The sequence below is a fragment of the Erinaceus europaeus genome, chromosome 5, assembly GCF_950295315.1.
Source record: "Erinaceus europaeus chromosome 5, mEriEur2.1, whole genome shotgun sequence".
Classification (NCBI taxonomy): Eukaryota; Metazoa; Chordata; class Mammalia; order Eulipotyphla; family Erinaceidae; genus Erinaceus; species Erinaceus europaeus.
The window spans coordinates 120,354,397-120,424,821 of record NC_080166.1 but is presented as its reverse complement, the minus strand read 5'-3'; the positions used below and the strand labels follow the sequence as shown (position 1 = coordinate 120,424,821).

Genomic DNA, 70,425 nt, shown 5'->3' with positions numbered 1-70,425 from the left:
ATAGCCATTATGCTGTCTCCCCAGCCCTCTGATCCAGTCTCTCCCTCCCTGCCCTTCTTCTATGAGCTGGATGTCCTTTCCTGCCCTGTGACTGCTGGCTCCAAGCAGCATTGGGGGGGAGGGGGAGGCAGTGGCCTGGCCAAATTCAAGACCACTTGAACATCCAGCCCTGAGCCCTCCTCCCTGGGGTGACCCACCAGCCCAGACTTCCTAGAGAGTCAGTGGAGAAAGCTGACCCAGTGGAGCCCTCTCCCAGCCAAGAGGAGCAAACAGGCCAACGCAGAATAGAGAGTAGGAAAGCTGCATCTGCACAAGTGATGGTGCCCTGGTCTGGGCAGGGCTAGGTGCTCCCCACTCCTCGGATGGAGTCGGGCAGCTGGGAGAAGCATCTCTGATTTGAATTTGTTTTTAATCAAATCCAAATGTTTGAATGGCTCTCCCTTAGCTGCATCCCATGAAGAAGATGCAGAACAGGTCTGGGAAGAGGGGTCCTGGGGGTCCCCAGGACTTCAGCAGCCTACTTGTAACTGGGAACCTAGAGGTGGGGAGCAGCCCCTCCAAGGCCCTTCACCCACCAGTGTGGTACAGTGACCTGCCACAACCTGCAGTGCATATTGCTGGCTTTTCTCTTCCTTCCAACCAACAACCAGAAATGCAGTGAAGAGCCTCGAGCTGACTATGTTCTACCTCAGAAACTTCAAGACGCTCTGGTTGTGAGATCTGACCAGCACTGCCTGACACACATCTTGGCGCCATCAAGGGTGGGGGCATGCTGCCCCTGGGTCCCTGGTTTGAGATCCCCCTTGTTCCCTTCCTCCTGCAGGCTGAAAGGACCCCTTGGGTGCTAAGGCAAGGGGAGGAGTAAGTTTCACTACAGTCTCAGCCCCCAGGGGTGCGGGATGCGGGATGCTGGCTAGGCATCTCTGCCCTGGCCCCCTGCCCTTCAGGTGCAGAGATTTAGGAGGCCCAGTATGCAGGGAGCCTTGGGCCTAAGCGCTGCCTTTCCTGATAGATGCTGCCTTTCTTGGCTGCAGGAAAGTGCTTTTCTAGCTGTGCCTCTGCAACTTCGCAACTTCATAAGGAAGAAAGGGGAAGCAGGCCCAGAAAGGCTTTCTGAATTGGGGTGACTTCCATATGTGTTCTCCCCCCACACACACACACAGGGGTTTTCCCACGCTCTGGTGGAGCTTGAGCATGGTGACCCAAGGAGCCAGCAAGTTAAATCTGGATAAAAACATCCAGGCAGTGCTGCCCAGACTAGGTGTGTGTGTGTGTGTGTGTGTGTGTGTGTGTGTGTGTGTGTGTGTGTGTGTTAGGGTGGGGTGGAGGCTCCTCAGGCTCAGGGTTTAAGACCAAGAGGCTTTGACAGCTGCGTTGGGCTGGTGAGGCAGAGGGGGTTGCCCCCTCCAAAAAGAAAAGTTGACTACAGAGTATTGCTGAAAACCTTCGAAGGAGCCGAACTGAAGGGTTCAGCAGTAGGAATCTCCCCTGAGAAGAAGTCTGGAATAAATAACCTGGGGCTTTTTTTTTTTTTTTTTTTTTTGTAGTTCAGATGTGAATGTTTAAAACAATAGACTTCTAAAAACCTCCACCTAAAAAAAAAAATCTGTGTGAGTTTCATCTGGCCAGGTCACCCCTACACCACCTTGTCCAATGCCTTGAGAAAGGCACGGGACCTGTGCTCTTACATTTTCCCCAGATTGCCTTCAGTGGTCTCCACCAAGACACTAGGGTATTCCACCTTCACAGCCCTGAGGAGTGGGCTGAAGTGGATCAGAGTACTTTGTGGCTCCAAGCTGAATGTGAGAAACCTGGAGAGCTTCTCTAAATGTCAGCGAGCACTCCCTGTACTCCCACATCCGGGAAGATTTGAGAGAACCAGGTTCCAAGGCCACCCCAGGGAGTGGGACTCCCTGACTCACTCAGGTCTGAGCCTTGACTTCTGGGTGCTTCCTTTCAGCCTGGGGTGAAGGGGGTGGGTCCCATAAGGCAATTAACCCTGACCCCTAGACACTAGCTTTTCACTTCTTAAGCCATAACCATCATGGGCTATAGAAGAAAAGACCATAGCTCATACAGTTCACTAGAGGCCTCTCTCTGGCTGAAGTTCTGCTAGAACCTCACAGGCTATCTAACCAATTTTACCAGAAAACAAACATTGGGTGTGCAGCACGAATCTACCCAGCCATGCAGGGCTATGACTTTCTAGGTCCAGGGTTTGAAGCTGTGAATACAAAAGTCCAAGATCCCATCAACATTCCTTTCTGTGCCAAGCCAAGCTCCCTAGTAGGGCTCCAGGCTCTGCTTATCTGTCTTTCCATCTCTCCTGCGTGTCTTTCCTGCATTTGGGACCAGGGGGTTGCCCAGAATAGTTTTTCTTCTTAGGCAGAAGCCTGGCTGGCTAGCATTAAAATCATGATTATAGATTTATTGGATCTGAACAACACAGAGAGATAATAAATAGTTCAACGTAACAATAGATGTAATAACCTCATTTTTTTTTTTTTTGAGGAGAGGCCATAACACTGCTCAGCATAAGGTGGTGCTGGGCATTGAACTTGTGGCCTCTGGGGCTGCAATGCATGTAAGTTGGTTTCTACCAGGTTATACTATTTCCCTTGGCCCTTAGTTCAAAAATATTCAGATTAAATACTGCATCCACTAATCAGTTGTAGAAGCAATTTACTGAGCTGTGGCCATTATCTTTGGGGAAATTAAATAGCATCAAGCATGGTAATGGTTGGTTTCAGGTCCTGAAATGTATTATTTCAATCATACATCAATGTGTGTTTTGGATAGTGATTTCACATGTCTTTTTTACTATGAGTTGTCTTCAAAGTCTTGAATATTTCCAAGTCCTGTATTAAAGGCATTGTGTTATTTTAAAAATAATTTTATCATTAGAACTGGTTTAGAAAATTGTAGAATTTCAGAGGTATAGCTTCACCTCTGTGTGTGTGTGTGTGTGTGTGTGTTTGTACAACTCACTGAACCCACCACCAAAATTCCTGTGGCCCCTCCCTCTGGCACCACCATATATAGTTTTCAGAGCCATATATATATATGTATATATATACGTGTATATATATATGTGTATGTGTATATACACACACACATATATATTTCATACATGAGTGAAACAATTTGACGATTGCTTTTCCACCTCTTTACTTATTTCACCTAGCATAACAACCTTCACTTCCATCCTTTTTGTCCCTTTTAAAATTGCATCTTGTATTCCATAGAGTATATATCCTATAACTTCTTCATTCAGTCATCTGTCCATGGGCATTTAGGCTGCGTCCACCCCTTAGCTATTGTAAATAATGCATCTGTGAACAAAGGGATATATATGTTCTTTCCAATTAGTGTTTGCATGGCCTTTGGGTGTATGTAGTGGTATTTATTACGAGGTCGTTTAAAGGCATTTTTGCTTCCTTTTGTAGAACCAGTCGTTATAAATATTGACTCCGTGTATTTTAATCGGCATCAACCCAAACACCACTTTGGGGACCACCCTGACAACGGACCGCTTTGTTTTGACCTTCTAGAAAACTAGTCCTTTGCTAGGAAAGGGCTACGTGCGCTCAGGCTGGGTCCTTGGGCAGGGTGCTGGGGTTGGGAGGTGGGTGAGGCTGGGAGTGGCGGGGGCGGTCTGGCCTTGGACCCAAGGGTTGAGCTGCAGGGGTGGGGTCGCAGGCCCACACTCACGTTCTGTGTCGCCCGCAGGCGGTGCTTACACTGTGGAGCCGGAGGAGAACAAGCGGACCCGCACCGCCTACACCCGCGCGCAGCTGCTGGAACTGGAGAAGGAGTTCCTCTTCAACAAGTACATCTCTCGGCCGCGCCGGGTGGAGTTGGCCGTCATGCTAAACTTGACCGAGAGGCACATCAAGATCTGGTTTCAAAATCGCCGCATGAAGTGGAAAAAAGAGGAGGACAAGAAGCGCGGCTGCGGGCCGGCGGCCGCCGGCGGTGGGAGCGCAGAGCCAGAGCAGGACTGCGCGGTGACCTCGGGCGACGAGCTGCTGGCGCTGCCACCACCGCCTCCCCCAGGAGGCACGGTGCCCCCAGCCGTGCCCGCCCCGGTGCCGGCCCGAGAGGGCCGCCTGCCCCCCGGCCTCAGCGCGTCTCCGCAGCCCTCCAGCCTGGCGCCCCTGCGGCCGCAGGAACCCCGGTGAGAGACGGAGCTGCTCCCCGCGGACGGTCTCTGCCACTCGCAGGCTAGGGGGAAGCGGGACTGGGACCCCGAGTGCGGACTACCGGCCTTGGTGGTGCAGTGCAAGGTGACCGTAGCTTCCGGGCCCTCCCTAGACCGGGAGAACCCCGGCTCTCATGAGCGGTGCCTGTTGGGGTGCCGGGGGGAGTCACAGTTCGGCCCGCCGCGGTCGCACTCCAGAGCCCTGGACCTCCCTTTTTGAGACCAGAGTTGGCTGGAACCCTTTTTAGGGTAACACAGCAGTCAAGCAGCGTGGGTACCCTTAATCTGTCCCGATGCACAACCGTTTTTCATCCAGGCTGTTTAGAAAGGACTGGAAAGAAAGACATACAACTTTCGAAGGGTCCATAAAATCTATGCCTTTGGAGTGGAATGACTCCCTCCTTTTCGCCCACCTCTTCCCCTTACTATCATTATTATTACTATTATTTTTCTTACCAGTACACTGCACAGCTCTGGCTTATAGTGGTGCTGGGGATTGGACCTGAGACATTGGCATCTCAGGAACTAAAGTCTTTTTTTGCATAACCATTATACTGTCCCCCCAGACCTCCCCTAACACAGCCACATACTTCACTGAGTCAGTCTTCAACTTGTGCCTGTCTTCTGAAGAAGTGACAGGGTTGGGTGTAGGGACAGTTCAAGAGTCTTTATGTGCCTGCCTCCATGGAAGATAGTGGGGATAGCCTGCAGCAACAGATGGGGGAGGAAGGTGATGCCCTGGGCCCTCTCTAAACTGAAGATGGTTGGGGCATTGGACTTAGAGTGCAGACTTAGCACTTGGTCCCTGGACAAGGAAGGCTATGTAACTAGCAAGTAGGGACCCTGACTGGGCTTGAGCCAGCAAGGATTCCCACACCTTTAGAAATGATAGCTCTGTGTGTGCATATATGTGTGTAGATTGGGGTGCTCTGAAGGTTGGTTGTCTTTATTTAACTTTTCAGAATGACCTAGTGGTTCTTTCCAAACAGGTCTGTGTTTTCCAGGGTCTGGGCCTTGCGTTCAGGTAATGTTTGTGGAAAACAATAAATAACATGTAAAGAGATAAAAAAAAAATGGACTCCCCTTGCTTTGTATAAATTCTTTGTTTGCAGTATAATCATTTCTTTTTTAAAAAATTAAAGCAGTATTTTTTTCAGTCCAGCTTTTATCAGGGAGGGAGCCAGTCATTGAGAAACACAGTCCACGGAGTTGGAGTGGGGGCAGTGTATACGCAGCTAGCTTGGTGTGGGTTGTTTTATTTCATTTTTAACTTAAAGATCCACTTATTATTATTATTGTTATTATTAGGCAGTAGAGTCCACAGGCAGGGCAAGGAGAGGGGTTCTGGGTAACCCTGAGTAGCAATGAAAGGGTACAGAGCCCCCTCCCCCCAGTCCACCATCTTTTGCTGTAGCTGGCAGGGCTGCTCAGAGCTGGCAGGACTCTTGCAAGTATGTGTGATTTGCATAAGCAAGCCCCCACCTGAGGGCCACAAGGGTCCCCAGCTGCTGGCCCACCCTGCTCTCCCGGAGCTGTACTCTCTTTGGGCCACCTGGGTAACATGCTCCCTCCTGACCCCACCCAACCCGACCCAGCCTGCTGCCATTCTCTGTTTTCAGGACAAGATGCAGGATGTGCTCTGGATCCCTTGCTGGCTTTGGTTTTTGGTTTCTTTTTTCTTCCTTCCTTTCTTTCCTCTGTTTTTGTTTTTGTTTTTTATTGCTACCAGGGTTAACACTGGGGTGGGGCTCCGTGTGCCTGCTCTACTAATCCACTGTTCCTGGAGGGCATTTTTTCCAGGTTTTTTTTTTTTTGTTCTTATTTTTTTATTAGATAGAACAGAGAAATTAAGAGAGGACAGGGAGATAGAGAGAGAAAGGCATCTGCAGATCTGCTTTACCACTCATGAAGTGGACCCTCTGCAGGTGGGGAGTGGGGAGTTCAAACCCTGGTCTTTGCACCTGGTAAAATATGCATTTAGTCAGGTGCACCACCACCCCACCCCCAGTTCTTGGTTTCTTTAGAGCGGAATGTAGTTACATCAATTCTTGAGGGAGTTGGATTTGAATGGGGAGCTTTCTCCATGGGGAGGCTTCTCCCAGCCAGCACCTCAGCAGGCTAACCTGGGTGCTGGACTCCTCAAATCTGGGTTCCTCATCTTCTGTCCAAAGTCAGTTAAAATGGCCCAAATTTTCTGTGTTTCTTCACTTGTAAAGTAGAAAGGAACACTGACCCTAGAGTTGTGAAGCTTAAACTACACAGAAAGTGTTCAGTTGAGTACCTGGAAATGCCTCACTTTGGGGAATAATCAGAAAACTGCTTTGTCCCTTTAGGGGACAGAAGTCCCCTACAGTCACAGTTAATCTGACTGCCAGAACTGGGTGGGGTGTGGTGAAAGGGAGGTCGTAGTGCTCTGTGGCTGGGGGAGGATTGATTGCGGCATTGTCACCTAGCCCTCCAAGGAGGAGAGGTTTTCGGGATCCACATCTCTGAAGGTCACCATCTTCCTGCTGGTGACCTGGCCACCTCCTCTTAGTGTAAGTTCCAGAGTCAGGCCACCCAAACACAATTGACAAGGGCACTGGGTCAAGCCTAAGCGGGACAGTGTAGGTGCTCAAGTGTATTACTGTGCTACTGAGTGACTCTCAGGGACTCAAAAGACCCAGGAGCTTCCTGGCACATCCGACACAGCAGAGCTAGGCTTTTCCCTTGGGTTTGAGTTCTGCCCTCCTTCCCTCTACTCAGCCTTAGGCAAAAAACCTAATTCTCCAGTCCTTGTTCCTTTTCTTATATTTTATAGGTTTCTAAGGGTGAAATAAGATTGTCCCTTTTTGTTTGTTAGTTTTGTTTGGTTTGGTTTTTACTAGGACTTTATTGCTTTAGAGAGTGAGTGAGCCCACCCCCACCCCCCCTGGTGCACCAAGTTAAGGGCACATAGTACAAAGCATAACAATCCCAGTTCAAGCCCCCAGTTCCCTACCTGCAGGGGGTCACTTCCCAAGTGGTGAAGCAGATCTACAGATGTCTATCTTTCTCTCTCCCTCTCTATCTTCCCCTCCACTCTCAATTTCCCTCTGTCCTATCAAAAAAAGAGAGAAAGAAAGAAAGAAAAATGGAATGGCTGCCAGGAGTAGTGGATTCATAGTGCAGGCATGGAGCCCCAGCAATAACCCTGGAGAGAGAGAAAGAAAGAGAGAGAGAGAGAGAGAGAGAATGAGGATGAGAGAGAATATATCAGCACAGAAGCTTCCTCCAACACCATGTGACCCGATCGTATGGTCTGAAATAAGTTTATAATGTGTGGGACCCAGATACAAGCCTGACACCCCCACACACACACACACACACATACACACTACATTGAGAAGAAAGCATGACCTTCCCTCTGTCCCTTGGGAGGGAGGGAGGGAGGAAGAGAGGAAAGAATGATGGAGGGAAGGAGAAGGAAAGAGAAATAAGTAAGAAAGATGAAGGTCTTAAAGGGTTTATTACTGGTCAGGGCCAGGTAAGAGTGGAAAGGACAGCCATGGGGTAGCAGGGTAGGGTGTTGCCAGAGGAGGCTGGCCTTCTAGGGAGGCCACCCCAGGAAGGCGGCAGAGAGCTCTGCCCTGCTAGGCTCAAAGAGAGCAGGACTGAACAACGCGCTCCTGTCCTCCAGTCCCAGCTCTGTCCTAGAAGAGTCTAGGGACAGGTCCCTTAGGGGCGACCCGCGCAGGGCTTGACCCTCCAGCTCTCAGAGGCCATCTTTGGCCCAATGGCTAGTAGACTCAAGGGCCTCAGGGGATCAAATCTTGAGGCCAGGGGCCTAAAGATGAGAGCTCCCTGCATCCCCGGGAAAAGCAGAAGAGAAGAAAAAACCGAACTGGCGCTCCAGAGGCGCCTTTTCTCCCTGAGGGCTGTCAGTCTCTCTTGACCTTGGTCCTCCTAGAGCGGAGGGCTGCTGGCGGCCCTACTCAAGCAGTGCGCGCTTCTGCCCTGCAGGTGCGCCCCGCGACCCCAGGCAGCTGGGCTCTACGACCGTCCAGGAGCCTCCAGTCATCACTATGTATCCTCTTTCCCGCCCCGCCGGCCTCCCCGATCTTCTCCCCGAAGTGAGTGAGGCAGGTGGGCCGGACACGCTACCCGCGTGAAAGGTGCGGAGTCTCGGGGTTCATAGAGCCCCGCGCGGCTCTCCCGGTGCGGAAATGGCTTTGGGCAGATCATCTTTGCTTCGGCGACACAGCTCCTCCTGCGGGCTTGCAGACACCGCTACTCCGATGAGCCCCGCTGTTAAAAGCTAAACGCATCCGGTGCGCTGAGTGTCTGCGAACGAACCGGGGGATGAGCCCAAGGTCCGCCTGTTCATGTTTGGCAGGCAGACAGACCCCTTGCTCCCAGGACTGACCCCTGCACGGATTCAGCAGTGTTTAAAACTAGTTCTCCTGGTGGTCGTCACGATCCCGGATTTTGAATGGATCGCCAGAGTGTTGGAAATCACAGAGGGTCCTTGAATTTCCCCCTTCCGAACAACAAAGGCTGTTATACTTTCCCGAGTTGATCTGCCCTCTCTGTGTGGCACTGGCGTCTTCTCCATAGCCTCTCCTTCAGCTAACTCAGCGCAGTGCATGGAGGCTTGATGGAGTGCACGTTCCTTTCAAGTTAGTGAAATCAGCCAGCTCACATATTCCCATTCCCTCATATCCTCTCTCTTCCTTCCCTCTCTAGATCTGTGAATGTTGTAGGTGGGTGGGATAGGTGATGTCAGCTGACTCTCTGTGGGTGTCTGGATATGCCTGAGTGATCTCACTACCTTTGTGTCTTATGTCGGTTGCAGTGGTGACAATAATCAGTGTGGGACCTGGGGTACCCCTGTATACCTCCTCTTAGCTGCCTAGCACAATCATCTCCCAAGTGGCCCCACTCAGGTGACAGTTTTTAATTCTGTCTTGGACAGGGGAGATAGCATAATGATTATGCAAAAATACTTTCTTTTAAAATATATATTTTAAATATTTATTTATTTATTCCCTTTTGTTGCCCTTGTTGTTTTGTTGTTGTTGTTGTTGTGTTGATGTCATCATTGTTGGATAGGACAGAGAGAAATGGAGAGAGAAGGGGAAGACAAAGGGGGAGAGAAAGATAGACTCCTGCAGACCTACTTCACCGCCTGTGAAGCGACTTCCCTGCCGGTGGGGATCCTTATTCCGGTCCTTGCACTTGGTGCCACCCACTGCACTACTACCCAACTCCCACAAAAAGACTTTCATACCAGAGGCACCAAAGGTCCCAGGTTAAATCTCCACTACCATCATAAGCCAGACCAAAGTACTGCTCAGGTAAATAATAATTGTAATAATAATTAAAATGATAATAGTAACAATATCTTTTTGTGTTGACATGATATTTGAAGCAGAAAACCCTATCTCTAGAAAGATACAAGTTAGAACTCTGGGAGAGGCAGTTGGGGGGTAGCACAAGCAGGTTAAGTGCAAGGATCCCAGTTGGAGCCACCTTCACAGGCGGTGAAGCAGGTCTGCAGGTGTCTATCTCTCTGTCCCCTCTCTGTATTCCCCTCCTCTCTCCATTTCTCTCTGTCCTATCTAATAACAACGACATCAATACCAACAACAATAAAAAAGGGCAACAAAAGGGAAAATAAATATTTAAAAAATTTAAAAAGAGCTCTGGGAGAAGCTGACTGAAGTATTGAAGAAGTGCACAAAGCACTAAGGTCTTTGATGACCTCAACAGGATCCAAAGCCCTTCTGAAACTCAGGTGGACAAAAGAGCCAGAGGGAGAGGTGTTGGATTGATACCGAATAATATTTTCCTCAGACTCAATTCTTACAAGCTAGTTGTCTAATAAGCCTGATGGGAAATAAGGCAGGGCAGCAGCTTTTCTGCTGGGAGTGTTGCATTCTCTTAGCTGGTGCCAGTCTTCAGGAAGTGATCCCCTGTGGCCAGAATGAGCAGTGGGAAAAGATCTGAAGGTGTGGGCAGGAGGGGAGGTCAAGCTCTATAAGTGGTCACCATCAACAGCTGGCTTAAGAGTATGTGACTGTTGGATATGGGTGTTTTTCTCACTTATCAAGTTTCAGTATTAAAGTATGTTACATGTAAAAGTATTCTACATAACATAGAATGGACACCATAAGATTTTATTCTTGCTTTTTCCCTATTAAAATTGTTTTTCATCTACAGATTAGATGCCATAGTTTTTGAAAGAATAAATAGCTGTCAGAAGTGGTATTTCAAAATTCAACTACAAGTTGAACTGCCTGGTATTATTGTTGCTGTTATTTTTATTTTATTATTATTATTGTTGTTGTTGTTGTCACCAAGGTTATCACAGGGTCTCAGTGCCTGCAGAACAAATGCAGTGCTTTCAGTAGCCATTTCTTTTTTCTTTTTCCCCCTTAATTTGATAGGACAGATAGAAATTGAGAGGGATGGAAAAGATGGAGAAGGAGAGAGACACCTGTAGACCCACTTCATCTTTCATAAATCTTCCACCCTGCCGGTATGTGTGAGTGTTGGGAGGTGCTCAGACCTTGGTCCTTATGAATGGTAATTTGTATCCTTAATCAGGTGCACCACCACACAGCCCTCCTAGGGTCTTTTCCCAAACATAGACCAGAATATGTGAATCTATGCCATCTCAGCAGCATGAGTTTGAGTTCTTTTGGCATTAGTGATGATTACATTGTAAGATTATAAATGCAGTTGCTGTCATTCCTTGAATAAATTATATTGCTGTCATGAATCTCAATTAATACAAATTTCCCAAGGAATAAGAAGTGAAAAATTTTATTCCTTCTTACTTCTACAATCTTTCAAAAATTCAGAAGCACTGCATTTCTAGATATGTCTACAAATAGTGCCAACTTGAACTTGATGTATGACATAGAATTATCTCTTTAGGAGTTCTAGAGATATAAAACAATCTTCACAAATTTCTAAATGCTATACAATTTAATTATTTCATATATCATCTGTTTATTCTTTTACATTGTTGTAATTTTATAGCATGCATTGTGAAACATATTAAGTCCATTGTAATAGCTAAGTACATGGTTTATTTTTAGTTATTTTTACTTTTTGCCTCCAGGGTTATCACTGGGCCTCAGTGACTGCATTATGAATCCACTGCTCCTGGAAGCTATTTTTTCCATTTTGTTGTCCTTGTGGTTTATCATTGTTGTTATTGCTGTCATTGTTGGATAGGACAGAAAGAAATCACAAGAGGAGTGGAAGACAGAGGGGGGAGAGAAAGATAGACATCTGCAGACCTGCTTCACTGCTTGTGAAGCAACCCCCCTGCAGGTGGGGAGTCGGGGCTTGAACCAGGATCCTTAAGCAGGTTCTTACACTTTGCACCATCTGCACTTAGCCCAGTGCATTTCTGCCTGGCCCCCTGCATGGTTTATTTTTAATGTAATTTTTAACTAATTTTATAGACTAGAAGCACAAAAGTGGAATTATTTGCCTTCTAACAAAGTGGACCTTTCACAGAAGAAACTAAAACAGATAGACTTTGGTAACATAAAAGCCAAGTTTATGTACCTTTTGTCCTCAGACCCACTGGAAAAGGAAAGGAAGTATTTTCAATCAAATTTGAGAATTGAAAGTGCTGTTTCTTAGCAAGTGACTGAATCCCTTCGAATCTGCCTACTCATCTGTGAGTTAGGAACAATACCATCTCATTTGATTGCATCTGAAGAGCACATCTGAAGATTACTCTAGCAACTGAGATCTTCCTGATCTTCCTAGAGCAGGGACAACATATTACATATCGGGACTCAGAAGAGGCAACAGTGGTGACACAGACTGGGTGTGTGTCCTTTTCCAGGGGCCCTCAGATTCTCCCTCTGACAAGGGACGGGAGCTAGAATTGGGTCCTTTCCTGGGAGCTAGAATTGGGTCCTTTCCTGGTTCTTCGCAAAAGAGTATGTGGGCTATGAAACCACATTAGTGCAAACGCTAGAAGAAGAAGAAGTGCCGACCAAGTACAAACAGAAATAAACCACTAACACTAACTTGGAAAAGTTAGTCACGCCAAAGTTCAATTCACTCTGTTCACACTAACTGCCTTTTTGTGTAAAGCACTCATGTTTTAACTAGCTCAGTGATAATAGATAGTCTGGTGACCAAAGACAGAAGAAAGTCTCTTTACAAAGTGGAATTTATTTGAGGGCTCCTTTGTTCCCCAAGAATTGGGGACTTTTCCAGGACTACTATAAGAAATAATTTATTGGGAGTTGAGTGGTAGCGCAGCAGGTTATGCGCATGTGGCACAAAATGCAAGGACCGGTGTAAGGACCCCAGTTCGAGCTCCCCACCTGCAGGGGAGTCACTTCACAAGCAGTGAAGCAGGCCTGCAGGTGTCTATCTTTCTCTCCCCCTCTCTGTCTTCCCCTCCTCTCTCCATTTCTCTCTGTCCTATCCAACAACAATGACATCAATAACAACAATAATAGCTTCAACAATAAAACAAGGGCAACAAAAGGGAATAAATAAATAAAATTAAAATATTTTTTTAAAAAATAATTTCTTTAGTCATATAGGTGAAATTTGGCTGTGGCTAATGGGAAATCTAGAGAGTAGAGACCCAAAGAGTGAAGTTCATTACTCTCCCATGTGAACGTCTGGAGTCTGGTAATTCAGGACTGGAATGTTGTTTCCATGTTGTCTGGAACTCAGGCTGCTTTGACTTTCTCTTCCTTCTGCCCCTAAGTTGTAGACCACATTTCACAGTTCATGCTCCCAGCTATGGCACCCTCTTCCTAAGCAATAGGATGAAAAGAAACGAGAAAGGTTAGCCCCCTGTGATTGGTGGACTAATGGTCTCTCCACTCTACTAGGCTCTGAACCTGTGCATTTGTCCCTTACAGGACAAAAGGCACTTTATGGAATCATGTTAGGGGCCATAAAATAAGATTACCCTAGACATTCCAGTGTTCCTAATCTAATTGTGTGCGTCCTTAAAATCAGAGAATGTGGGGCCAGGTGGTGGTGCGTCTAGTTGAGTGCACATCTTACCATGCCCAAGGACCTGGGTTCAAACCTCTGCACCCCACCCACAGGGGGAAACCTTTGCAAGTAGTGAAGCAGTGTTGCAGATGGCTCTCTGTCTCTCTCCCTCTAACTTCCCCTTCCATCTTGATTTCTCTCTATCTCTAGCCAATAAACAAAAAAAGTAGCAGCCTCCATTGTAGTTTTCAATGGAGTTACATCTACTCATCACAATAAATAATGACATCTAAAATAAATAAGTAAAATATATTTTTTCTAAAATCAGAGAATATTCCTAACACAACTCCAAGGGATGCAGCAGAAGGAACTGTCAGAGAGAGACTCCAGATGTGAGAGGATTTGCTGTGTCATTGTTGACCCCAGGATGGAGGAAGCCACTTGCAAGAACCAGAGAGACATGAAGCAACGAAGTGGACATTAGCAGGGGAACTGGGACCTCAGTCCTCCAACTACAGAACTGGGATTCTACAAACAACTGCAATTCTCCCCCCAGTTTCCCTAAAACAATTCAATTGGATAGTAACTTGTGAAACTTGAAGGCCAGAAACCTGCTGAGCTGAAGGGACTTTTGACCTTCAGAAACTGAAAGATAACAGATGTGTGTTGTCTTAAGCCATTAAATGTGTGTTAAGTGTGTTATTGTAGCCATAGAAAACAAACAGGACACCCCCCCCCCCCGACTCCAGTGACACTTCCAGAAGTTCCACTATTGCTCAGCTTTCATCCACAGAACTTAGCCACATGAGAGCACCTAGCCTCACAGCAGGCTGGAAAGGAAAGTCCGAATGGAAATGGAAAGGTGTGGCCCTGAAAGTGGCATAGTGTTAGGGCTTTGGGTTTGCAAACCTCCCATGAGTTCAGGATGGATTTTAAAAACATTCTCTCTCTCTCTCTCATATATATATGTATATGTATATGTATATGATATATATGTATATGTATATGTATATGTATATGTATATGTATATGTATATGTATATGTATATGTATATATATATAAAATACAGAAAGATGAGCGTCAAAGGAGGTAGGAGGGAGTCAGGTGGTATCACAGCAGGTTAAGTGCACGTGGCACAAAGCACAAGGACTGGCTTAAGGATCCCAGTTCAAGCTTCCCGCTCCCCACCTGCAGGGGTCGCTTCACAGGCAGTGAAATAGGTCTGCAGGTGTCCATCTGTCTCTCCCCCTCTCTGTCTTCCCTCCTCTCTCCATTTCTCTCTATCCTATCCAACAATGATGACACCAGTAACAACAACAATAATAACCACAACATTAAAAAACAACAAGGGCAACAAAAGGAAAAATAAATATTAAAAATATACATAAAATAAAAGGAGATAAGAAAGGGAGAATGGATACTGGAAGAGCTAGCAGTCTGTTACCAAGATTCTCTATTAAAAGTTATCACCATAACTTGAGAGTTTCTGTAAAAAATTATGTATGAAAATGATGTTCCAGGGTAGGTGGTAGTTCAACAGGTAAAGTGCACAAGTTACCATGCTGGAGGACCTGGGTTCAAACTCCAGATCTCCACTGGTGGGAGTGGGAAATGGGGAAGTGAGGAACGGGAAGCTTCATGAACAGTGGAGTAGGTTGTAGGAGTTTCTCTTTTTCTCTCCCTCTCTACCCCCACAGTTCTCTCTGTATAATAATAATAATAATAATAATAAAAATAAATCTTAAAAGGGAAAATGGCTTCCAGAAGCAGTGAAACCATTCTCCAGGCACCTTCCCCCAGCAATAATCCCGGCAGCAAAAAAATTAAAAAGAAAGGGGCCGAGTGGTGGCACATCTGGTTGAGCGCATGCTACAGTGCACAAGGACCCAGGTTCGAGCCCCCAGTCCCCACCTGCAGGGGGAAAGCTTGGCGAGTGGTGAAGCAGGTTTGCAGGTTTCTCTCTGTCTCTCTCCCTCTCTCCCCTCCTCTCAATCTGGCTGTCTCTATCCAATAAATAAATAAATAAAGACAATAAAAAAATTAAAAGGAAAAAGGAAAGAATGTTCTTTCTTATACACAGCTCATATATGCAGTCCATGTCCTGAGATTTAATCCTGGAAGAAAGCTTATTCCGACAAGCATGCTTGCTTTCAACAGACAATGCACTCAGTGCAGCCCAGTGTTTGCCTTGTCTGGCAGCAGCTCCAAACTAACATTAGAATTCAATTAGAGTTCATGTTGCCCATTCTGGTGAAGCATATTGGGGAAGACTGTGCTTTTCAGAAATTTTAGACTTTAGTTCTGTGTCCATCACTTGTCACCCTTCTGAACAGCAAGGCAAATGGCTGGGCATCTCTGTTTCCATTTCCTAAATTGGGGGCATGCCCACCCACCTCACAGCATTGTTTCTATTCATGTAGAAAAAAAAAACTGATACAATAAAAGACCAAAATTTTTAAATATTTATTTTGTATGAGACACAGAACAAGAAGAGGGAGAGGGAGAGGGGGAAGGTAAGGGAGACAGAGAGAAACCAAAGTCCTGATCCAATATACAATGCACGGGGGATCAGACTAGAAGCCTCAGTCATGCAAGTCCTGTGCACTAGAGCTGAAGCTATCATCCCAGATGCCAGCCCCTATATGTTAGATTATACAACTATAAAACATTGACTCCATCCTTCCTCTAAATCAGTGTTCCTCAAATTTGTCATCTATGAGTAATCAATAAAGTTGCTTTATTGACTATCTGTTAGATTTAAAAAAAAAAGTCCAGATGTAATTGAAATTATCCCAGTGCATAAAGCATAGTGAGAAATTTACTTCATGAAATTTTCAGTGCTATAGATTTGTGTCTATTAAGTAATCATAATATAAAGCAGATCTCTGCTTTGGTTGCCATATGCTGCTTTGGAAGCATTGCTCTGAATGGTGTTTGATCTTTACTTAGTTGTTTTTTGTTTGTTTGGGGGTTTTTTTTGCTTTTTTAAAAGCTTTTATGTATTAACCATTCTATTGGATATGTGCCTTTGCTGAGAATCATACTCAAATCCTCTTTTTTATTTATTTATTTTTTATTTAAGAAAGGATAAATTAACAAAACCATAAGGTAGGAGGGGTACAACTCCACACAATTCCCACCACCCAATCTCCATATCCCACCCCCTCCCCTGATAGCTTTCCCATTCTCTATCACTCTGGGAGCATGGACCCAGGGTCGCTGTGGGTTGCAGAAGGTCTGGCTTCTGTAATTGCTTCCCCGCTAAACATGGACATTGACTGGTCGGTCCATACTCCCAGTCTGCCTCTCTCTTTCCCTAGTAGGGTGTGTCTCTGGGGAAGCTGAGCTCCAGGACACATTGGTGGGGTCTTCAGTCCAGGGAAGCCTGGCCAGCATCCTGATGGCATCTGGAACCTGGTGGCTGAAAAGAGAGTTAACATACAAAGCCAAACAAATTGTTGAACATCAAATCAAATCCTCTTTTAAAAAATATTTATTTATTCCCTTTTGTTGCCCTTGTTTTATTGTTGTAGTTATTATTGTTGTCGTCGTTGTTGGATAGGACAGAGAGAAATGGAGAGAGGAGGGGAAGACAGAGAGGCAGAGAGAAAGACAGACACCTGCAGACCTGCTTCACTGCTTGTGAAGCGACTCCCCTGGAGGTGGGGAGCCAGAGGCTCAAACTGATATCCTTATGCCGGTCCTTGCACTTTGCACCACGTGCGCTTAACCTGCTGTGCTACCGCCCGATTCCTGCTCAAATCCTCTTTAGAGGATGAATATTAGGCAGGAAATGAAAGAGTAAGAGACACAGGAATGAGGGAAATTCATTTCAAATACTTCCATGGTTTAGAGATGATGTTGAAGTTCTTATTTCTCAGCCTCAAACCCACCCTTCTACACCCTCATGCTAGAACCGAAGAAAACAATGAATTCAACCATTGTTCTGCCACAACCAACTATTGGTCCAACCTACCCACCAGTAGGGGGCACTAGCTGGAGGCTTGGAGTCTGAGAGCAGAGTAAAGGACTTGTTTCTTCCTTTCTACCTAGGGAGAGCCAGTCACAGCTGCTTCTAGCTTCTAGCCGCAGCACCTGTCCCATTGCAGCAGCTCTGTTTTGTTTTCCCCCAGCTCACTGTTTTTCCAGAGTCAGCACCTTCTTAAAACATCACAATCTCAGACAACAACACTTGTAGGCTGGTAACCCCTCCTCAGAGATCTGCATCTCAGCTCCAGGAGCACCTTCTTCAAATTTCCAAGTGTTCACCGTAGAGCCTTTTTATTTCATTGCCCCAGCCCCAGAGGTGTGAGCTGTTTTTTGCAGTAAATACCCCCGTAATATTCGAGTGCACCCTTTTTGCTTTCCATAGTTTTCCAGAACTGCTTCTTCTCCTTGTTGATGTGTTCTGACTTGTTCCTGTCTCCTAGCCAGATCTCAGGCCAGGGAAAATAATAATGTGCTTTGAGGCTACAGATAGACCATTCATTGAAAATCTATAGGAGTCGTGTTTTTCTTTCGTTTACCAAAACTTCGCTGAGCCTCCCCTTATGCTTACTTGGAGACCCCACACCTCACCTAGGGACTGACCAAAAGAAAGTACTCAGTTATCTGAGTAAAATTTTCTAATCACTTAGCTTATCCACATATGGACTGGACTTAAAAACTAAGTTGTTATAAAGGTGTATTATTCTATTACTTTGATGAGGTGGGTTGCCTACAATAAAAAAAAAAAAACAGGGTGTCTTTTGTCTCCACAAAGACTCCACAAGACCATATTATTAAATATGTGAGGGAGCTGTCTGGTAGGTGGTGGAGTGAGCAGAACAAAGATGGTCCCTAAGTATATTGTCAGTGCTGAATGAATGGAGTGATGCTTTGGTTCTTTCTCTCTTGTCTTAATAGAAAATATTGTTTTTTTTTTTAAATAAGGGTTTATTTATAAGACAGAGGAGGAAATAGAGAGCATCATTCTGGAATATGCAATGCTGTAGATCAAATTCAGGACCTTAGTTTGAGACTCCAAAAATTATCCACTGTACCACTTCTGTGGCCACAATAGATCTGTATTTAAAAGAACAATAAGGTGTGTGTGTAGGGAGGAGGCTGTGTCATTAATTTAAAATGTTTCATGAAGTTCCCTTTTGCTTCACATCAGAAACATTGAGAATGAACTTGTATTGTGTTTAAAATGTGTATATAGTCTGTACACACAGTACAGATACACAGATGTGTGCCTTGCTGTCATAAAAGTATACTTATATAGAAGCAAATGCAATGTGTTTGGGTTTTTTTTGTTATTTTTTTTTACTAGAGCACTGCTCAGCTCTAACTTATGTCGGTGTGGGGGATTGAACCTGGAACTTGAGAGCCTCAGGCATGAAAGTCTCTTTGCATAACCATTGTGCTATACCCCCACCCATGCAAATGCAATGTTTTAATACAAGTGTCTGCATGTGTACTCAAATTCCACAAATCATGGACTCTGCCAAAAATCTCATAAACCTGCCTCCTCTTCTCTTTCCTCACTGCCAAATATACAAACTTCATAAATCAGTCAGTGGGCCTATTATAAACACTTTCCTGTGCTAGATGTTGGGAAGGTACAACTTGGTAAATATCTCCACATATCCAAGAGTAGAGCTGATTGCAGCAAATGTAGCAGCGCAAACTTTGTAAGGTTCTCATTACTGTGTGTATAAGGCCATATCAGCTGAACTCTCATGAAAGTAAATAGGCAAATAAAGAATCTATCCCAGATGTTAACATTTTCAACCTGCTTTGCAAGTATGACCAATTTTTGTAGAAGCAAAGAGATCGCTCTTCTAAAGTATGCTGAAGTCTCAAGCATATACATACATAAAGCAAGTTGAAAATCATCCACAAAGTCTCTAGTTTTTTAAATAGTCATGACCAGGTTCATATCAATAGGTAACCTCTGTAGCTTCACCTTGGACTCTATTTAATCTTGAAAGTTCACTTCACACATACTATTTATTTATCCAAGCTTTCACCCACAGAACTACATAGCTGTTAATTCCTCATTGATGAGGAAAAGTAGAACAGGGACTAGTAAAAGAAACTCCTAGTCTCTTTACTTTATCGAGCCATAAGCTTGTAAGGGAGGTTCAGGTCTCAGTTTTGCCTGTGTTATTTTCACTATTTGTAAAACAGAAGTCTTGTATAAGCAGTGCTGATAAAATATTGAAAGAGTTTTCATCAATTCCATGTTTTTGTCTACTATCTACTGAATATTGGAGAGGGTTTTTGTCTATTATCTACTGAATATTGGAGAGGGTTCATGTGGCCACAGGGCTCACGTAATTAATCAAGCCAGTCATAAAAACAAGAATATATATTTTTTAAGAAAGGAGACATTAACAAAACCACAGGATAGGAGGGGTATAACTCCACACAATTCCCACCACCCAATCTCCATATCCCATCCCCTCCCCAATAGCTTTTCTATTCTCTATCCCTCTGGGAGTATGGACCCAGGGTCCTTGTGGGTTGCAGAAAGAATATAATTTTTGTAACCAGAGCACTGCTCAGCTCTATTTATGGTGGTGCTAGGAAATGAACCTGAACATCTGAAGTCTCAAGCATGAAAGGTTTTTTGCATAACCATTATGCTATTTTCCTAGTACAGAATGTTATTTATTCACTCATTCACTTATTTACTTTGTAAACCAGGGTTACTGCTGGAGTTTAGTGCTTGAACTACAAATCCAACACTCGTGGTGGCCACTTTTTTTTTTTCCTTTGAAAAAGGAGAAAGAGACACCTGCAGCTCCGCACCACTATTCAAAGAAGCTGCCCTTCAACTCCACAGGTGGGAACCTGGAGCTTGAACCCAAGTCCTTGCACGCTGGGCAAACCAGGTGCGCCGTTTCCTGGCCCCTTAAAATAAATAAATTTATTAGGCATGTTGGAATTTTGTTATTCCCAATGTTTTTGTTGATATCTTATAATCATTTTTTTTAACAAGTTGCCTTATTGGATTTTTTTTTTAAGACCAAGCAAAACATGGCCAAACAATAATAGATAACTCCAGGGAGTAAGACTATATATTCCTTTACATTTTACTTTATTTTTCTTTATTGTTTATATTTTTGAAAATGGGAATGTTCTACTTTAAAATTAGCACACTTTAAAAGTATTATCAACAAGAGGTTACAGGTTCTTAAAATATTTTTATTATTTGAACCTTACTTTATTTTGAGACAAAATAGGCATGATTTAAAAGAACATGGACCGGAAGTCGGGCTGTAGCACAGCGGGTTAAGCGCAGGTGGCGCAAAGCATAAGGATCCCGGTTCGATCCCCGACTCCCCAACTGCAGGGGAGTCCCTTCACAGGCGGTGAAGCAGGTCTGCAGGTGTCTTATCTTTCTCTCCTCCTCTCTGTCTTCCCCTCCTCTCTCCATTTCTCTCTGTCCTATCCAACAATGACAACAACAGTAATAACCACAACAATAAAAAAACAACAAGGGCAACAAAGGGAATGAATAAATAAATAAAATAAATATAAAAAAATTTTTAAAAAAAAGAACATGGACCAAAATGTTGCCTCAAGTAAGTGTATTGAGTTACAACTAAGTCTGATCTTAGAAGTCTATAAACCCTTCTTCACCTCATTAGTCACTTGTGACCTGTAGCAACTCAGCAACCAGAAATAATGACATGGAGTCAAATTGCACAGCATTAGGGGAAGACTTAGGGTGCTGTTAGTTCAAGGCCAAGTTGACTGGGAAGGGAATGGGAATTCTAGCCTACAGATGGTGAGGACAGAACCCTGGGGAATAAACGGAGCATAAAGGAAGGACATATACCTAGCTCCTGTATGTGTTTCATACCATTTTTTGTCAAATGTCAACAAGTTGAGTGGCTTAGTTATTTTTAAATATTTATTATCTACTAATGAGAAAGAATCAGAGCATTACTTCCAGCGCGTGTGGTACCGGGGTGATAGGGTGTCATGCCTGCATGTCCTGTGCTCCACTGCTGTGCCACACAAATTTAGTAAGTTGGGAGCCACACAAATTTAATAACTTAAAAGAACACAAATTAATCATCCCGGTGGTACATGGGTGGTACATGGGGCTAGAGCTCCACTGCTGTGCCACACAAATTTAGTAAGTTGGGAGCCACACAAATTTAATAACTTAAAAGAACACAAATTAATCATCCCGGTGGTACATGGGTGGTACATGGGGCTAGAGCTTTAGACCTAAAAGCACTAAGCTCTGAGTTCAACCCCTGGTATTACATATGCTAGAGTAATACTCTAGTTCCATATCTTTCTCTCACTCTTGCTCCCTTTAATTAAAAAAAGAAAAAGAAAAAGAGCACAGTGGTCCAGGAAGTGATGCAGTGGATAAATTGTTGGATTCTCAAGCATTTAATCCCAAATTCAGTCCCCACCATTGCATGTCCCAGAGTGATACTGTAAGTGTCTTTGTTAAATAAGTAAAAATTCAATACTACTTGAGGATGTAGCTCAGAGGATAGAGTACAACCATTACATATGTGACACCTGGCTTAGATCTCTGGCACCACATATGCCAGAGTAGAGTGGTGCTCTGGTCTCTCTCTCTCAGCGCCTGGGGCTGACATACTGCGAGGAAATCAGGTCATACGAAGAGGAACCCTCCTTAACAATACAAAAGTAATCTCAGGGTTTGGTTTTGTTGGGGGCACACACGACATATAACATTAGATTCATTTCAGGTGTAAAACACAATAACCTGGTATTTGAATATTTTACAAAACGATCACCACAAAGTGTAAGTAACCATAGATTTATTTATTTTTTTCCCTGTGTGCCTTTCCTGGTTAGCTGGACATCTCACACAATTAAAGTACATTTTGTTCCCTTCCACCCCCGCCGCCCTCCTCTTAGTTTGCTGGGCCCTTACCTTCCCGGAAGGTATCTCCCCTGTCAACCGCTGGCCCTCCCGCCCCCTTATCTCTCAGCTCTGCTGGGAGCCCCGGGGCAGCGGCTCCTGGAAGCTGCCGACCTTTGCCACCCGCTGCCGCGCTGCCCAGGCCGGGAGGAGAATGTGGTTTCCCCAGAGCGCTGTCCCATCGCCCCTACTCCCGCGTCCCGGCTTCCCGGTACCCCAGAAGTGCAATAGCCTTCTGCAATGGTCAGAAGAGAGGGGGCGGCTGGAAGAAGGAGCGGGCGCGGCGGGGAGAGGAGGTGGTGGGCCCGCACCTGCAGGCTCCCCGCCGCGATTAATATTAACTTGGCTCCAGACTCTCCCTTTCTCTGCACCGAGCAGGAAGTCCAGGGCCGCCGCGCGGGGAGGGCCATTGGCATGAGGAGACGACCTCGAGTAAATTATTTAGCAGCGAGACGAGATTAAGAGATTCCGCCCCCGCCCCAAAGCAGGAGCAGGCCGGGAATGGCCGCTCAAACCGCCAGTGCGGGTTTACACTGGGGGAGCTAAGCGGTCCCGGATTGGGGCGGAAGTAAAGGGGTGCCCTGCTCTGCGCGTGTGAAAGGCCAGAGAAGTTGCACCCCACCCGGCCGCATCCCGCTGCCCCCCCCCCCATCTTGGGGGCACTTTTCGGTACCCTTGAGATAGAGTTGGGGACAAAAGGGCAGACGCATAGCATGCGTTGTCCCAGGTGACACCCCTAGCCCTCTTCCGGGAGGCGAGAGAAGAATGGGATGGGGGGTATGAGTGGCGGCAGGGTCTCCCTCCAGCCTTTCCTCTCTTGAGTCTCTGCTGCAGCCCGAACTCAGCACAATCCCTAGCCCACCCTCCACCCCGCTTCCTAGCCCTTGCCCAGCTGCGAAAGGGCTGGAGCGCGGGGCAGCAGCGCCGCCTGCTGGGCACCTGGAACTAGTGCGGCCCGCAGGGCACAGCACGCGCGCATAGGTACACACGCACACACACATGCATACTTACACACATACACACGCAATAAACACTCACACACATGCATACTTAAACATACACACATACACACATAATACACACGCACATACGCACTCACACATGCATACTCACACACATACACTCACATGCATATGACACACAAATACACACACGTACACACATTCAGATTCTCATACACACACACACTCAAACTCATTCACACACACACAGATTCATACAGACACACTCAGACTCACACAGACACACACACACACATCAGGCTCTACCTCTGCATATGGTTACTGTGGGTGGAAGTAGTCCTGTTGGTGTCCTCTGTCCTGGGTGGTGAGTGCCCTTGAAACATCGGAGCTCCTGTAACTTATCTCATGGCAAAATCCACAGTTCCAGCCAATCTGTCCCCAAGAAGAAAGAGACAACTTCAGGCCTGACTTCTGTGGGCGCAGGCAGCACCAGGCTCCCCAGGACTCCCCCGCAGCACAGACCCAGCGTCTCTGCCCACCAGGAATTCCCACACTTTGAGGACTACCCCCTTCCCTTCCTCCCTGGAGCTGGAACAGAGCTGGACAGTCTGCCATGGCAGGGAGGGAGCAGGCCTGCTTGCCATTTAACAAAACACCGTTGTGCATCCCCATAGTGGAGGGTGGGAAAGACTGGCTCCCGGGCAGCTCCAGATGGTACAGGACCAGGCGGCCCAGTGGTAGTGTGGCTCCTCCAGGAGCCCGGGTGCATGTTAGGCCAGAAGGAAAGAGAGGCTGAATTCTTGCTTCCAAAGGACTGGAGATGCACACAGACTACCAAACACCAGGGCCCATGCCTCCCCAGCCCTATTTCAGACTTCGGCGCAGATAGGACTTGAACAAAGATGTCTTGGGCTTGATGTCTTGATATCGTGTTTCACTTTTATTTTCTCCTTCTTTCTTTCTTTCTCTCTCTCTTTCTCTTTCTTTCTTTTTCTTCCTTCCTTTCTCTTTTAACCAGAGCACTGCTCTGGCTTATGATGGTGTAGGGGATTGAACCTGGGACTATTGGAGCCTCAAGCATGAGAGTCTGTTTGTATAACCATTATGGTATCTACCCCCACCCATGTTTCACTTTAACATTCAAAATATTCATTGACTCCAATTCAAACTGTTGTTTCTCTGAAGAAAAGGTGAATATAAACTCAAAATCTACCCTTGATTTTTGTCTATTTTGTCTGGTTTTCATCTTGCTCCCAGAAGACTTTTCTTCTCTTTTCTTTCTTTCCTTCCTTCCTTCCTTCCTTCTTTCTTTCTTTTTATTATGATAGAGACAAAAAGATAGGGTGGGAGATGGAGAGAGAGAAAGATAGACATCTGCGCTCAGAGAAAGAACAAATGGGTCTCTGAACTTTGACTTCATGACAACTCAGTGATATTACCTATAACTTATTTTTTAAAATATTTATTCATTTATTCCCTTTTGTTGCCCTTGTTGTTTTTATTGTTGTAGTTATTTTTGTAATTGTTGGATAGGACAGAGAGAAATGGAGAGAGAAGGGGAAAACAGAGAGGGGGAGAGAAAGACAGACACCTACAGACCTGCTTCACCACATGTAAAGTGACTCCCCTACAAGTGGGGAGCTGGGGGCTCGAACCAGGATTCTTCCGCCAGTCCTTGTGCTTTGTGCCACGTGTGCTTAACCCTCTGTGCTACCGCCAGACTCCCTACCTGTAACTTCTGAGTTAATCTCAGATTACAACTTGGGAAAGCTGTTAAAAACAAATGCAAGGAGGTAGAATTGCTCAGCTTGCACAAAATGAGGGCTAAGGTGCTATTCCTGTATGTTAAATCTGTATATAACTCTAGGCTGCAGCTCGAACTTGGAAGCAACCCAGATGCCCAATGGCTGATCAATGGCCAAGAAGAAAGTTGCAGTATATATACACAATGGTGCTGTTTAAAATGACACGGTCATATTGTTTGCAGCATCATGGTCAGAACTTGAAGGCATCATGCTAGTGAGACAAGCCAGAAGAAGGCCAATACCGAATGATCCCACCTGCAAATGGAACTTCAGAATAAAGGACAGTAAGGGAGCATGTAAGGTGAAACTTGGACTGGATGTGACATACTGCACCAAAGCAAAGGACTCCGGGGAAGGAGGGTCAGGGACAGGATGGAGGGACATTAGGGTCCTGGTGTGTCTCCTAGACACCAGTCAAGGGGAGATGAGAGGCTATGTCTATGTGTTAAAGATGATATTATAAACCATTAACCACCTCCCCCAAAAAAAATTAAGGGGGGCTGGGTGGTGGCGCAGTGGGTTAATCGCACATGGTGCAAAGCACAAGGACCATCATAAGGATCCCAGTTGGAGCCCCAGCTCCCTACCTGTGAGGGAGTCACTTCACAGGCAGTAAAGCAGATCTGCTGGTATCTTTCTCTCCCCCACCTCTTTTTTTTTTTTTTTTTTTTTGCTTCCAGGGTTATCACTGGGGCTGGGTGCCTGCACTACAAATCCACTGCTCCTGGAGGCTATTTCCCTCATTTTCTTGCCATTGTTGTGCATGTTGTAGTTGTTATTGTTGTCATAGCTGCTGTTGTTGTTGGAGAAATCCAGAAAGGAGGGGAAGACAGAGAGGGGGAGAGAAAGATAGACACCTGCAAACCTGCTTCACCACTTGCAAAGTGACCCCCTGAAGGTGGGGAGCTGGGGGCTCAAACCAGGATCCTTGCACTTAGAGCCAAATGAGCTTAACCCGGCACTGCACTACTGCCCAGCCCCCTCTTTGGCCATGTCTGTCTTCCTCTTCCTTTCGATTTCTCTGCCCTATCCAACAACGACGACAGCAATAACAATAATAACAACAACAAGGGCAACAAAAGGGAAAAAGTAGCCTCCAAGAGCAATGGATTTGTGGTGCAGGCACTGAGTCCCTGCAATAACTCTGGAGACAAAAAATTAAAAATAAACTTTTTTTAAAAAATCATTGTTGTCGTTATTATTATTTTGTTGTTGTTGTTGTCATTGGATAGGACAGAGAAATCTAGAGAGGAGGGGAAGACAGAGAGGGGGAGAAAAAGACAGACACCTGCAGACCTGCTTCACCCCCTGTGAAGCGACTCCCCTGCAGATGGGGAGCAGGGGGCTCGAACCGGGATCCTTACGCCGGTCCTTGTGTTACGCGCCACATGCGCTTAACCAGCTGCGCTACCGCCCAACTCCCCAAAATAAACATTTTAAAAGAAAAAAGAAAGGAAGGTTTGAGTGGTGTCACAACTGGTAGAGTATACACATAACAGTGTGTAAGGACCAGGGTTCAAGCCCCCATCCCCACCTGCAGGAGGTGAAGCAGTGCTAAAGGTGTCTCTGTCTTTCCCTCCTTATCTCTCCCTTCCCTCTCAAATTCTGTCTCTGTCCAAAACAACAGAATTGCCAAGAGTTAACAAAACAAAAATAATGAAACGATTGATATGCCTTGAATGCAATCTTTGTAATGTAAAAACATCTGTAGCTAGAAAAATAGGAGTCAAAGACCATCTATGCACTTGCCCTGACCCTTTCTAAACTGACTCTTGTGAGAATGTCAGAGTATGTGGTAGAAATAATCTCTGCGACTGAAAGGTTCTACTTTCTTCACTTTGTATTGGATAGATTTTTTTTCTAGACATAATTTCTTTTTTAAAAAATATATTTCCTTATTTATTATTGGATAGAGACAGACAGAAATTGAGTTGGGGGGAGTAAGAGAGACAGAGAGACACCTGCAGCCCTGCTTCACCACTTGTGAAGCTTTCCCCCTGCAGATGGGAACCAGAGGTTTGAACCTGGGTCCTTGTGTACTGTAATGTGTGTGCTTAACCTGGTGTGCCACTGCCTGGCCCCTCTAGATATAATTTCATAACCTTCATGAAAGTACTGCTATTGGAAATATATATTTCTCCTAATTTGTAAGTAAAAATGTTTAGAGGTTTTTGTTTGGTTTTGTTTTTCTGGACCCAGTATTGCTCAGCTCTTCCCACGATTTTCTATAAAACTTGCTTTGTGGGGTGAGGAGATCACAGTGGTTTGAGCATAATACTTGCATGCCAGTGGCCCAGAGGCCGCAGGTTCAATGCTATAAGCCAGAGCTGAGGCAGTACAGCGGTCTCCTCTCTTTATATTTCTCTACTGCTCTCATTAAAATGCAATGTGTTAAAAAATAAATAAATAAATGAAACCTGCTTGGTTTCCTGAAATTGTAGTCACTCTCTTGAGGAAGAACAGACAATGACAAGATAAAGACCATAAAGGACTAATTGCATGAGTTATGGGAGTTGGAGACTTGTTTCATTTAAAGGCAATTTAGAATACCTCCTTAAATGCTAACTTCATATATTTACAAGTTAACTTGGTTTATTTTGATATGAATATTTTCTTTATCCACCAAAGCATAACTTAATTTAGCAGAAAATCGGTTTCTCTAGTCCATTTTAAGGGAATGTAAAGAACTAGAGTAAAAATGCAAGGCAAGAGGGCAGGTGGAGGCACATCTGGTAAGTGCACAAAGTGTGAAGTACAAGGACTCATACAAGGATCTAAGCTCAAGTCTTCCCATCTGCAGGGGGATACTTCACAGTGACGCAGCTGTGCAGATGTCTACCTTTCTCTCTCCCTCTTTGTCTCCCTCTCCCCTCTCAATTTCTCTCTGTCCTGTCCAATAAAATGGGGAAAATGGCTGGCAGGAGCAGTGGATTTGCACTGCTGGCACCAAACCCAGTGATAACTCTGGAGAAAAGAAAAAAAAAAAAAAAAAAAGCATGGTGCAAAGCCCAAGGACCAGCATAAGAATCCTGGTTCGAGCCCCCGGCTACCCACCTTCAAAGGAGTCGCTTCACAAGTGGTGAAGCTGGTCTGCAGGTGTCTATCTTTCTATCTTTCTCTCCCTCTCTCTGTCTTCCCCTCCTCTCTCCATTTCTCTCTATCCTATCCAACAATGACAACAATAATAACTACAACAATAAAACAACAAGGGCAACAAAAGGGAATAAATAAATATTTTTTAAAAAGCAAAGCAAATCAGCTTCATAAAAATAAACAAGTAGGGAGTCGGGTGGTAGCGCAGCGGGTTAAGCACACATGGCATGAAGCATAAGGGCCAAGTAAAGATCTGGGTTCAAGCCCCAGCTCCCCACCTGCAGGGGAGTCGCTTCACAGGCGGTGAAGCAGGTCTGCAGATGTCTATCTTTCTCTCTCCCCTCTCTGTCTTCCCCTCTGCTCTCTGTTTCTCTTTGTCCTATCTAACAACAATGACATTAATAACAACAATAATAACTACAACAACAATAGAAAACAAGGGCAATGAAAAGGAAAATAAAGTTAAAAAACTAAAAAAGTAAGTACATAAATAAAACATGTATTACTTCACTGACATGAGACAGAGAAGGAAAGGGAGAGCCAGAGCAGCACTCTGGCACATGTGGTCTGTCTCTTTCCCTATCTTCCCCTCGTCTCTCAATTTCTCTGTCTCTATCCAGTCATAAAAATTATAAAAAAAAAAAAAAAATAGGGGAAGCAATTCCAGAAGCCAGACCTTCCACCTTCTGCAACCCACGGTGACCCTGGGTCCATGCTCCCAGAGGGATAGAGAATGGGAAAGCTATCAGGGGAGGGGGTGGGATATGGAGATTGGGCGGTGGGAATTGTGTGGAGTTGTACCCCTCCTACCCTATGGTTTTGTTAATTTATCCTTTCTTAAATAAAAAATAAACTTTAAAAAATTATAAAAAAAAATTAAAAGTTTACTGATAGATCTTTAGGAGGGTCCTGACTACATCCTCTGAGTCTCCAAAGTATAAGTACAATTGAATGGCAGCATCCTTTCTGATAGGCACAGAAGCTGTTCAGATAAGTAGCATCTCATGCCTAGCACAGTAGCACTTACATGTGAGTTTCTATGCAGGTACCTAGGCAGTGAAAATAAGAGACAGGGGCTGGATGGTGGCACATCTGGTTGAATTCATATATTACAATGCATAAGGACCTCAGTTCAAGACCTCAGTCCCCACCTATAGAGGGAAAGATTCACAGGCTGTGAAGCAATGCTACAGGTGTCTCTCTCCATCTCTTTCTCTCTGCTTTCCTCTCAATTTATCTGTCTCTATCCAATAAGTAGTAAAATTAAATAAAATAAAACAGGAGACATCAGACTTAAGACTAGCTTTGAGGACATAAGCAATACTGAATGCTTTACAGAAACTTCTAGGAAAGGGTGGTTAGTTTGTGATTGGACAAACTATCTTTGGGGCCAGGTGGTGGCACATCTAGTTGAGCACCAGGTTATAGTGCACAAGGAACAGGTTTCAAGTCCCTGCAGTGGGGAAGCTTCACAAGTGATAAAGCAGGTCTTCTTGTCTCTCTCTCACTCTCTCTCTAGCTCCCTCTTCCTACTCAATTTCTCTGTCTCCAAAAAAATGAATAAAATGCATTTTGTTAATATTTTATTTATTTATTTGAAAGAGGAGAGAAGAACTAGACATTACTCTGGTACATGTGCTGCTGGGGATTGAACTCGGGACCTCATGTTTGAGAGTCCAGTGCTTTAACCACTGCACCACCTCCTGGGTCATAATAAAATATATTTTTAAAAGCATAGTTCTTTATTTTTAAAAATAGAAAGAGAAAATATATTTGTTCTTTGTCAAAACATTTTAGCACTTTGAAGATGATTCAGAATAAAAAGAAACATAGATCTACGCAGTCACTTGGATTCACTTACATTTACCTCACTTGGCCCAGACATGCAGGGGACGAAGTAGTGTCTCAGAGGTCATGACCTTGGGAACAAGGTCATCAACCTGGAAAATAGCAGCCTGTGTCTAAAAGCAGGTGCAAATAATGGCCCTAACATATATACATCTTGTCTTAAGATTCTATAGCTGAGGTTGCCTTCATTTCTGCCAGCTGCCTTGTTTGATTTTTTTTTTCTTTGTGGTTGTGCCAACAAGAATGTTGGAAGGCCCAGGAGGTGGTACACCTGCTTGAGCACACACTGCAGTGCACAAGGCTCAAGGCCCCAGTCCTGTGCCACCCCCTTCTAGTGAGGAAGCATCACCAGCTATGAAAAAGTATTGTAGGTGTCTCTATCTCCCTCTTCCTTCTCAACTTCCCTGTCTTTGTCCTAAATAAAATAAATATTCTTTAAAGAATGCTGGTGTTCATACATTTAGTTTTATTATTAGCTTTCATGACTACTGGAGTCATTTTACTAGATCCGATAAGAAAGTGAAACTAATTGAAGCTTTCGTTGTTTTCATAGCAGTTCATGTTCATTTTATTAGGTGACTAGGATAAAAAAAAACATGAATTGTTCACAGAAAAAAAAAAAAAACTGAGGCTGTTTTCTTCCCAAATACATACTTTGGGGAGCGGGGGGTCAAGTTCCGCACACTGGTGCACATTCCGTCCACATTTATCCTAACGTCTCAGCGTCTCAGTTTTTAAGATCATGTTACTGCATCAAAAAAAAAAAAAAAGAAGAAGAAGAAGCGTTGTGTGCAAACATAACGCTTTTTCAGAATGGTGGGACGTGTTCCCTCCCTTTTCCTCTCCACCAATTTTTTTTAATGAAATAGGCAACAGATCTAACAATCTCCCGCACCTGACTCGTCTTAACTAAATCTCCATAGGTCCACCTGCTACAGAGGGGACAGGCCGCCTCGCCCAAGGTGAGGAGCAGACCGGAGAGGAGGAAGAAGCACCTGAACCAGAGCTGCGCCCTTTCCAGCTCGGCTCCAGAGGAGGTGCGCCTCCTGGCGGTCAGAGCAGGGCTCACGGTTGCAGAAGGGCCGGATTTGGGGGTAATGGTTACCGCCCTCACAACGCAGGCCACTCGTTGACAACCCGGCCGGCCTCTCTCGGCTTCTTCTAGTCGCTGTGCTACTGGTGCCACGTCCGTCCTCCCTCGGGCTCGCTCCAGGGCTGGTGGGGGGCATCGGGTGCACCAGGGGCCACAGAAGGGCCAGGAAGGCCCCCCACTTCGGGGCTGTCCCCCTCGCGTGTCCGAGCGTCGACCAGCGCCCCCTGGCCCGGTGCGTGGGGCCGATCCTGGAGAAGGACGTGTAATCGCTTGCAGCGGGACAATGCCGACTTTTGAACCCCTAACCACTAAGCAAACAACCCTTGTGCTCTCGCTCCACTGTCCAAACAAGCTTTATTGACAGGCGTTTCACAGCAACGCATAGCAACCGCGGCGCCGCCAGGGGGCTGATGTGTGGGCGCGGCCGGGCTGGGGTCCCAGCTCCCCCAGAAGTGGTCAGGTAGGCCATGCCCAGCCACTAAGGCCAGCCCCCAAGCGTCACGGAAGTGGGTGGATATTTCGGGGGACACTACGGCCCTGGATTTTGCTCATATGCGCCACCCCCATCCTATTCCGAAATACTCCCCTGAGACCCCGAGCCTGGCTCACAAGTGCCTCGAGGACAGCAGCTGGGGTCCTGGCGGAGGAGCCTGTAGACACGCTGCACCAGCTTTGTACGGGTTTTCCTGTAACTAGCTCTTAGAGTCTGGGGGCCGGAGGCGGGGTGGGGGCTGAGGGAGGTGAAGGAAGACAGTAGGTAAGGGGCAGCAGAAGCGAGCAAGACAGGCGTGAGGGCAGAAAGCACTCAGGGAAAATGTGATTCACAGAAGACTGCATTAGGGCATGTCAATTTGACCTTGGGAAACCAGAAGGGGAAAAAAAAGCTTCTGTTTGAGTTGTGGGGCCTGGATGTGCAGTACCCCTAAGGGGGGGGGAGGTCCACAGGTGAAAGGAATGTTTGCAATTGACCCCCTGTGGATGTGATCAGATGCTCCTGGGGCCCTCTTGCAAATATCCCCCCCAAATTGCCCAGCAGCTTGGGAGCAGCTGACGATTCAGATGTGCATTTTGCCCAAAGGTACCCCCGAGGGGGTTGGTGGGGGACAGAAGGACACACATTCCACAATCCAAGGCTGGGCTCAGGCTTGGGGGCAGGGAAGGTCTCGAACCTGCAGCCTCAGGCTTCAGGTGTTCTGGGGCTTTGTAGAATGAGGATGTCCAGATAACCTTCACTGTCTCCTCCCATGCTTTCTAATCCTACCTTGCAAGTAGACAAACCATTTCATTCCTTTAAAGAAATAATAATAAAGAGTTTCTCACAAAGGCCGAGAAAGATACAGAATTGGAAATCTGGAAAGTTATTTTTTTCCTTTCTTTCTAGGAAGAAAAAAAAAACTCCTGCTGTACTCAAATACCCCCCCACTTCCCTTCACCGTTATCACCGAGCCCCCCACTCCAGAAAGCTTTAAAAATGCCGGGTTGGATGTTACACAGACCAAAAACCCAAACAGCAGCAGCAGCAACAACAACAACAACAAAAATCCGCTTTCTTCATCAGCCCAAGATTGTGAAAATGACAGGAAGTTCACACTGGCTCTGGCATTTATAGCACTGACATACATTCAGCCCAGAAAAGCTCTGGTGACATGCTTTCTAAACAAGACCCTTAGTCAGGCCTGGAATCGCACAGCTGCCACCGCCACCCAGCCCCCATACCACACACCACACAGACAGGAGTCTTTCTTGGTCTAGGAACTGGGAACCGAAAAAAAAAGAAAGAAAGAAAGAAAAAAGAAAAAGAAAAGAAAAAGACAAAGACGTAGAGCTTCTACAATCTTTGGTCAGTCTATGTTTCTATTTTAGCCGCCTTTGCTTCCATTTGGAACTCTTCTCTGCTCCTGAGAGAGCAGCCATCTTGGTTCCCTAAATCCTTCTCCCCTCTTGGTTTCAATAGGAGACACCTTCTGCAGATTTAGGAAGTCAAGGGCTGGGGAAACAGTGCTGAAAGCCACATCTATTCAGCCCTTCCAGGCACTGTTCTTTCAGGACCAATGGAAGCCCAGTGGTCATTCCCCTGACTGGCAGAAAAAGTCCCATGAAAAAAGTCAAAATCTAGGAAAATGTCTTCCCAGAGGTCTCCAATCCCACTTGTCTTTACTCCTGTCCCCCATTTCTCCTCTGAGAACTAAATGAGGTGGTATGTATTGGGGTAGGGGAGAGGTGGGATCTCTCCAGAAGATTCTAGCAGAGTCCATGATCCTTGTAGCTCCACCTGGAATTGTTCTGCTGCTGCAGGCTGCTGGAGGTCACTGGGTGACAGTGGAGTTTAACACTCCCCCGGTGTGTCCCATAACCCCAGGGACAGAGCCAGTGACTGAGCCTTGCAAGGAAGACACTGGACTCAAGGGTTCTGGGACACTTCTCAAAGGACCTGACTGGGGCTGAGGCGGCTGGGGTGCTGGTGGCGGGGGCTGCTGCTGCTGCTGCTGCTGCTGCTGTAATTTCTTCTTGTTGATCTTTCTTTCCTTGGCTCTGCGGTTCTGAAACCATATTTTAACCTAGAAAATAAAGTAGGCAGTAATAAACAGATGGAGGTGAAGAAGGAGACTGGGAGGGATAAGAGAACTCAAATTTTAGCACCAATACCCCTCTCCCTGCCAGCTGAAGAACCTCAAACTTTCCTTGGTTATCATCATAACAGCCCAGCTCTGGAGCCATTGCCAAGCCCAACCCAAGCTCACAGCCTTGCTCCCTTCTTATCCTCCTGGTCTCTTTCCTAAGTAGCCTTTATCTACACCTTTACTGGAAGAGTTCAGAGTCTCAGAACCAAGGAAAACAGAAGTTGCAAGGCCCTCTCTACAGATGAGAGGGGACCGGTACTGAATGTTCTTGAGAAGGACAACCTTTGGCCCCTCAAAGCTAAACTGAAATAGACTTTCCTTCACCTTGGATCAGTGGGTGAGACTTAATGTAGGACTTCCTGATCGTGAATTTGGCCTGTCCTTTTTTTTTTTTTTTCCTGTGCTATATAGAGTATTCATGGGTTCAACCTCACCCATCTCATTTACTGAGCAAGGATTACATTACTACATATTTATTGGGGGCTGGGTGGTGTTGCATAAGGATCCAGGTTCAAGCCCTCTCTCCCTACCTGCAGGCAGGACACTTTAGAGCAGTGAAATAGATCTACAGGTATACATCTTTCTCTCTATTTCTCCTTGCCTTTTCAATTTCTCTCTCTGTCCTGTTGATTAAAATAGAAAGAAAAAAATAAGTGGGGGCAATGGCCTCCAGGAGCAGTGGATTTGCAGTGCTGGCATTGAGTCCTACTGATAATCCTGATATATATATACAAACACTGGAGATTGAACCCAGGGTCTCCTGCTTGTAAATTGGGTGTGCTCTACCTACTGCCCTCCTCCTGGGTGCATAACTGACACATTTTGAGTCATTCATGAGTTCCTCCCCCACATACTAATGGCAGATAGAAATAACTCTTTAATCTAAATATTTATGGACACTAATATAAACCTAGATTAAACGGATACTGTTTTATCTTGTATCATCTGAATTATTTTAAAATATTTTATTTATTTATTAATGAGAGGGATAGGAGGAGAGAGAAAGAACCAGGATTGAATTTAGGACCTCATGCTTGAGAGTCCAACACTTTATCCATTGTGCCACCTCCTGGACCACCGATCTGAATTCTTTAAAATAGTAACAAATGTTCAACATTTAAAGGTAGAAGCCTTTTAGTGTGTGTGCTTAACCAGGTGTGCTACCACCCAGCCCAGATAGAAAACTTTTTTTTAAAGATTCAAAAGACAACTGCTTTTCATCTTCCTGTATCACCATCTTTATCATTAATATTATTTTGTTATTATTTTTTTACCAGAGCACTGCTCAGCTCTGGATTATGGTGGCACCATAGGGATTCAATCTGGGACCTTGGAACCTCACACATAAAAGTGTTTTGCATAACTGCTATATTATCTCCTCTTCATTACCTCATGCTTTCTTTTGTCCACAGAACCTGGTGGATTCAGGGCTCAGTTCCTACCCCCACCCACTCAAGCAGTGGGGCTTTCCTACCTGCCTCTCGGAGAGCCCCAGAGTGGCGGCTAGCTCAGCCTTCCTGCGGATGGTGATGTATCGGCTGTAGTGAAACTCCTTCTCCAGCTCCAGCCGCTGGTGGTCTGTGTACACCACTCGGTATTTGTCTTTTGTCCTGGTTTTCACTGTGGAGGAAGGAGAAGTTAGGACTGAGAGCAACAAGGTGGCCCATCAGTCATGGGTAATGACAAACCTCCCTAACCCAAGGGCCATTTCTCTTCCTCCACCACCCTGGGGGGTCAGAGTTTGGCTGGTTCCCGCCAAGCCTGACAAGATCCCCCCCAAAAGGGGGGGGCTGGATAGGAGAAGGTGTGGGGTGACCTGGGCAATGTCACTAACCTTGGACCTGATAGCCACATTCAACCAACCATTCAGTAAACCAAATATTATAACAGTGGAGCTCGTTGGACACCAAAAGGTAAGGAGACAAGAGATAGTTGCCTGAGTCCTGAGGAATATTCAGACCTAACAGTACTTGGGATAGGGTGTCTACATGAGAGACTGTGTGTGTGTGTGTGTGTGTGTGTGTGTGTGTGTGTGTGAGAGAGAGAGAGAGAGAGAGAGAGAGAGAGAGACTACTTTCTGTTTGCTTTGTTAGAAATGGAAAGGGACACAGTTGTGACAGGTTCTTTTATGTCACTGGAGTTATCCCCCAGGCTGGGTAGGCCCATCTGGTGGAATTCGGAGCTGGGGTCTGACAGACAGAGTTCCCTCCCACTGGAAGGACATTTTCTACCTGGCCCAGTCAGGTTTGACATTTGACTTTTTTCCCTCCTTAATCCCCCATTTCTCTCTGTTGCAAACCTTGCCAGGCCCATCCTGACCAGCGATCTATGCTCATTGGATTGAGTCAACATATTAAACCTGGGATTGATTGTTTTACTGAAGGACCTTGACAAATAAAGCTAACACTGGCGGTGAAGGCCCTACCTGGGTCTGCCTCCCGGGGGCCAGGTCTCCCTGCCCTGGAAGAGCTGCCCCCCAAGAGCCCAGTCCCCTGCTCCACCCCAGGCTAGGGCCTTCAGGCCTCAGAATAGGTTCAAACGCCCACTGCGCCGACTTCCAGCAAGATCTAAGGGGTCTGGGAGTTGGTTGGAGGTGTTTAATGCCCGCCAGGCCGACTTTGTTCAGGTAAAACCCTTTGCAGAGCACAACAAAAGCGCCCTGGGAAGATCCAGGCGGGATCAGAGGGAGCTCCTCCGAGCCGCTGAAAGGGGAACACAGCCCCAAACAATGCAGGACAAGGCGATCTTATCAAAGAAAAGCTCTTTCAATGCCTTAATAACAACCGCATTCTGTTTGAATTACCACTACTGAGCAAATGGCGGCCCAGGCTTTCATCCCCCTCCCCGCCAGGCCATTACCATAAACATGGCCCGGCGGGCGCATTTGAATGGGCTCAGCGGCCCCGACCCCGCGCAGGCCTGGCGAGCAAAGGCCACTAACCCGGCTACGACACCACCTGAAACCCACTCGGGGCTGTGGGTGCCCGGGTTTCACAGAGGGGGGAATGGGAGAGAGACTAAGTGGCGGCTGACCCCGCGGTCAGGTGGGGGCCACTCAGGAGCCCTACAAGGTGGGGTCACCGAGCTGGACATCCTGGGGTGACACTCACCGCCTCAGGGTGCTCAGGAGATGCCCTCTCAGAATCCGGGCTGGTCAGCGAGCGCAGGGACCCAGCCACCCCTCGGCTCGCTGTAGCCCACGCCCCTGAGGGTCCCAGAGGCGCCCCGCACCCCCTGGGAACCGAAGAGGGGCGAGATGAGAGAGACTTGTCAGAATTCATTATTGACTGCGAAAGTCACCTCCCTCTTTCCGGGCCCTAAAAAGAGACAATGGCGAGGCTGGGAAGGTGTATATCAAAGCGGGCCGGGCCGCGGCCCACCCCCTCGGTGCTGACAGCTGAAGCAGCCCAGAGGAGCCGGCTCCGGCCCGCGCCCGCGGCCTCCCCGCATTTACATCACAAGGACCCCGGCGCCGGCGGCTGCCGGACCCCCTCGACGCGGGACGTCACAGCGTCCTCCCATCAGCGGCCACCCGCCGCCACCCTCCCTCTCAGCCCCGCTCCAGGCCCTGCGCCGCCGCCACACTCCCGGGCCGGGTCGGGACGGGCGGAGCCCGCATCCCCCGAAGGCAGCCTGCTTTGGGAGCGCGCTCTGCTCTGGCCAGGCTCCTACTCCTGGGGGAAGGGGTGCACAGTCCACTCGAGGCTGACCCCGAGGCTCAGCATCTCCCACCTGGACTGTCTTTGGCAAGTGCCTGTGACACAGTAACCTCTGCCGCCCTGAGACAGTCCCTCGACGGCTGCTCTGGTCCACATGGCTGTGGTTAATTAGACATGTCTGCAGGCTGGCCAAGAACAGACTGGGGAGGCCCCGCTGTCACCCGCAGGCCCTCCCACCTGGACTTCCACTAGGAGGCCCTACCCGGAACCACAGTCCTGAGAGTCCCGCCCAACCTAGTGTCCTCGTTGGGACCCCCTGCACACGCACCCCCCTCGCCCCCAGTTAATGGCCCCCGTCTACACCAGCGACTGACTCCCAGCTGAAGGTTCCCTCTCTTCCGTGAGTTCTCTCTGCAGACTCCCCAGGACTCAAACTTGTGACTGAAACCAAGGTTCAAAGACCGGGCAGGGTGTGCCCTGTCCCCTCCGCTCCTGGGGCCAACATCGTCCCCCTCGCCCCCCAGGGATAGCAGCTTTGCAGGATCGCCCTCCGCGCTGCAGTTCAGATGCTGGGCGTTGTCCCCAGGAGCAGCTACACACCCTCCCGCTCCCCGCCGCTTCTCTTCTTGTATGAATGATGGGGGGGGGGGCGGGAGGAGAAGACACGGGGAGAGAAGGGTCTGGAGCTCTGCAGCGAAGAGTCCGAGGTGCCCCTCCCCGGGCGCTCTCAGGGCTGCGCCCACGGTCACAGCAGCCGATGCGCAGGGAGCACTGAGCAGCGCCCACCCTGGCTGGCGGACCCCGGGGACCATCGGGAGGACGAAAGCTCTCCTTGCGCCAAAGTGATCGCCGGTGTCTGACCCCCACCCGGCCAGGCGACCAGGCCAGAGGTGCCCCCTCCTCAAGCCTAGGTCTCCCCGCTCCGCCCCTCCGCGCTCAGGGAGCTTCCCGACAGCCCCTGACGTCGGGGACTCTAAGTGCCTCCTGGGCCCGGCTGCCGGGAGCCCCCGGAGGAGCGGGACGCGGCGCCGCGCTACTCACCTTGGCTCCCGAGCGACTGCTGCGCGGGCTTCCTCATCCACTCGCACAGGCTCCGCCGCTGGCCGCCGGGAGACAGCTGCTCGGCGGCGGCGGTGGCGGCGGGGCCGGGAGGCCCGGGGTTGAGCGTCTGGAGCAGCCCCGAGGCGCAGGACGGTGCGGCGGCCGGGTGGTGTGGGTGGTGGTGCGCGTGGTGGTGCGGGTGGTAGTCGGCGGGGCTGCCATAGCCCATCGCAGTAGCCGGGGAGCCGCCGTTGAGCCCGTGCGCCACGGCGTTGGCGGCGGCCGCTGCGCCCCCGGGCGCGTAGCCGTTCCAGTCCTCCCGGAGCGGGGCGCCATAGGCGGCGGGCCAGGACGGCCCGGGGAACTGCGCGCTGTCCAAGTTCGCGGCCGCCGCCGCCGCCGCCGCCACATGGTAGCCGCCGTAGTCCGGGTACTGCGGGGGGCTCACGAAGTTCTGGGGCGCCAGGTTGAGGCCGCCGGAGTGGCGCACGGAGCTCGGGTACATGCTCACGTCCTTGTCCAGGAGGTAGCTCACGTACATGGTGGCGAGGGCCCGACGGCGAACCTCACCATGCTGCCTGGGGACGGACGCGGGGGGCTGGCGGGGGCGCGGTAGCTGCGGGTAGTTGCGCCCCAGTCCGCGGTGCTGCGCTGGCTCTGCGCGGCGCTTCTGCCTGTGAGGCGGTGCCTCCCTCGGGCCGGCCTCCTCCTCCTCCTCCCTCCCACCCTCCCTCCCTCCCGCTCTTCCCTCTTCCTCCCACCTCCTTGCCACTGGGCTGCAGAGGCCGGGAAGACCCGCCGCCGGCTGGCGTGCGGAGCCGCAGGCTGGCAGCCTTACGTGATCAACGAGTGTTTACAGGACTCCATTAGTAATGACGGAGACACCAATGGCAGGAGACGTCGAGGCGCGGCGGGCACCCCGCGCACAACCCCCCACCCCGAAATAAAATTTGCATTTTAAAAGATTGGGGAGGGGAGCCCGCGAGAGGGCAGCGACCCATCACAACTAAATTGTCAAACCTTTATTGTTCAGCGCTTCCTCCTTCCAACCTGATGCACTTTAACCTCCAATCATAGGTTCAAAGAATGAAATCCAGAAGCTTGCAAATAAAAAAAAGGTGAGGGGGGGAGGGGGGTCTGGACGGGGTTGTCGCTGCGGAGTGTGTGCCTGCATTTGCAAGTAAGGAGGAGAGGGGTGTGACAGTCACATAGCTCCTCCGGTTCCCAAAGAGAAAAGAGGAAAGAATCCATTGCTTTGGTGGCGATATTCAGTAGAGGCCAGCTGTGGAGATGAGCAGAGGCTGGAGAGAAAAGCTTCTCCCCGCTCCGTGTCCGGGGCTACACGGACGACCTTGCCCACAAACTACTTTTGTGGCCCAGGGAACCACTAGCCCCTAGTACAAGATAAATGGGGACTCTAGCGGCAGCTTTACCTTAAATCAAAGCAACTCGTCTGTGTGTGTGTGTGTGTGTGTGTGTGTGTGTGTGTGTGTGTGTGTGTGTGTGTTTAAGCATCTGCAAGCGTCTCAAAAATTGTCGCTCCAAACCAGAAAGCCTATGCTGTACTCAACCCAAGCCCTACTGCCACGAAATCCTTGGAGGGGGAGTCAGGCTGTGGCGCAGTGGATTAAGCGCCCAGGGTAAAGTGCACGTGGTGCAAAACGCAAGGACCCGCGGAAGAATTTGGGTTCGAGCCCCTAGCTCCCCACCTGCAGGGGTGTCGCTCCACAAGCGGTGAGGCAGGTCTGCAGGTGTCTATCTTTCTCTCCCCCCTCTCTGTCTTCCCCTCCTGTCTTCATTTCTCTCTGTCCTATCCAACAACAATGGCATCAATAATAATAATAACTACAACAATAAAAACAAGGGCAACAAAAGGAAATAAATAAAGAAATCCTTGGAGGAAGGGGTGGTCAGCAAACCAGCATTATTATTATTGTTGTTGTTGTTTTTGGGGGGGCTGGTATTTCCTTACACAGACTGCTGATTCCTAGTTATTTAAGGAAAATTCACTAAGCCTCACGTATATGGTGATTACACATAAATGGCTAATAGTCAAGGAAAAGGGAGCATAGGATTTCCACTAGTATTAGACCTGCACACACATTATATGTTATCAAGATAGGATGCCTAGGTCTTAAAAACACTTTCTCCTTTATGGAGAAACATCTTGCAGAAGAAGCACATTGTGCTTGCCCTCCAGGGCTGAAGAGGGAAGCATGGACTAGGACTGGCGATGGCTTTGGGAAAGCTCCAGGTTCTTGATTTCAGAGGTGCTCTCTATGGGGAAGCTGTTGGTGAGGTGGTGGTGGGCATTGGCCACTACCAGGGCTGCAGAGGCTGGGGTGGAGGAAGGAGGAGCAGAGTGACAAGTTTCACCTCCAACCTGCAGTACATGGAGGCATGAGTCTGGAGGCCAGACACTGCTTCCAGACAAGGGTTTGGGGAACATGGCTGTAAGAACCCCCAGGCTGGCCTGCTTGTCTGGCTGATTGGTGGCTTGATCACTCTGGGAGGCAGTGAGCAGCTCTGCTCTGCTCTGCTCTGCTCTGCTCCAGATCTGCTCTCTTCACTATCATTGTTAAGGGCTCTTGGATATTTGTCACTTCATCCTGTCATCTCTGGGGGCCTTTCCAGAGCCCTTTATCTCCACTGATACGCACATGTCTCTGGGTTGAGAACAAAGCTGATGTTGTCACCCTCTTCATTTTAACAGATGACATCTATGAAGAGGCCTGGCCCAGGTGGGATCAGAGCTGCCCCAGAGCTAGCCCACTTGCTGCTTTCTAATCCTTTGACCCCTTTAAGGAAGATTACAATTCCTCAAGAGACTAGGTAGGGTTCTCCCCTCATGGCCCTACCAGCAGAGTGCTTTCCAGCTGCTAGAGAAATATCAGTGGCAAATTACAGAACCCAAATTACTGGGGGGCACCTGCCATTCTGACAGGGCAGAGGTTCTGAGGTTAAGTGGCAGGCACTATGCACGTTTGATCTAGCCAATATCTTCCCCTTCTTCCTGAGGAGGCTGTCCCTCTCTCCGCCCCTGTGGCCCCCTCTCAAGCCCCAAACTCTGGAAGCACAGGCCCAGCTCCAGCCTGAGTCTTCGGAATGTGGACATTCTTGGGAACAATCACTTTATTGGGCACAGACATCCACTCCGCCCTGTGGTGGCCACTTCCTGTGTTTTTTTACAACCGGACCACCAGCCACTGGCTAATTGTCCCAGTTTTCCAGCTGTGTCCCCACACTCTGCCCTCAAGAAGGGGTGCTGGACTGCCTGCTCAAATGCTTTGGGGATAGTCAGGGGGTGGCCATTCCCCCAGGGGTCATTTCAGGCCCCAGAACTGGACCGTGGACATCTGGAGGGGGGCGGTAGGGCAGGGAGCACAACACTCACTTGGAGTGCCAGGGCTGGAGACCCAGAAAAAGAAAACCAATCCGTGTCTTTGTGGAAAGTGGACTCAGTATTAGTATTGTGACCCTGCCTCTAAGCTTGGGATCTGCAGGGAAGGAGTCATTACAACCTCTTTGGAAAAACTCCTGAGAATGAAAGTAGCCCCCACACATCCAAGTTGCCCATCTGGTGGGAGGTGGTTTCTGGGAAGGGACACTGGGTGTCTTCTCATCCAGCAAGCTTGACTTTTGGCAAGTCTCTGTGGGGTGCTTTGTTGTGAATGGGATATGGTTCCATGAGCCTCAGGGTGCAGGTGTGGGACCCCAGGAGAATCCAGGTGCCATGTGATCTGGGCTTATAGAATGAGGTCAAAGCAGAATTTTCTCAATTCTGGACCCAGGGATGCCCAGCTTTCTCAGAGCCTTTGGGACTGCACTGGGGACCTTCCAGGTTGACACTACCAAATGCAATTTCTGTGCTTCCCTTCCAGCCTGCACTTCCATTCTCCAACCTGCTGCCCCACCCAGAGAAACCTTCAGCAAATCATTCTGGAAAAGGTGAACTAGTGCAGGAAGTTTGGGATTGGGGTGGAGCTGGGGTTCAAGCAGTGACCCCACAGAGCCAGAATTAGAGCTGACTTTTAAGGGCAGGAAAGGGGAAGAAAGAGATTCAGGTAAATAGAAGCACCAGGAAGGCTGCTCCAGGGACAACCTCAACTCATCAAAGGGTTAGGTCTTTGTTGCTGGTGGTGGAGAGGCCAGTCCACATTCCTGGGAGAGGGTTGGGGCTTCCAAGAGCCCAGATGGTGGCCAGGGTATGGGGTGCAGAGGGGGGTGGGAAGCAGGAGGCACCGGAAGGGGCAGGCGCTCCACCAGGCAGATGAGACACTCCTTGAATCCACACATCATTGACTGGGCCCCCTCCCTGCTCAAAGGTCCCCAGTGTTTGCTCCAACCTGGGGGACCCTGCTTTTCCCCATAGTTGCGGCTCCTAGAAACTGGAGAGCTTATAACCCTTACAACCAGATAGGCCAGGCCTTGCCCCACCACCTTAGCCTGCAAGTCTATTTTCTGAATCCCCTGCAGACTCAGGGAATGGCCCAAATAGCACCACTTTTCTGACCCCCGTGTGGCCCATCCTCAAGCTGCACTGGTCCTGGAATAGCTAAGAAATAAAGTGCTCTCTGATGAAAGCATTCCACTTGGCCCACACTGCTGCAGAAAAGTGGCACAATTGTGATTTGATCTGGAGTTGGGGAGTCTTTCAACTGTGGCACTCAAGCAATAGTTACCTCACACAAAGGCTCAATAATGGGGGGTTCTAACCCCAGAGTGCACTCAGCTCAGAGATCTGGAAAGGCAATCAGTGGATCGATCACAGGGTCCTTTCTGTGGGGCCTCCCCAGAACCCAGGACCTGCTCAGCCCCATCAGACTGCAATGAAAGCACCATCTTTGCCCTGAATGGCAGAGGGGCCCACAGATGCCCACAGATGCCCACAGATGCCCAGGTTTCATTTCCAGGAGCTAATGGGCTCCCACCCACTCTGTGGAGTACAGAAACCTCTCTCCACCCCAAACATATCTTTCTGATCCTCAGCGCCTGAAGGAAGGTCCCTGAATTTGCGGGAGGTCTCTGGTGTCTGGAGTTTACCTGCTAGGGGATCAGGGATGGGAGTGCTAAGGAAGCAATTAAAGGGACCACCCAGCTCTCAAAGCCAAGACGGGTACCTTTCCTATGCTTCTGTCCAAAATCTGCCGCCTCCCACCCCCCCAGCCAGAAGGTTTAGGAAAATAAAGAGCTAGAGGAGAGAAGGTGAACTTTGGGTTCAGAAAGAAAAAGCTATGCAAAATGAAGGGTAAGCACCCACTACCTTCTGAAATCAGAGAAGGTGGGCACTGTGGACATTATACAGTGCAGTCTAATTCAGTGTGATGGGCACCTCTCTTCCAAAAGAAACTCCTCAAGGAGTGGGGAACCGAGCTCTCGGCAATCCCAACCAAATGTCACCACGTGGCTCCAACATGGAGGCTCTTCAATGACCATTTGCTCACTCACCAGCCTCTCGTGCCTGGAGTGACATTTGTTTATCTTATGGAAATACTGTTCCTAGGAAGTCCTAGGGACAAACAGCAGGTTTCATGTGACTGAGAGAGGGATCTCATTAACATTTTAGCTTTCCTAGAATCCATAGGATTTACTGGGAAGGTATACCTTCTGTCTTCTTTATATTTATTTATTTATTATTGGATAGAGACAGAAATAAATTGCGAGCAGAGAGTGAGATAGTGAGGAAGAGAGACAGAGAGGCACCTGTAGCCCAGCTTCACTACTTGTGAAGCTTTCCCCTTGCAGGTGAGGACCAGGAGTTTGAGCGTGCATCCTTGCACACTGTAGTGTGCGCTTAACCAGCGGCACCAGGAAAGTATACCTTCTCTGTGGAGGAGACATGGAAAGTCTTGACAGGGTGGGGCTTCCATTTTACCAAAGAGAAACATGAGGCCCAGAGAGAGTCAGCTACTTTCCCAGGGCCACACAGTGAGCTGTTGAAGTTGCTGAATTAAGTGGCCATGAATGCATTCTTTGGAGCCCATAGGACTCAGTACTGATGTTAATTATTACTAAAGGGCTGGTGCCACCACGGACAAACTGCCTTCCCAACACAAAACCAATGAGCGTGGTTACCGGAATCTAAACTCCCCACCCCCACATTAAACAGGAACACAGCAGTTGGGTTCAGCTGGTGGAGTGATTGATACTTGTTTGTCACCTCCTCTTCTTTCTCCTTTTTCATGGGCACCTGCTAATTCCAATTTATTATTTTTTGAACAGCAAATATACCTTCAGATCCTTTCCCAATATTTCTCCAATTGCCAAAGAAGATTCCTATCTACTTTGGCCCATGGCAAATTTTTGCTGAGAAGAATTCTTCTGTATTTTTAAAACCAGTAGCAGTATCTTGTGCCCAATGTCTAGAAATGTGTCAAATATAAACTGAGTGAAGTTGATGCAAAACAATAGTGCTGCCCCTTCTATTTTCCTTTCTTCTCCACACCAGTGTCAGTGGGCACACACGATCAAATGCCCACCTCTCTGTTTGATATAAGGAAGCCTCAATCACTTTCTCTGATCACTTAGCTCAACTTGAGCTTCCCAGTTCCCCAAGGGGAATCTCTTTGGTTCTTTTCTCCAAGCACTGAGCAGGCTAAGTCTGGGCATTTTAAGGGCCAGTGATTTGGGGAGCAGCCCCCAACCCCCTCCTCCGGAAGGAAATATGCCAGGAGGAGTTGAAGGTTTATAGAGAGTGGTGTCTGTTCCTGTAAACCTGATTCCTTGTCTTCTAACTCCTCGCAGCCTTGCCAGCCTGTTTTTAAATGTTTTTGAAACGAATTTGACAGTAATCTGTACATTATCCCCTCAGGAGCCATTTCTGCGGCGCTCTCTCTACTGCAAGTCACTCCGCATGGCATTGGGGTGCAGGGCCAGGGTGCGGAGTAAGGGAAGCAGCTGTTTCACTTGGAAGGGGCCTCCAGGCTTTTGGACCCAACTCCGGGATGGGATGCATTTCTTTTTCTGCTCTCCGCTCTAGTATATGTCTTCAGAGTCAGAAGATCTGGGGAAATGAAGAAGCTCAGGAGATAGGTTACAACTGGGTACCTGGGGCTTCTCACACCCCCCCAGGGGTGATTCTCCCACGTCCTGCGCACCGAGGGTGGGGTCGGACGAATGGGCTAGAAAACACTAGGCCAGGCCCTAGCTGAGACCCTAGCTGGCTCAGGTACCATGCTGTTTGAGCCAAAATGTGGCTGAGGAAACCGTCCAGAGGGTCCTGGGCAGCTGGGGGACAGGCTTTGCTCATCAGACTTTGTTCATCCCACGTGCTGTGCTCCAGGCTTCATGAATCCCTTGGAAGAGACTCAGAGTAGCAGATCTTTTGAGGGTGTGGATTCACCTGTACCCACTCCAGCAGAAATAAACCCTTTCACCCACCAGCTTTGAAGTGTTGAAATGTAACTGTAATTGGAGGCACCTGCTGGTTTTGCATTTGAGGAACACCTATGCAATAATTGGATTCCTCCTCCCCTCCCTCCACCCACTCCCCTACGCTGGCCCAGATGCCTCCAAACATGGTGCTATATTATATGACACTTGGACATTGAGCCAGCAACAGAGTGTGTGTGTGTGTGTATGGAAAGCCCCCAAATTACCCACCACTGAGGGAAACAGGTGTCTAGCCCCAGGCCCAAGAGCCCCAACCATTGCCTCCAGGTGCCAGGATGCAGGAACTGAGTCACTGAATGCTCTGTACTAAGCATCTGGTGCTGCTCTGCCCAGAGATCTGTCTCTGGCACCTGCTCAGGCAGAGAGCAAGCCTGCAGTGGTCTAGTCTAGAAGTCTGTGTGGGTTCTACCTAGAGGTAAGGGTCACAGCTTGCTACCCTGGCACCTCCCTTTTCCCAGCCTCAGCGGCCAAGGAGGACCTGTGTAATGGGACAGGTGTGAGACCTTGACTGAACACTGCAGGGAAAGGATGGAGGGACCTCTCCCTGCAAAGTGTCAGCCCCCAACCCAAGAAGGCCCCCAGAGGCTTTTATTATCTGCTGTCATGGCTGCTGCTTGCACTAAAGGGTGAACACTGAGAAGGGTCTTATCCTTGAAACCGCCAGTGCTGTTTTCATTCCTTAGTGGGAGACAGGGCTGACTTATTTCTCCTCAGCCAACAGAAGCCTATGAAGCCTCTGTTCAAGTCAACAAGAAGAGAGGGAAAGGGAGAGGGAGAAAGTTCCTTTTGAGAGGTTGGAGATTTTGGAGGCCAGTACAGGACAGTCTTCCGGGGCTCCAGGAGCGACACCAAGGTGATCCAGGACCCCAATCAGGTTTTATGGGCACCAATTGCCCTTCATTATCGGATTTATGGCACCATGAGGTCCCGTCTCCACTCCCCGGGCCACAGCCCCCAGCACTACTGAGTGGTCTTAATTTAATATTATTCTTTTTTTTTATATGACTGGTGGCTTTCTCGGGACTGGAGGCCCCGCCAAGCCAGCTCTCCGCCCCTGACCTTCAGGTCCGCGGTCTGGGAGAGGCCGCAAGCCCACTTCTCCCTGCTGACGCGGGAGGGGCTCTCTCCTGCCCGCTACACCCCCGCCCCCATCCCCCAAGTCTTCGGGCCAGTCCAGCCCCAGCTCCTGGAGGTTGTCCAGAGTGAGAAAGCCGCTTCCGCTCCCATGCAAATGCCGGGCGCAGCAAATACGATGGGAGAAGAGAAAACCGACAACCGCGGTGGAATAAAAGATTCCTTTTTTTCCCGTCTGTTTTGCCAGGCAGCTGGAGTTTAGCAGCAGAGGAGGCTGGGGGCTGGGGGCGGTGAGGGGAGGGAGTGGGCACAAGAGCTGGGCAAAGGCTTTGCATCCGCCGGGGCTAGAGGTGTCCCGGGGCAGCCCAGGGGGTGAGGAGCTGGAGCTGTGAGCCAGGGAGCCGGGACGCGGGGAAACGCGTGCGCGCGAGGCGAGAGGACAGAGGCCGGGTCTCCGCGGGGCGGCCGCGGCTCCCCCTACAGCCTGGCGGGGTCGGCGCCCAGCAGGTCGGCGAGGCGCAGGCCGGCGATCTTCTTCACCTCGTCCAGCGCGGTGCGCAGCTCCTGGGCGGGCTGGCGCTGCAGCCGGCGGGCCAGCTCGGCGGGCACGGCCTCGCGGTGGCTGAGGCGCGCGGCCAACACGAAGGGGAAGCCGAAGCGTGCGCGGTACCGCGCGTTGAGCTCCAGCAGCCGGCGCCGCTCCTCGGGGCCCAGGCGGGTGAGGCCCGCGCCGCTCTGCTCGCGCTGCGACTCTGCGGTGAGCGCGCCCCGCTGCAGCTCGCGGCCCGCCAGGTCTGGGTGGCAGCGCAGGATGCCTTCGCGACCTGCGGGGAAGGGGCGCGCGGCGGCGGCGCGTTAGTGCAAATGCAGGGCCCGGGCGCTCTGGGAGCCAGCAGGACCCGGGGGCTCCGAGGGGTCCCGCAGGCGCGGGCTCTCCTCCCCTCCCGCCCGCCCGCCCGCTGCCGGCCCGCTGCCCGCCCGCTGCCCCAGCCGGCGCCCAGGGGCGGGGCGGGGCGGGAAGTGACAGGTTTGTCCTTTGAGACCTCGGGGCAAGACCAGCGGAGGGGAGAGGCCGCCGAGGCTCGGAATTTACGACTTGCTCGGGAGGGAACGGGGATGCGATAAGGAGCCCGAGCAGTTCGTATCTTTTCAAAGTCCTTTGCTCTCAGGGGGGCTTTGATGTCGCGGAGGGCCGGACACAAGGGCCCAAAGATTTCCCACAAAAGCCAGGCAATGAGTCTCCTTCGGTCCCCAAGGGGCGGGCTGGACCCGTGGGGATAACATCTATGGCGCTTGGCAAATAAATGCCCAAGATTTTGTGACCTAAAGTGTGAGTGCTTGGTCCCAGGAGTCAGGCCTCCAAAGAGCATCGCAGGTGATTAACCGCGAGGAAACCCATCCTGACCGGAACTCAGCGGCCCTTTGAACGAAAGGCCTTTCCACCTCTTCGCACCCACTCACCACCTTCCCTGTCCCAGGAGCCTTCTCCCGCCTCAGATCTCCCGGGCTCTGCATGACTTGGAAGGCAGTTTGGCTTGACCTCCTAGGCCCCTCATGAGAAACCCTTGGTGTGACATCTGGAATTTCCAACTTTAATCCAGTGTGTTTGCCTGAACCCTAGCCAATCATTTCTCTTAGGTCTGCAAGAGAGAAGTGAAATTCTCAGGGCTGGGCAAGTTTTCAGACATGGTAATTAGGGAGCCCTGAGGGGGGTCCTTACACCTAGCTGACTATTTGTGATAATTAAAAACTCACTCCATTGACCGAAAATAGAACCTGGTTGAGCTCACACATTACCATGAGCCTAAGGACCAGAGTTCAAGACCCCAGTCCCCACCCGCACGGGCGGGGAAGCTTCACCAGCAATAACACAGTGCTGCAGGTGTCTCTATTTCCCCTTCCCTCTTCATCTTCCCCTCCCCTCTCAACCTGTCTCTGTCCTATCAAATAAAAAGAAGGAAAAAGGGCACCAGAAGTGGTGGATTCCATGTGCAGGAACCAAACCCCAGCCGTGACCCTGATGGCAATATAAATAAATAAATAAATAAGCTTCTGACACACTCAAATGCTTAGTAAACTGTCATATTATGGTGGCAGGGAGATAGTTCACCTGGTAGAGTGCAGTTCTTGCTGTGGGTGACCTCCTGGGATTGAACTTGTCACCACAAGGTAGTACCATGGACAGCACGGAGGGGGGGCTTCATGGACGCTAGAACAGGGTTATGGTGTTTGTCTTTATATCTCCCTCCGTACCTCCTTCCAGTTACATAATTACTTGTATTAAATTTAGTAGGAAACTGGTGGACTGGGGCATGGTTAGAAGCATCAGACTCAGGAGTTGGGCGGTAGCACAGAGGGTTAAGCGCACGTGGCACAAAGCGCAAGGACCGCATAAGGATCCCAGTTCGAGCCCCCGACTCCCCACCTGTAGAGGAGTCACTTCACAGGCAGTGAAACATGTCTGCAGGTGTCTATCTTTCTCTCCCCCTCTCTGTTTTCCTCTCCTCTTTCCATTTCTCTCTGTCCTATCCAACAATGATGACAACAATAATAACTACAACAAGAAGACAGCTAGGGCAACAAAAGGGAATAAATAAATATTAAAAAGAAGAAGAAGAAGCATCAGACTTCTGGCTGTGGCACTTGGGAATACTGCATGGGGCTCTGTTAAAAAGAGAATCAAGGGACGGGGGGCTGGGTAGTGGCATGCCTGGTTAAATGCACGTTACAATGCACAAGGTCCTGAGTTCAAGCTCCCAGTCCCTACCTGCAGGGGGAAAGCTTCACAAATGGTGAAGCAGTTCTGCAGGTATCTCTCTGTCTCTCCTCTTCTCTATCTCCTCCTTCCCTCTCTATATCTGGCTTTCTTTATCAAATAAATATAATTTAAAAAAATTTTAAAGGGGGAAGCAAAGGGACTGGTGGTGATGCACCCAGTTGAGCACACATATTACCATGTGTAAGCAACCAGGTTCAAGCCCCTGGTCCCCACAGGGGAAGCTTCACAAGCAGTAAAGCCGTGCTGCAAGTATCTTCCTTTCTCACCTTCTTTCTATCGTCTTCTTCCCTCTTAATTTCTCTGTTTCTACCCAAAATAAATAAATAAATAAATAAATGAGTCACAGGCTAGGAAGATAGCATAGTGATTATGAAAAAGATTTCCATGCATAAGGCACCAAAGGACCCAGGTTTAATCCCCAGCACCACCATAATAAACCAGAAATGAATGGTAATCTGGTAAAACAAACAGCAACAGATCACTTATGTGCCAACAACTGGACTGTAAACTATTATATCAACCCAACCTCGAACCTTGTATTTTCTGCCTACTTAATGGGTGGTTGGGGTTTCCCCCTCGTACTCATGACTCACTGTCCTGAGAGCAGGGACAGCTTGGGGAACATCTCCATTTAAGAGAGTATGCAAATGGTAGGGAGAGCCCCAGTCTCCAAAAGGATGTTGGGGTATCCTGCCCTGCCACTCAAGAAAGACTGGTCCTAAAATAAGGGCAGCCTGCAATGTTCCCAAATGTGACCATAAACTTAGAGACTACACAGGCTCTGGTGCTAAATATATACCCTGGGTCAGGTCGATTGAAGTAAATAGTCAATTTTATTCCCAGAATTTCTTTCAAGAATGAGAGCTACTCACTGCCCTAATGCAGCTTTCTAGTCCTTTTCTCTACTCTGACACCATTCTCCCAGACAATATTCTTATCCAACTTCAGGCTTGCTATCATCAAACTGTGACCCCAGAACATGCCCAGAATGCTTTTCCTAGCTTTCTTCTATCTGAAGATCCCTAATCTCATCTGCTCTAATCCTAATTTTTGGTTCCTGTTCAATTTTTGTCCTATTACCTTCCAGACACCAAGTTACAGATGCTACCATGATTCCATCCTGACTTCTCTGGGCAGATGACCTCACCAATGTGTCCTGGAACCTCTCCTCTCCAGAGCTCTGGCCCATTAGGGAAAAATAGGAGCAGGCTGAAGGGTATGGATCAACCTGTCAATGCCCACATCCAGTGAAGAAGCAGCAATTACAGAAGCCAGAACTCCTACCTTCTGCACTCCAGAAACAACCTGGATCCATAAACTTGGGGGGGGGGGAGAAGTGATAGGAGGAAGATAAGAGGGCTCTGAACTCCAACTCCATCAGCAGAGAGAGAGAGAGAGAGAGAGAGAGTAAGAAAAGGAGAGGCACATATGGAGGTAGTAATGTTGTCATGAATGACTTGGAGTGGAAGAAAAGATTGGATCAAGAAGAAAAAGGGGACAATTATGTATATATGTGGACAGATAGTTGTAGAGATGATGGTTGGCCCATGTCTACAACCTTAGGGGAACTGTGGTGGCTTGCAGTGGGGAGACTGAAGATTCAGAACTCTGGTGGTGGGAATGGTGTGGATTTTGACATGTAAGTTTGTAAAATAAAATTTAAAAAAAGAGGCAGGGCAGACAACATAATGATTATGCAAACAGGCTCTCATGCTTGAGATTTCAAATTCCCAGATTCAATCCCCAACACCACAAAAAGCCAGAGCTGAGCACTGCTCTGTGTGTGTGTGTGTGTGTGTGTATGTGTGTGTGTGTGTCTGTATCTCTCTAAAAAATTAAATAAATATTTTTAAAAATATTTTTAAGTATTTATTTTCCTTTTTGTTGCCCTTGTTGTTTTATTGTTGTAGTCATTATTGTTGTTGTTACTGAAGTTGTCATTGATGGATAGGACAGAGGGAAATGGAGAGAGGAGGGGAAGACAGAGAGGGGGAGAGAAAAAGACAGACCCCTGCAGACCTGCTTCACTGCCTGTGAAGTGACTCCCCTGTAGGTGGGGAGCCGGGGAATCAAACAGGGATTTTTACACTGATCTTTGCATTTAGCGCCATGTGTGCTTAACTGGCTGTGCTACTGCCCAACCCCCAGTAAATAAAATTTTTTAAAAATGAGAGAGGATGCAAGAGCCAGGAAGTGAGATACCCGGTAGAGTGCACACTTTATTGCATGCAAGTACTGGGGTTCAAGCTCCACATCCCCACTTGTAGAGAGGAAGCTTCCTGAGCAGTGGGACAGTGCTGCAGGTGTTTCTTCTCTCCCATTCTATCTCACTATTTCTGTCTCTATAAGAGAAAGAGAAGAAGAAAGAAAAAGAGAAATGGCCACCAGCAGCGATGAAATTATCATTTAGTCAATGAGCCCAGTAGTAACCCAGGTAGCAGAAATAACAACATCAAAGGACCCAATAGAGACTCTGAAAAGGTTGGCTGACCTTCTGAAGACCACTTAAGCAGTAGCTGTCTGTGCCTGTACCATGGCAGTTCTAGGGCACTGACTGCCCCTATGAGGCTAAGGAGAGTTTTCTGTAATACCACTGATATTAGAACCCCCTTGTTGGTGCTGCAAGGTGGTTGCCTTCAGCTTCTTTTGTCCAGCCCTCTAAGGTGGTGTGAAAATGTAGGTCCTCTGTTTCCTTTCTGGGGTGCTCTTAGCCCTAGACTTGGGGTTAGCTGGACCAGTGAATTCACAAGTCCAGACTGGGCAGGATCCTCCCTCCCCTACACCTCTACTCAGGATTTTGAATTTGAACATAAGAAAAACAGTTTCTAGGAGCTTCTTTGTCTCCTCACACAGCTAGGGAGAACATGGGGGTTGTGCCCTAGTCTTCTCAAAGAACATTCTCTTTACCTTAGTTCAAGTTCAGGCAAGGGGCAGGAGGGCTGCATCTGTCCAACCACCCCTTTACAGCCCCCTAGCGACTGAAGGGCAGAGGGAGGTGAGTCCCAGCAGAGCAGGTGCCATGTCTTTCCTTTTTTTTTTTTTTTAATTTTAAGAAAATACTTTATTTATTTTCCCTTTTGTTACCCTTCTGTTTTTTTATTGTTGTTGTAGTTATTGTTGTTGTTACTGATGTCATCATTGTTAGATAGGACAGAGAGAAATGGAGAGAGAAGGGGAAGATAGAGAGGGGGAGAGGAAGAGAGACACCTGAAGACCTGCTTCACCACCTGTGAAGTGACTTCCCTGCAGGTGGGGAGCCTCACTATGTGCGCTTAACCCACTGCCCAACTCCTACATCTTTCTTTCTTGTGCTGACACCTTACTTCTCACTCCTGAGGGTTTCTTTCCCCTCTTGAAAACTCTCCTCTGGGGCTAATGTTTGCCTAGGATTGAACTTATGTTTCCCAGTGCTTTGGGGGAGGAGAAGGGGAAGACAGGATGGAAATGGAGAAAGGGGCACAGCAGGGCCAGGGAGAAATCTCATCAGGTAGGGTGCCTGCACTGTCATGAGAGGGACCCCAGGCGGAGTCCCAATACTCCTGGGAGTTGCTATGGGAACAGAGGAAAAGTTGGTGCTTTAGTGTCTCTTCTTTTCTCTTCTCTCCTCCTCTCTTTTCTTCTTCTTCTTCTTCTCCTTCTCTCTATCTCTCCATATATATATATCTGAAAGATAAAAACTGGCCAGAAGCAATGAAACCATTTGTGCATGAAACAAGGATGGGAAAAGAGTGGGGAGGGTAGAGAAAATGTGATTAAACACAAGAAGCTGGAGTTCACACACACACACACACACACACACACACACACACACACACACACACACACACTTACTTTTCAGTTACAGGTGAAAAAGAAAAAGGTTAAGGCTGTCAAATGGGTAGACAGCCAAGAAGACATAGAAAACCCACCCAGCCAAAGACTCCACCTTTATTGCCACAGCCACTGAAGCGTTGAGTACTGATTAGAATGAGGCATATCCCCAGCCTTGGTCTTGAGCCCCAGCAGGAGGCAGGCACTTCTCACCTCTCTGCCCCCAACCCTTCTGGTGGGTGCCCCCACCTGGAATATCCAAGTGCTAACCAGGTCAGTGGAATGTTCCAAGGAATGACAGGGCAATTTCTATGCTACTCAGTCTTCGGATTTGTCTTTCTCACATCTTAGGCCTCCCAGCTGTGCCACTGGTTTGCCATCACTAGGTATGTAGGTGTGGGCATGTGCTATCTGCACCAGAAGCATTCCTGCCACAGAACAAGACACTCCTTGTTTCAGCAGAAGAATAGACCAGGCTACAGAACCCACTGAAGAGCAGACAGTTGACCTAGGGCCCCCTAACTGCCTACCGACACCCTAAGTCCACACCCACTCAATATTCTGCTACAATGCACCATTTGTTCTTTCTGTCTACAACAACCCTCTCTGCTTACATGCTCCTTCTTCTTTTTTTAAGTAATTCTTTAAAAATTTTTTTTTCATTATCTCTATTTATTTATTGGATAGTGACAGCCAGAAATTGAGAGAGATGGGGAGATAGAGAGGGAAAGAGAAAGAGAGACACCTATAGACCTGCTCCATCACTCACAAAGCTTTCCTCCTGCAGGTGGGGATCAGTGACTTGAACCCGGGTCCTTGTGCACTGTACCATGTGTTCAACCAGGTGCACCACTACCTGGCCCCTTCCACTTATATTCTTGTTCTTGATCTCTCTCCCTCACTCTCATAAACAGAGACTTGGGGCCCTAATCAGGGAGTCCTGAGTCTCCCAAACAGACTTGATGGGCCTAGACCTCAAATAAATCCCTCTCTCCGTTGTTACTGGTCATCTCTATCAGGAACAACACAATAGACCCCTCTGTGGGCCCCCATAGGACCTTGCCCTCAACCTGGATCAACAATGGTAGAGAATGTTCCATCCTCCAAAGGGAGGATGGACAACATACTCTATGATACACCTGAGGAAGATGGGTCGATACTGGGGCAGCAATGTCCCTACTCATGACTACAGAATGTGAGCTCAGATCTAGAGGGATATAGAGGTCACACAGGCTCCTAAGCCAATTATGGGCCCCAGATCACATCAAATTGATGGGGTTTACAGAAATATTTACACCCCTTTCCCATATCTCTCTTCCCTGAGCCAGCTTTCTGGTCCTTTTCCCAGCCATGACATCATCTCCCCAGATAATAATTAGGATTCACCTGCATATCAGATTTCAGGCTCAGGCAAACAAACAAACAAATTAAAAAAAAACACTAGTATAGCTACAGGCCCTTTGAAATATAACTAAAATATGAAATATAACTAAAATATAACTAAAACTAGCTATCTACAAAATGGAGGACCCCCCCCCCCCAAGGCTTCACCTGCACTATTCCAGCCTTTAGGTTCATAATTGTCCAACAGTTTGTTTGGCTTTGTATATTAACTCTTTTTTCAGCCACCAGGTTGCAGATGCTAGCAGGATGCGACCAGACTTCCCTGGACAGACAACCCCACCAATATGTCCTGGAGCTCTGCTTCCCCAGAGCCCTTCCCCACTAGGGAAAGAGAGAGATAGGATGAGAGTATGGATCGACCTGTCAACACTCATGTTCAGTGGGGAAGCAATTACAGAAGCCAGACCTTCAACTTTCTGCATCCCACAATGATCTTGGGTCCATACTCCCAGAGGGTTAAAGAATAGGAAAGCTATTAGGGGAGGGGTTGGTATATGGAGGTCTGGTGGTGGGAACTGTGCGAAGCTGTACCCCTCTTATCCTATGGTTTTGTCAGTGTTTCCTTTTTATAAATAAAAAATTTTTAAAAAGAAAGAAACAGAGAGACTGAGAGAGTAAGAGAACACAAGACTAAAGCTTCCTTCAATGCAGTTGGAGCTGGGCTTAAACCCGACCCATACTCAGAGCAAAGCAGCACACACACTGCCCACGTGTGCTATTTTGCTGGCCCTTTCCTTCCACCTCAAAGACTATCATTGAAAATATCAGTTTTTCCTCCCTCTCACTCCAGTGCCTCATCCTCACCAACACACAAACATACCTTAGAATGCCTCATCTCATAAACAGAAGTAAAGCCTTCCCATGCTTCCCTGTTGACGTCTAGTCTTGACCTATATCTGAGCCCCTTTTTAAATCAAAGTTTTTCCAAGGAGTTGTCTGTAATCTTTACCCCCACCCCACCCCCATTCCAGGTTCCCTCTATCCTGCCTTCCACTCACCCACCAGCCTGCACTCTTCAAGACAGTCTTGCATAAGGCCAATTAATTCTCCTCCTGTAACTTGCAGGAACATGTCACATGACAGCTGCTCTCCTTGACAGATTACTATCACTTGCTGGCCTCTTGATCTCTTAGATCACTAACACAGAAGCACCCTAGGACTCAGTATTCCTGTCTCTTCCCTTCTCTATTTAAACTAATGCCGTAAGTACTCTCATCTGGTTCTTTGACTTTTAACAACATCAGTTCTTTGATAAAACCTGGATCCCACCTAAAATATCCACTGAGTCCCAGTGTTATGGTTTGAGCACTCAGCATTTTAATTAGGCTTCTCAGATTTTGCCAACTCCATCCTGCATCCTCTGAAGTCTAGTCTTCTCAATGTAGACTCAGCATCACCATCCATCCAGTGGCTCAGACTAAAATCTTAGTAGCTATCTTTAATCTCCCTTTGTTACTTGATCTGTCTTTCCCTTGAAAAGAACTCCTAGTTCTAACACTAAAATATTTCCCTAGAAATCATCCACACATCTGTCACTTTTACTACTAAGGAAGGCCCTCTACCTGGCTTGTCTCTCCTCACAGTCTGCCATGATGTACTTTCCTGCCAACACCTTGGTCTTTCTGCACCTCCCACATATCCCAAGTTTCAGGGTTTTTTTTGTTTGTTTGTTTGTTTTTTGCTTCTTTTATTTTCCCAGAGCACTGCTCAGCTCTGGCTCCTGGTGGTGCTGGGGATTGAACTTGGGATTTGGTGCCTCGGATATGAGAATCTGTTTGCATAACCTTTATGCTCCACTGGGAGCAGTCTCCAGGGTCTTTTTTTTTTTAAATTTCTTTATTGGGTGATTAATGTTTTACATTCCGTAGTAAATACAATAGTTTGTACATGCATAACATTTCTCAGTTTTCCACATAACAATACAGCCCCCACTAGGTCCTCTGTCATCCTTTTTGGATCAGTACTCCCCCACCCCCCACCTCAGAGTCTTTTACTTTGGTGCAATACACCAGCTTTCAGGGTCTTTTTCACTGGTCTTCCTTCTCTTAGATCTTTGGTTGTTTTCTTCCCCTCTTTGGGCTTTAAACATAATTGCAACTTCCTAAGAAAGATCTTATTTGCTACATTTTTTTCTACAGGATTATGTATCTTCAAATGGCTTCTGGAATCTGAAGTGAGTTTATTTTTTAGGCAAATACTGTCTCCCTTCATCAGAGTATAAGTTTATTGAAGGCAGAGACTCATGTTCTCGCAGTACCAGGAAAACTGGTGGGGACAGGACAGTGGCAACTCAAGAAGTGTTTATTGACCAACATTTTTTTCTTTTACTGAACCCATTTTTAAAATATTTTTTTAATTTATTTAAAAATTTTTCCCTTTTGTTGCCCTTGTTGTTTATCGTCGTCATTGTTATTATTGTTGTTGTTATTGCTGTTGTTGTTGTTGTTGGATAGGACAGAGAGAAATGGAGAGAGGAAGGGAAGACAAAGAAGGAGAGAGAAAGATAGACACCTGTAGATTTGCTTCACCACCTGTGAAACAGCCCTCTGCAGGTGGGGAGCCGGGGGCTCAAACTGGGATCCTTATGCCAGTCCTTGCACTTCACGCCATGTGTGCTTCTTGACAGATTACTATCATTTGCTGGCCTCTTGTCTCTCAGATCACTCACACAGAAGCACCCTAGGACTCAGTATTCCTGTCTCTTCCCTTCTCTGTTTAAACTAATGCCGTAAGTACTCTCATCTGGTTCTTTGACTTTTAACACCATCAGTTCTTTGATAAAACCCAGATCCCATCTAAAATGTCCAATGAGTCCCAGTGTTATGGTTAACATTAGTCGCCCAATAAAGAAATTAAAAAAAAAAAAAAAAGAGCCTGGAGACTGCTCCCAGTGGAGCATAAAGGTTATGCAAACAGATTCTCATATCTGAGGCACCAAATCCCAAGTTCAATCCCCAGCACCACCAGGAGCCAGAGCTGAGCAGGGCTCTGGGGAAAAAAAAAAAAAAAAAAAAAAAAAAAAACCGTTGCACCACCACCCAGCCCCCTGCTGAAACCATTTTTAAAGATTTGTTTTTCAAGGACATATTTTAATAGTTACATCCAAATACTTTACAGTGACATTTAAGGAAATTATTAGTATCTAACTCCTACATTCATTTTACAACTATGTTCTAAAATATGTGTTTTAAATAATGAATTGTAGCGTCGTTGTAATTCTGAAACACCACAGAAGTTGACTAATCTTTTTCTTTCTTTTTCTCTGTCTTTTTTTTTTTAAACACAAACCAGAGCTGAATTGGTTCAAGTTCTTGGCTCTGTGTGTGTTTCCATTTTCTTCCCTTTGTTATCGTTATATCCACACCTGTAAGTTAGGAACTATTTGGTTGGAAGGAGTACTTTGCCAAGTACAGCTGGAAACAAATATTAATCCTGGACTGCCACCTACTGGCCAAAAAAACCACTATAGTTTAACCAAAATAGTTTGGTTTACTCTAGAAAAGGGGCTTTTCAGTTCTCTAGGTTATCTAAAGCAAGTCCCCAGCCACAAAGATGACCACATCCCCAACAACACTTTAAAGTCTCCTCTAGCTTTAGTATTCAGAAATGATGACTACAGTCTCTCCCTCAGTCTGCACAGAATAAAAGCTGGATTATATAGTCAGTCTCATTTTAAAATATTTATTTATTTATTCCCTTTTGTTGTCCTTGTTGTTGTTATTGATGTCATCATTGCTGGATAGGACAGAGAGAAATGGAGAGAGGAGAGGAAGACAGAGGGGGAGAAAAAGACACCTGCAGACCTGCTTCACCAGGATCCTTACGCCGGTCCTTTCACTTCGAGCTACAGGCACTTAACCCGCTGCACTACCACCCTACTCCCAGTCAGTCTCATTTTATCTGAAGACACAAATAATGCAACAAGGCATCAGGGACATCAAGCATTAGCTGAAAAAGAATTAGCAACCCCTGCTCCCTACCTGCAGGGAGGAATCTTCACAAGTGGTCGAGCAGAGCAGATCTGCAGGTGTCTCTCTTTCTTTCACCCTCTCTACCTCCCCCTCCCTTCTCAATTTCTCTCAGCCCTATCAAATAAAGAAAGGGGGGGGAGTGACCACTGAGAGCAGTGAATTTGTTGTACAGGCACCAACCCCTAGCAATAACCCTGATGGCAAAAAAATAATAAAAAATGATCATGAATAAAATTAGTGACCAAATGAAGGAAATGTCAAGAAACCACTTCTAGACTTTGTTACTAATTCTTTGCAAAATCTCCCCAAACTACTGGATTGATTCTCATTTAGATCCACTTTTTTAGCTGTAGTTCCTTAATCAAGTTTTGTAATCTCTCTGTGCCTTAGTTTTCTTATAACATAAGAGGGATAATAATTCTTATTTTGTCAATTATTATGAGGATGCAATGAGTAAACAAATGCAAAGTACTTGAAGAAGTGACTGGAGTGCACCAACAGGACTAATTTCTCCTTCAGGTGTCACTGTTATCCTCACTCCTGCTCTGAGCACATATTTAATGTCACGACAGTGATTAGGTGGGGAGCAACTACTCAGAAAACACTGTGTCTCTACCCTCAGTTTTATTAGTGATTTAGTAATGACTTATAAAGTGACAAGTCAACAGGAGCATAATTCCACCCTGTTCCCACCACAGAGTTCTGAATCCCCAGTCCCTCTATTGTAAGCTACAGCAGTTTTCCTAAGATTGCAGATATGGCTTAACTATTATTTCTACAGCCTATATTTGTCTATATTTGCCTTCAGGGTCATCTCTGAGGCTTGGTGCCTGCACTATGAATCCACTGCTCCTAGAGGCCACTTTTTCCAGTTTGTTGCCCTTGTTATTATTATTATCGTTATTACCACTACTGTTGTTGTTGCTGGGCAGGACAGAAAGAAATAGAGAGAGGAGGGGAAGAAAGAGAGGGGGAGAGAGAAATAGACACCTGCAGACCTGCTTCACCGCCTGTGAAGCAACTCCCATGCAGGTGAGGAGCCCGGGCTTGAACTGGGATCCTTACACTGGTCCTTGCGCTTCAAGCCATGTGCGCTTAACCCACTGTGCTACCGCCAGGCCCTCATTTGCCCTTTATTTTAAGGTCCCATTTTCTCTTCCTTCCCAAGTTATACATAACTCTATCACTACATCCAAATGTCCCTCTCTTTTTCCTCTTCTCTCTCCAGGTGCTGATGGAATTGGAATTCAGAGCCCTCTTATCCTCTTATTTATTTTTTATATATTTATTTATTTTATTTTAACAAGAAAGAGTAGCTACAGAGGGGAAGATAGATAGGCAGACAGATAGATAAAGAGACCTGGCTTATGGTGGTGCTAGGGATTGAACTTGGGACCTTAGATCCTCAGGCTTGAAAGGCTTTTGGATAACCAGTATGCTGTTTCCCCAGCCCTTCTTTCTTGTTCCTTTTATTGATTTAATTATGATCAACAAGTCCATTGGATTATCCTCTTTTACCTATCACTTCTCTCCCACTGGGAGTATGGATCAAAATTATTTTGGGGGTGCAGAAGATGGGAGTTCTGGTTTCTGTAGTTGCTTTTCCACTGGACGTAGGCATTGACTGCCCTCAGTTTCTGGAGGACAGTGTACAAGCAAGCCTAGGGCTGAAGAGCAGGCCTTACCTCCCTCTAGGAGTCCCCCACCTCACCCAGAGGACTGAGTCAACCCAGCTGACCTACATCTCCTCCAGCTGTATTATCGCAAGTCCCCCAAGGTAAAAAGTGGAAGGAAAGCATAACCATAGGATCTATCATCCTTCAACTTCACCTTAGTGACAATTTCACTGATTCATGTAGCAAAACTTTGATGAATGCCAATATCCTAGCCACTAAATGGCATAAGATTTGGGAACTGGACTTTTAGTTTATTTATTTTTTTTAATGTGGCTCTGGGGAGAGAGAGAGCCCAGGGCCTTGTGCATCTGGGGTACCACAGAGCAGCCTCCCTGGCTCAAGTTTTCATTACTTTTTAAGGAAGAAAAGACAGAGGAAGGAGAAAAGGAGAGACAGGGGCCTGGTGGTGGCACACCAATTGAGCACACATGTTACAATGTACAAGGATTTGGGTTTGAGCCCTTGGTCCCACCTGCAGGGGGAAAGCTTTGCAAGTGGTGAAGCAGTGCTGCAGGTGTCTCTCTATGTATCTCCCGCTTCTCTCAATTTCTGGCTGTCTCTGATAAGTAAAGATTTTTTTTTTAAAAATATTTATTTATAGGAGTCAGGCGGTAGTGCACCAGATTAAGCACAGGTGGCAAAGTGCAAGGACCAGCTTAAGGATCCTGGTTCCTGGTTCGAGCCCCCAGCTCCCCACCTGCAGGGGAGTCGCTTCACAGGTGGTGAAGCAGGTCTGCAGGTATCTATCTTTCTCTCCCCTGTCTTCCTCTCCTCTCTCCATTTCTCTGTCCTATCCAACAACGACATCAATAACAATAATAATAACTACAACAATAAAAACAAGGGCAACAAAAAGGAAATAAATGAATTTTTAAAAAAAACTTTAAAAATTATTCCCTTTTGTTGCCCTTGTTATTTTATTGTTGTGGTTATTGTTGTCGTTGTTGGATAAAACAGAGAAAAATGGAAAGAGGAGGGGAAGATAGAGAGGTGGAGAGAAAGACACCTGCAGACCGGTTTCACCACTTGTGAAGCGACTCCCCTACAGGTGGGGAGCTGGGGGCTCAAACCGGGATCCTTACACTGGTCCTTACGCTTCGCGCCACCTGCACTTAACCCGCTGCCCTACCACCCCACTCCCTTCCTTTCCTTTCCTTTCCTTTCCTTTCCTTTCCTTTCCTTTCCTTTCCTTTCCTTTCCTTTCCTTTCCTTTTTTTTTTTTTTTATTAATTTTTAACAAATCTTTACTAGAGCCTGACTCCCCTCCTTTTTTAAGTTAATTTAAAAAAAATCTTTACTGTGAGTCGGGCGGTAGCGCAGGGGTTAAGCAAACGTGGCGCAAAACGCAAAGACTGACATAAGGTTCCGGGTTCAAGTCCACGGCTCCCCACCTGCAGGAGAGCCGCTTCACAAACGGTAACAGGTCTGCAGGTGTCTATCTTTTTTTCCCCCTCTCTGTCTTCCCCTGCTCTCTCCGTTTCTCTCTGTCCTATCCAACAACGACATCAATAACAACAACAATAATAGCTACAACAATAAAACAAGGGCAACAAAATAAAATAAACAAATAAATAAATAAATAAGTATTTCAAAAAAAAATTTTTTTAAAGGAGAAAAGGAAAGACAGACATGGGGGCTGGGGGCAGGGATTAGCAACATCACTCCACTACCTTTGAAGAGCTTTCTCTGGTGCTTCCATGTGATTCCAGAGCTCAAGCCCAGGCCTCAGACACAGCAACATGTGTGATCCATTGGGTGAGTTCTTTCCCAACACCCGATATGGCCTTCACACAGATTCCAGAGTCAGGAGAGGGGTTAGCTATAAGTGAGAGAGCTAATTCTAGTCCTGTCTCAAACCCTACTTTGCTTGGGGCTAGGGATTGAGTTTAACCTTAACTGGATTTTAACTAGCTTTAACTAGAACTTCTGGTTAAACTGGTTTGGGATGAATACTAGTCGGAAGAAGACAGATATAGGGACAGTTTAATTTTGTTATCTAAATTCCTGATACAGAGTAAATACCAAATAAATGTTAAATAAACTAGGTAATCCAAAGAATGCTGGATTAATATCCATCATCATTTTCACTTTCAGAATATGTTCTCCTCAGACTCACCAGCTCTTTGGGTACTGAGACAGATCATGGAGGCTCCTTTCTTCCTTCTTTCTTTCCTTCCTCTCTCTCTCTCGCTCTCTCGCTCTCTCTTTCTTCTGATTAAAAAAAATGTGGGGGTCAGGCAGTAGTGCAGTGGGTTAAGCACACATGGCACGAAGCCCGAGGACCGGCATAAGGATCCCGGTTCGAGCCCCCGGCTCCCCAACTGCAGGGGCGTCGCTTTACAAGTGGTGAAGCAGGTCTGCAGGTGTCTATCTTTCCCTCCCCCCTCTGTCTTCCCCTCCTCTTCTCCATTTCTCTCTGTCCTATCCAACAACAACAACATCAATAACAACAATAATAATCACCACAACTGCAAATAAAACAACAAGGGCAACAAAAAGGGGAAAAAATAGCCTCTAGGCACAGTGGATTCTTAGTGCAGGCACTGAGCCCCAGAAATAACCCTGGAGGCAAAAAAAAAAAAAAAATCATTCATACTCTAAACAACTCTGCTGCAGGGGAAATAGTCCAGCACATCAGAACACAGGATTTGTATGTCCAAGGCCCCCATTTTTATTCCTGGCACTACGGTACACCAGAGTTGAGCAGTGTTCTTTCTCATGAAAATAAATAAGTTGGACAGGAAATAACATAGTAATTACACAATAGCCTTCCAAGCTTGACACTCTGAGCTTCCAAGTTCAATACTTGGCATAAAAAAGGGCCAAGCAGTGCTCTGGTGATAATATTACAAATAGATGAAAAAGTAAGGAGGCTGGCTAGTGGTGCACTTGGTTAAGCACATGTCTTACAATATACAAGGACTGAGTTTGAGCCCCCGGTTCCCACCTGCAGGGGGGAAAGCTTTATGAGTGGTAAGGCAGTGCTGCAGGTGTCTCTCTTTCTCTCCCCCTCTCTAGCTCTTCCTAGCCACTCAATTTCTGGATGTCTCTATACAATAAATAAAGATTTTTAAAGTAGATGAAAAATAAGTAAATATATATATATATATTTCTGTCTCTACATTCTCCCTCCCCCAAGTCCCTCAGAACTTGGACCTGATATTCCTGCCAGCTTGAACTTATAACAGTATCTCCCACTCTGCTTAGAGATGCCTAAAATGAATAAAAAAATGGCTTCTTTGGGAGCCACTCCGGGGACCATTGGAAGCCATCTTCTTTGTCAAAGCTCTAGACTGATTGGTGAAAATCTGAGCGCCTCATTATGGAAAGAAGCAATTTTCCTGCCTCCGAACTCTGTGAAAGATCCTCTGTGGGGGCAGCCTTTACCCTTCTCCACCCTCCCCACCCTGTCCCAGTTCTCAGAGGAGTGTCTGGGACAGCCCAGGAAGCCACCTGGCTGCTAACCCTTGCTATCTGAGTCCCAGTGAGCCTGTGTCATTCTGAGTCACCTGAGATTGACCTTTACTGCCTCTCCACCCCCACTTTCCACACCCAGAAGTTCCCCCTTTTTGTCTCAACCCAGAAGAAACTAAGTTTCTTGCCCTCTCCTAAGCTTTTCCTTAGATCTCCCCACTCCCCTCCCCCCATTGCTGTTCTGATTGAAATTACTTTCCTCAATCTCCCCCTTTCTGATAAAAACCTTGGCTGTGTGTGCTCTTTCCCCTGGGCTTCTGGAAGATTCTGACATTCCCCTCCTGCATACAGGACAGTTTCAAAGTGAAGTCAGAGGCATATAAGCAGCAGGGCCCTCAGCCTGACCTTCAGCCTCTGAGCTGCCTGTGAGGCCTGTTCCTCTTCCCTACCCAGCTCAGAGCTTTAATATTAACAGCTGCTTCCCCAGAGCTAACGTTCATCTTTTCATTCCATATTTGACCAAACCCTTGGCACACAAGTACTTTACTCCTATTTATTAACCTTGAGGAAACTCACCAAACCTTAGAGTAGCAACTATGTAAATGCACAAATTATAAACAACTAAAGCATCTATGTATATATATATATATATATATATGTGTGTGTGTGTGTGTGTGTGTGTGTGTGTGTGTGTGTGTATGTATTTTTTACATTTTTATTTCTGTTTTTGTTCATTTGTTTGTTTTGTTTTTTGCTTCCAAGGTTATCACTGGGGCTCGGTGCCTGCACTAATGATCCACTGTTCCTGGAAGCCATTTTTGTTTTTTTTTTTCCCATTTTGCTGCCTTTGTTGTTGTTGTTGGGTAGGACAGAGAGAAATGGAGAGAGGAGGGGAAAACAGAGGGGGAGAGAAAGATAGACACCTGCAGACCTGCTTCACCGCCTTTGAAGGGAACCCCCTGCAGGTGGGGATCCTGATGCCACCCATGTGTTTTCCACCATGTGCACTTAACCTGCTGCACCACCGCCCGGCTCCCTATGAATATTTTGATAAATGGCTATAAGATCCTTTTGCACAGAATCTCAGTGTCTAACGCCCAAGCCTTACCTGATTGTGGAAGAGAATCAATAAAGGCAAAAAAGTGCCTCTCTAAATCTTCCCTGTCAGAGAACGGGCGCTGGGACCAAACTGCAGCAGCAACCAGAGGACACCGCTCAATGACATTCCCAAACACTTCCACGAACTCCCCAAAGTCCATGGCGTTGACCTTCTCCATATCCATTGTCCTCCAGGAGAGACAGTAGGTGGCCTTCTCCTCCCGGGCAGGCAGGCAGGCAGGAGAGTGAGGGGCACCAACTGTGCTTGCCAGCTTATATTTGCTGAGTGCTGGCCTTCTGGCAGTGCAATACCTGCTTGGCATGTTTTAAATGGTTCTGAGGGAAGCAGATCCACAGTACTTGTGCAATGAACAAACATGGGCTTAAGCTATTTTTTTTTCTTTTCTAAATTTTACTTATGTGATTTTAATGAGCAAGAGAATAGACCATTGTTTATCTCTGGCTCATGATATGATAGTTCTAGGAATTGAATTTGGGATCTCAGAGCTTCAGGCATGAAAGACTTTTGTATAACCATCATGCTGTCTACTTGCTGGGTTTAAGCTTCTAACTGGGGAAGCAGAGATCTCTCTGTACAGTGAGTAGTTCCTGTCAAAGCCTTCCCAAGCCCACACCAGTGGGGCCAAACTTCATTCTATATCAAGTTGTAGTGTCTACACAATTTAATTTCTTTTAAAAATATTTTATTTATTTATAAGATAGAGACAGAAACTGAGAGGGAAGGAGTTGTAGAGAGGGAGAGAGACACATGCAGGTGAGAACTGGGGATTTGAACCTATGCCCTTGCGCACTGCAATGTATGCACTTAACCAGGTGTGCCACCACCTGGCCCCTTCACTTAATTTCTTACCAGAGTACTGCTCAGCTCCAGTTTATGGTGGTGCAGAGGATGTATCTTTACGAGTTATTTATTTTCTGAAACAATCAGTTAGTTAAGGTATTGAGATTATTTTATTTACTTATTACAAATAAAACCCACCCCCCACTTTTTTTTTTTTTTTTTTTGGCAGAAAAAGACAGAGAAGCAAAGAGAATGAGAGAGGAAGTCACAACATAGTTGAAGCTCCCTTCAATGCAGTGGGGGTCAGGCTCAAACCTGGCAAAGCAGCACACTACCCAAGTGAGCATATACATTTTAAAACCTTTTCGTTGGGGGGCCGGTGGTTAATGGTTTAAGGCAGTCGTTGGTATATATGTAACATTTCTCAGTTTTCTGCATAACACCATGCCCCCCCATCACCCCTCCTCCACTATCAAGAGCATATACATTATCAATATGAGCCAAATTAGGACCTGGCTGTTACCAGACTCCTTTTGTTGTTTGAAAATTGGTCTGGTGATCTGGGAGGTGGCGCAGTGATAAAGCTTTGGACTCACAAGCATGAGGTCCTGAGTTCGATCCCTGGCAACTCATGTGCCAGAGTGATGTCTGGTTCTTTCTCTCTCCTCCTATCTTTCTCATAAATACATAAATAAAATCTTAAAAAAGAAAAAAAAATTGGTCTGAATGGGCTGGGGAGATAACAATGGTTATGCAAAAGACTTTCATACCTCAGGCCCCAAGGTCCCAAAGTGTTGGCTAATACTTTTACTATTACTACTTCAAAAATATTTTTCTTTTGTTTTCCTGATGTTCATTATATATATTTTTTATTGGATAGAGACAGCCAGAAATTGAGAGAGAAGGGGTTGGTAGGAAGGGAGAGAGAGACACCTGGAGCCCTGTTTCACCACTCGCAAAGCTTCCCCCTGTAGGTGGGGACTGGGGGCTCAAACCCAGGTCCTAGCATACAGTAACATGTGCGCCCAACCACCTCCCTGATGTTCATTATTATTTTGCTTTTGCTACTGTCCTTGGCCTTTCTTTCCTTTCTTTCCTTTCTTTTCTTTCTTTCTTTCTTTCTTTCTTTCTTTCTTTCTTTCTTTCTTTCTTTCTTCCTTGGATAGAGACAGCCAGAAGAGGAAAAGGGGGGATATAGAGGAGAGACAGAGAGACACCTGCAATACTGCTTCACCACTCGCAAAGCTTTCCCCCTATAGGTGGGGACTGGGGTCTCAAACCTGGATCCTTGCCCACTGTAACATGTGTGCTCAACCAGGTGCGCCCCCACCCAGTCCCCTTGGTTTCTTTGATTCTGTCTTTATAGCTATTAACTTTTTCTTTCTACTTTGTCCATTTTCTTCCTGTCCCATTTCTTCACTGTTTTTTTCCTTTCTTTCTTAGTTTATCAAGTTGAAAGGCAAGTAATTTATCTTCATTTTTTCTCTCTCTCTCTGTATCTCTCTGTCTTTTTAAATATTTTCTTCACTTATTAATAAGAGGGGTAGGAGGAGAGAAAAGAACCAGATACCACTCTGGTACATGTGCTGCTGGAAATCGAACTCAGGACTTAATGCTTGAGAGTACAGCACCTTGGGATATAATGGAATCTGCTAATATATTATGTTTAAGTATGTATTTATTTTAATCCTCACATTAATTTAACAGAATAGGGTTTATTATTACTTCTTTTACAGACTATAAATTCAGGTACTAAGAGGGTAAGTGCTTAGAGTCTGAGCCTAGTAGTACAAGGTTGCCACCTACTGGCAAGAGAACTATATAGGCCTGGAAGGGACTGTCTAAGCTTCAAATTGTGTTTTTACATCTACTAAAAATGTGTGTATTTACACCAGGGACACAACTTGACAGAAACAAGGGAGAAAAAAAGGAATCTGTGGTAAGAACTGAGTTTAAAGAGTCTAATTTTGTTTCCCCCTAACATTGTTTACAGAATGTTGCCTTTTAAAACTTTTATTTATTTATTGGATAAAGACAGTCAGAAATCAAGAGGGAAGGGGGAGATAGAGAGGAAGAGAAACAGAGAAATACCTTTAGAACTGATCCACCACTTGCAAAGTTCTTCCCCTGCAGGTGGGGACCAGGGGTTCGAACCCAAGTCCTTGTGCACTGTAACACATGTGCTCAGCCAGGTGCACCATCACCTGGCCCTGAGAATTGTCTTTTAAATGGAATCGTTGTTATGTACCAGTTACGTTATAAAATGCAATCATGCAATGAGCACTTGTGAGATCATAAGCCCCACCCAACCCCAAAGCACTGCAAATAACAACAGTGTGAAAATGGGTCATGTTGACTGCACATTCACATGGTCTATCTATGGGATGAAAGAACTCTAGCTCCTTGTAGTAATGAGCAGATGACACATAATGGTGAATGTTTTTAAAGAAATCAAGATCTAGATTACATAGTGTCATTCCATTTTTGTAAAATACATGAGCAAGAGAACCTTGTTCCTGGAAATCAAAGCCTTTGGTGCCTTTAATAGTGTGAAGCAGAGGTGTGCTGTATAGGGACTCCACATACAAACACTTGTCTAGTTCTATCCTCAGTGAAGTCATGTCTGGGATGTGTCACGACCAAAATCACTCTGGCAGAAGGGAAGGAACACATTCCTAAATGTTAACTCACCAACACACATTTTTTAAAAAGATTTTATTTGTCAGGGGTCAGGCAGTAGTGCAGTGGGTTAAGCGCACATGGTGTGAAGTGCAAGGACCGGCATAAGGATCCCGGTTCAAGCCCCAGGCTCCCCATCGGCAGGGGGGTCGCTTTGCAAGCGGTGAAGCAGGTCTGCAGGTGTCTATCTTTTTCTCTTCTCCTCTCTCCATTTCTCTGTGTCCTATCCAACAACGACGGCATCATCAACAACAACAACAATAATAACTATAACAACAATAAAACAACAAGGGCAACAAAAGGGAAAAAAAGCAAATTAAAAAGATTTTATTTGTTAATGAGAAAGATAACAGGAGACAAAGAAAAGCACAGCTATCACTCTAGTACATGTTCTGCCAGGGACTGAACTCAGACCTCATGTTTGAGAGTCTAGTGCTTTATCCACTGAGTCACCTCCTGGGCTACTGAACAAGCATTTTTGACAAGAAGCTCAAGAGGGCATATTAAATCCTTCTGTTCCCTCTGCAAGTCCTACCAAGATAATAAAATACATTAATAAAGATATGTCAATACAACACTTGGGGATAAAAAGAAGACTGTCGGGAGCTGGGCAGTGGCTAAGCAGGTGAAGCACACGTGGCACAAAGCTCAAGTACTGGCATGAGGATCCCGGTTCGATCCCAGTTCAAGGATCCCAGTTCAACAAGGGCAACAAAAGGGGGAAAAGTGGTGAAGCAGGTCTGCAGGTGTCTATCTTTCTCTCCCCCTCTCTGTCTTCCCCTCCTCTCTCCATTTCTCTCTGTCCTATCCAACAACAACAACAGCAATGGCAACAACAATAAGCAACAAGGGCAACAAAAGGGAAAAAAATAGCCTCCAGGAGCAGTGGGTTCGTAGTGCAGGCACCGAGCCCCAGCGATAACCCTGGAGGCAAAAATAATAAATAAATAAATAACCATCAGCAGAACAAACCAGGGAAGATTTTCTAAAGGAGGTAAAGTAACTGAAAATTTTTAAATTTTTTTTAATTATCTTTATTTTTTAATATTTATTTATTTCCTTTTGTTGCATTTGTTTTATTGTTGTAGTTATTCTTGTTGTTGTTGTTAGATAGGACAGAGAGAAATGGATAGAGGAGGGAAAGACAGAGAGGGGGAGAGAAAGACAGACACCTGCAGACCTGCTTCACCGCCTGTGAAGCGACTCCCCTGCAGGTGGGGAGCTGGGGGCTCGAACCAGGATCCTCACGATGGTCCTTGTGCTTTGCACCACCTGTGCTTAACCTGCTGTGCTGCCACCCAACTCCCAGTTATCTTTTTTTTAAAATATATTTTATTTATTTATTTATTAGTGAGAAAGATAGGCAGAAAGAAGGAAAGAACCAGACATCACTCTGGTACATGTGCTGCTGGAGATTGAACTCAGACCTCATGCTTGAGAGCCCATGCTTTATCCACTGTGCCACATTCCAGACCACTTAAATTATTTTTATTTGGGGCCAGGTGGTGGCGCACCTGGTTGAGCACACTATTACAATGCACAAGGACTCAGGTTCGAGCCTCTGGCCCCCACCTGCAGGGGGATAGCTTTGCAAGTGGTGAAGTAGTGCTGCAGGTATCTCTCTGTCTCTCTCCCTCTCTATCACCCCTTCCCTCTTGATTTCTGACTGTCTCTACCCAATAAATAAAGATAATAAATTTTTTTAATTATTTTTATTTATTTATTGGATAGAGACAGTCAGAAATCAAGAGGGAAAGGGGATACAGAGAGGAAGAGAGACAGAGAGACACCTGCAGCCCTGCTTCACCATTCACAAAGCTTTCCCCCTACAGGTGGGGACCGGTGGCTTGAACCTGGAACTTTGTGCATTCTAACATGTGCACTTAGCCAGGTGCACCACCACCTGGTCCCATAACTGAAATTTTGACTTAGCCCAGGAGACTGGTATAGTTGTATGCACTGAAGTTCTCAGGTTGTAAGCAACAGAGGCAGACCTCAGTTGCCAAAGCCATTTCTAATAATGGTAGATCTAAGAAAGACCCAAGCAAGGACAGACACAGAGAGAGGAGAAGACATTGACATCCCCGGTAAAGGAAGGGTAAAGAAAAGGAAAAGCAGAGGTGGGAACACCCCAGAGACACCCACTGA

General features: G+C 47.0%; 3 protein-coding genes across 4 annotated transcripts in view; 1 reads left to right on the top strand and 2 right to left on the bottom strand.

The window, feature by feature from the left end:
• The window catches only part of PDX1 (pancreatic and duodenal homeobox 1), a 4,902-nt gene extending 651 nt beyond the window's left edge, over window positions 1-4,251 (top strand). Inside the window, exon 2 of the mRNA XM_007522386.1 lies at window positions 3,730-4,251. Coding sequence (XP_007522448.1) covers window positions 3,730-4,181 — 452 coding nt within the window. The 3' untranslated portion in view covers window positions 4,182-4,251. The remainder of the gene's footprint in view (window positions 1-3,729) is intronic.
• A 28,190-nt stretch (window positions 4,252-32,441) lies between these two features.
• CDX2 (caudal type homeobox 2) lies at window positions 32,442-38,821 on the bottom strand. 2 transcript variants are annotated; one of them, XM_007522387.2, is made up of 3 exons: window positions 38,179-38,821; window positions 34,953-35,098; window positions 32,442-33,415 (listed from the first exon to the last, which is right to left on the bottom strand). In XM_007522387.2, the coding sequence occupies exons 1-3, from the start codon at window positions 38,717-38,719 to the stop codon at window positions 33,164-33,166; spliced, it is 939 nt and encodes a 312-aa protein (XP_007522449.2). In that variant the 5' UTR covers window positions 38,720-38,821; the 3' UTR covers window positions 32,442-33,163. The 2 variants fall into 2 exon arrangements, with proteins under 2 accessions (XP_007522449.2, XP_016043311.2); XM_016187825.2 differs by having other exon boundaries at window positions 33,183-33,415; window positions 34,957-35,098.
• Window positions 38,822-46,851: 8,030 nt separating this feature from the next.
• Window positions 46,852-65,404, bottom strand: URAD (ureidoimidazoline (2-oxo-4-hydroxy-4-carboxy-5-) decarboxylase). The gene is made up of 2 exons (XM_007522388.3): window positions 64,807-65,404; window positions 46,852-47,468 (listed from the first exon to the last, which is right to left on the bottom strand). Exons 1-2 carry the CDS (start codon window positions 65,117-65,119, stop codon window positions 47,122-47,124), a joined length of 660 nt encoding a protein of 219 aa, XP_007522450.2. The 5' UTR covers window positions 65,120-65,404; the 3' UTR covers window positions 46,852-47,121.
• Window positions 65,405-70,425: the final 5,021 nt, after the last annotated feature.

Excerpts from the sequence above, each read along its gene's own strand:
- CDX2 (XM_007522387.2), bottom strand. The coding sequence starts at position 38,719 with ATGTACGTGAGCTACCTCCTGGACAAGGACGTGAGCATGTACCCGAGC. Across the intron at positions 35,099-38,178 it reads GCAGTCGCTCGGGAGCCAAG|TGAAAACCAGGACAAAAGAC; the intron begins GTGAGTAGCGCG and ends CTTCCTCCACAG. Across the intron at positions 33,416-34,952 it reads TGGGGCTCTCCGAGAGGCAG|GTTAAAATATGGTTTCAGAA; the intron begins GTAGGAAAGCCC and ends TTTATTTTCTAG.
- URAD (XM_007522388.3), bottom strand. The coding sequence starts at position 65,119 with ATGCCAAGCAGGTATTGCACTGCCAGAAGGCCAGCACTCAGCAAATAT. Across the intron at positions 47,469-64,806 it reads TGATTCTCTTCCACAATCAG|GTCGCGAAGGCATCCTGCGC; the intron begins GTAAGGCTTGGG and ends CCTTCCCCGCAG.